Below are 72,089 nucleotides of genomic sequence, written 5' to 3'. Positions count from 1 at the left end.
TAAACAATGCCAACAACAGTAAGCCTAAAAGATCAGGGAGATGAGTACCATTATACACACAGATTGCAAGAGAAAGGGGTTGCCTTGCCATGTGTGGCCACATGGGAAAGCCCTGGGGTGGGTCAGGAGGCAGAGGGAAACAAGGACGCTTGGGCAAGAAGCTTTATTATTTTCAGCAGCCAGGAACAAGAAGGAGTTGCAGGGTAAGTGGTTTAGGATAGGCTAGTTGAGTAATTTCAGCAGACTCTGGGGCATAGGGCACCCCGAGTTGTTTGGTACTTGCCTTGGGGTGATTAAAACAGTGGAAAGTGACCCTGAGTGTAAGGCTTGATAAAGGAGGTGGTTGGGGGTACAGGCTCCAGATGGGTTTGCATTTAAAAACCATGCTCAACAGACAAGCTGTTTACTTTCTCTGGGAATTTGCTTGCCTTGGAGGAGCAGGAAAGGAGTTAGTCCTTCTAATGTCAGCAGGTGCCCAGATGCCAGAATATCAGAACATAGAAAATGAAACGTCTTTTATTTAAATATCCTCCATTTTAGCACCCTGTGCAAGCTTTCAGGGCTTCCCCGGTAGCTCAGCTGGTAAAGAATCCACCTGCAATGCAGGAGACCCTGGTTCGATCCCTGGATCGGGAAAATCCCCTGGAGAAGGAAACGGTTACCCACTCCAGTATTCTTGCCTGGAGAGTCCCATGGACAGAGGAGGCTGGTGGGCTAGAGTCCATGGGCTTACAAAAAGTAGCAGATATGACTTGCACAAGTGAAAACAGATCAAAGATTAACATGTATGTTAATCACGTTAAACAAATTCTAGTAATGATTTTGAAATTTCATATATAAGATTGTTATCAAAGCAGTTGAGTAATCTCCATATTTGAAAACTTCCCTGGTGGCTCAGATGGTAAAGCGTCTGTCTACAATGTGGGAGACCCGGGTTTGAGCCCTGGGTTAGGAAGATCCCCTGGAGAAGGAAATGGCAATCCACTCCAGTACTACTGCCTGGAAAATCCCATGGACAGAGGAGCCTGGTAGGCTACAGTCTGTGGGGTTGCAAAGAGTCAGACACGACTGAGCAACTACACTTTTATATTTGAAAATAGGACTGAATCTAAAGAGTGAATAAAACGGAACCCTGCTCCCAAAGCGAGGGGATGAAATGTGAGCTCACAAATTGCTGAAGATCAGTGAGTGTGCTGTTTGCTCTTCGATTCCTAATGGTCTTATCAATAAAATGGGAAAGAGGGTCATAGAGAAAGCAAATCTGTATAGACAATGAAGCAGATTTATTTTGGACAACTAGCAAAAATGGATATTTCTAGATACATGATGTTCAAAGCGTGGATGGTTGGAGATATTAAATCACTGACCAAATCCCTGGGAAGGACTTTAGCATATATGTGTGTGTGCATAGTCTTTCAGTTGTGTCTGACTCTTTGTGACCTCATGGTCTGTAGCCTGACAGTCTCCTCTGTCCATCAGGTTTTTCAGGCAAGAATACTGGAGTGAGTTGTCATTTCCTTCTCCAGAAGATTTTCTCCACCCAGGGATTGAACCTGCACTCCCTGCATTGGCAGGCAGGTTCTTTAACACTGCACCACCTGAGAAGCCCTTTAAGCAGCAAACGCTGAGCAATAGCCCACATTCCTGTGTGACCTGCTTAGAGACTGGTATGCCCCCAGTGTCTTCAGCCCTGAATTTACAGCTTCTCTGCTTTGGGATCGTTCTGCTCTTCAATACTTGGTGCTACTAGAAAGACATGCATTGGCAAAGAGCATTCTGCTTCTCCAGGCAGATGTATTTTTTCTCATTGAGCAAAGCTCTGGGTAAATGAAATATTACCAAACTTTTGGGATTGTATGGATGTGAGAGTTGGGCCATAAAGAAAGCTGAGCACCGAAGAATTGATGCTTTTGAACTGTGGTGTTGGAGAAGACTTTTGAGAGTCCCTTGGACTGCAAGGAGATCCAACCAGTCAATCCTAAAGGAAATCAGTCCTGAATATTCATTGGAAAGACTGATGCTGAAGCTGGAACTCCAATAGTTTGGCTCCCTGAAGCGAAGAACTGACTCATTTGAAAAGACCGTGATGCTGGGAAAGATTGAAGGCAGGAGGAGAAGGGGATGACAGAGGGTGAGATGGTTGGATGGCATCATCAACTCAATGGATATGAGTTTGAGTAAGTTCTTGGAGCTGGTGATGGACAGGGAAGCCTGGTGTGCTGCAGTCCATGGAGTCGTAGAGGCAGGCATGACTGAGTGACTGAACTGAACTGATTTTGAGGTTATATTAGTGAATCCACAGTCTGATATAATTTGCAAGCTGATCAATCATTCTTAAGTGCAATGCAGTATATAATACCATCTCATATGGGTGTCTTGATTTACTATTTCAATGAAGAACAGGGTGGAGATTCCTTTAAAAACTGGAAATAGAACTGCTACATGACCCAGCAATCCCACTGCTGCGCATACACACTGAGGAAACCAGAATTGAAAGAAATATGTGTACCCCAATGTTCATCGCAGCACTGTTTACAATAGCCAGGACATGGAAGCAACCTAGATGTCCATCAGCAGATGAATGGATAAGAAAGCTGTGGTACATAAACACAATGGAATATTACTCAGCCATTACAAAGAATACATTTGAATCAGTTCTAATTAGGTGGATGAAACTGGAGCCTATTATACAGAGTGAAGTAAGCCAGAAAGAAAAACACCAATACAGTATCAGTTCAGTTCAGTTCAGTCACTCAGTCGTGTCCAACTCTTTGTGTCCCCATGAGTTGCAGCACGCCAGGCTTCCCTGTCGATCACCAACTCCCAGAGTTCACTCAAACTCATGTCCATCGAGTCAGTGATGCCATCAGCCATCTCATCTTCTGTCATCCCCTTCTCCTCCTGCCTCCAATCCCTCCCAGCATCAGAGTCTTTTCCAATGAGTTAACTCTTCGCATGAGGTGGCCAAAGTATTGGAGTTTCAGCTTTAGCCTCAGTCCTTCCAAAGAACACCCAGGACTAATCTCCTTTAGGATGGACTGGTTGGATCTCCTTGCAGTCCAAGGGACGCTCAAGTGTCTTCTCCAACACCACAGTTCAAAAGCATCAGTTCTTCGGTGCTCAGCTTTCTTCACAGTCCAACTCTCACATCCATACATGACCACTGGAAAGCCCATAGCCTTGACTAGACGGACCTTTGTTGGCAAAGTAATGTCTCTGCTTTTTAATATGTTATCTAGGTTGGTTATAACTTTCCTTCCAAGAAGTGTCTTTTAATTTCATGGCTGCAATCACCATCTGCAGTGATTTTGGAGCCCCCAAAAATAAAGTCTGACACTGTATTCACTGTTTCCCCATCTATTTCCCATGAAGTCATGGGACCGGATGCCATGACCTTCATTTTCTGAATGTTGAGCTTTAAGCCAAATTTTTCACTTTCCTCTTTCACTTACTTCAAGGGGCTTTTTAGTTCCTCTTCACTTTCTACCATAAGGGTGGTGTCATCTGCATATCTGAGGTTATTGATATTTCTCCCGGCAATCTTAATTCCAGCTTGTGCTTCTTCCAGCCCAGTGTTTCTCATGATGTACTCTGCATAGAAGTTAAATAAGCAGGGTGACAATATACAGCCTTGACGTACTCCTTTTCCTATTTGGAACCAGTCTGTTGTTCCATGTCCAGTTCTAACTGTTGCTTCCTGACTTGCATATAGGTTTCTCAAGAGGCAGGTCAGGTGGTCTGGTAATCCCATCTTTTTCAGAGTTTTCCACAGTTTATTGTGATCCACACAGTCAAAGGCTTTGGCATAGTCAATAAATCAGAAATAGGTGTTTTTCTGGAAGTCTCTTGCTTTTTTGATGATCCAGCGGATGTTGGCAATTTGACCTCTGGTTCCTCTGCCTTTTCTAAAACCAGCTTGAACATCTGGAAGTTCACGGTCCACGTATTGCTGAAGCCTGGCTTGGACAATTTTGAGCATTACTTTACTAGCATGTGAGATGAGTGGATGCATATATATGGAATTTAGAAAAATGGTAATGATGACCCTATATGTGAGACAGCAAAAGAGACACAGATGTAAAGAACAGTCTTTCGGACTCTGTGGGAGAAGGCGAGGGTGGGATGATTTGAGAGAATAACATTGAAACATGTATGTTATCATATCTGAAACAGATCGCCAGTCCAGGTTTGATGCATGAGACAGGATGCTCAGGGCTGGTGCACTGGGCTGACACTGAGGGATGGGATGGGGAGGGAGGGGTTGGGGGGGATCAGGATGGGGAACACATGTACACCATGGCTGATTCATGTCAATGTATGGCAAAAATCACCACAATACTGTAAAGTAATTAGCCTCCAATTAAAATAAATAATTTTTTTTAAAAAGGGGGGAATGGCAGTGCTGTGCTCACACTATTTACACACTTTTCATTTGTCTTTCTTTCTCTCTCTCTCCCCTTCTTTGTTTAACAATGATCAGAGCTACCCAATCTGGAAAGTTGTGCTCACTATGAAATTTCTGATCAGAAAAGTGTATACAGATAGGTGAGCATTTAAGTGGAAAAATATTTGCTAATTATATATTTTATTTTTCTTTTTAAATCTTAATTTCAGATGAGTTTGTGATTCAACATAAACCTTCCCTTTAGGATCCAAATATATTTTGGTCTTTATCTGTTGCTAGCACCCACTGTCTCTGACTCCTAGATCACTACATCTACTTCTTAGCTATACAACTATGAGATGATTGTGTTTGTCTTATAATGATGCTTGACCTGACCTTACTAGCATCAGCAAATTGATATATCATTAAAAAAACTTTTATCAAGGTCATAAAACAGAAGTTTGTGAGAACTCACAAGTGGAAAGCAAACACAAGAGACTGTTCCCTTACTTGTATGTTCAGTGTTTCAAGAACAATGACTAAATATTTTAGTTCTGGAAGTTCTAGAGGGAGGGAATATATGTATATGCATAGCTGATTCTGTATCTATTCCACCTGAGGCAAAAAGCCGACTCATTGGAAAAGACCCTGATGCTGTGAAAGATTGAAGGCAAAAGGAAAAAGGGAGGTAGAGAATGAGATGGTTAGATAGCATCACCAACTCAGTGGCTATGAATTTAAACAAATTTCAGGAGATTGTGCAGGGCAGAGGAGCCTGGTGTGCTACAGTCTATGGGTCTGCAAAGAGTCAGACACAACTTGGCAACTGAGCAACAACAAACAGCTGATTCACTTCGCTGTACGGCAGAAACTAAAACAACATTTTAAAGCAATTATACTCCAATAAAAAAATAAATATTACTTAGTTCCTCTGAGAAATTTATAAGCAAGTAAGGACTATAACACAAATAAAAACATGAAGCAAATTAAAATAAGGGTTGGGCAAAGTCTTACATGCAATCTAGTGTAGTAATTAAAAACATGGATTCTGTCTGGGTCAAAGAGTCCTCAAGTGTTAGATCTGAGCTCCAAAATTTATGGACAAATATAACCTACACTTCACTTTATTTACTTATAATATTGGAATGGTAATAGCAGTTACTTCTCAAGGTTATCAAGATTAGATTATAAAATAAAATGACTAAAAGCACTTAGATAATGCTTTGGGCACAGAACCCAAGTTCACTCAGAAATAAGATTTGATATTGATGATTGGTTTCAATGATGGGCATGCGACACTGAAACCAAGGTCATGACTATCATTTCTATAGAGCCCGTGGTGAAAGTAAATTATATCTGGAAGAAATACCTGAAATTAAGAAATAAAATGAAGGTCAGTTATCAAGTAGATAGAGGGAAACATCATAGTCAGTCTGATAAAGCCAAGTGGAGTGAAGTGTTGAAATTAAGCTAATTGCTGGATGACAGAAAGGAAGGTGTGAAATGTTGACTGGACCTAGACTTGAGGTCATGGTTAAAAGCCAAGATCAGCAATTGACAGAAGTAAACAAGGAAGTAGGAAGTAGGAAGTTGAGGCATGAGGCAAATTGTGGGCCAGCCTCACTCTTGCTGTCAGACTACAGCTGGCTGGCCAGGGTCTTCATTTTCATTAGTATTTTTACATATAACCACCCCCCCATCATTATAAAAGCTTAAACAATGCAGAAAGATAAAAAGAAAAAAGGTGGCTTTACACATCTCCATGACAATTTCGTTTCAGAAAAAAATCACTGGCAAAATTTTGATTATAGTTTCAGATATTTTCTGAAATGGCTCTCTAGATAGATAGATTATATATAAAGAGCTAAGTAGTATATAACATGACATAAATATATTATATAATAAATTATATATAAAATGTATATATAAATATATAATATTTTATAGATATATATTATAAAATAGCTATATTTACAGATTTCTTTCATGTAGAAAATGTGATTATACTAACCTTTATTTTTCATTTAACAATATTGTTTGAATATCTTTTCACATGCATTTCATATACATACCATATATATGTGTATATATGTTTTAAATGACTGAATTATATTGGTTGTTCAAAATTATTTAACCAGTTAGATCAATATTTATATTGTTTCCAGTATTTTGCTGTTATAAACAGTGCTCCAATAATTTCTATTTATTTGCTTATTTACCTACTCATGCAGTAACACATATAGGTTAAATTCTGAGTGTAAGATTTCTGAATGAAACATTAGGTGCCCTTTGATAGGTCAAACAACTTAGCATCTAAAAATTGTATAGCTTTGAATTCCACAACGGTGTAAGAGAGTAGCCATTTCCTATATCCTTATTGACATAGTATACATAAACAAATGATAACATCTAGATTAATAACTTTAAATATTTTTTGTTACAGTATAACATGTCTAAGGAAAATATGCCAATTGCAAGCATGTATATTGACAAGCATTTGCAAAGAGAACACACGCTTGTAACTAAAATCGACTCAATAAATAGCACATATATAGAAGCAACGTAAGTTGAGAAAAAAAAATTAAACAAATACATGAAATTCCAATACATTATCTGAGTTTAAACCTGTTTCCACATAGTGAGATGAAGTTGCTGCTCAGGGGTAAGGTAATTCTAAAATGGTCATTTTAGGTTTCTTTGAAACACATGTTGGTTTTAATAAGGATGTATCAAAGTGTACTTTATGGTAAAATTCTTTGGCCCTCAAACTCTACACTTTGTGATAGTTTGATATTAGGTGAAGAATAACAGTAAACCTCTGAGGAAAGATGATTTTTTTTTTAAAAGTATGTATTGCAATTTAGTTTATGCCTAGTTTGTAAATACATTATGTCATAAATTATTCACTACAACAATTTGAAGTATATATTATCACTCACATTTTACATGTGAAGAGTAACTTTACAATTTACACACTTTGCAGCGTTTGTATAATTAGCAAGTGACGAAGCTGAATTGCAGACTCAACCCTGTCAGAGTGCAAAGCCAGTGATCTTTCTCCTTCACTCTGTGACCTCTCTTTTAGCTTTTACTTCTTCTGAAATGACTTGGAATTGTCTTAAGTATGTTGACTACTTTCGAGTTATTGTCTCCCTTCCATGTCAGTTCCTTTGCCTCATGTCTCTTCTTTTTCCCAAACAGATTTCCTTTCTGAGTTCTGTTCCTGATTCACACAGCTATCAAGTGCAGCACTGTAGTCTACTCAAGGGCCATGCTTTGTTGCTCTGAGTATTCCATGAAATGTTCTTTTATCAAAATGTGAATAACTTTCAAGTAATCATATAACTTAAAAGAGTATTAAATGTAGGAGGTATGCCCGATACCACCAAAACAATCTGCCACTGAGGCAAAGATGAGTTCACTCTTAATTTTTGTCTTAAAAACAAAGGGCAAAATAAGTTCTGAGATTTCCTAAGTTCTAATTACAAGTATACTAAGTACTTTTTAAGAGTAATTGGATGTATGAAACCATCACTAGCGCAAGAACTAAAGATAATTAAGAGACATCTTGTCTTCTTTTGTCCTACAGAGTGATAGTTTATCTTCAGACCTGTTTACGTTATTAGCAATTCCTTCTTCGTAGGATACATTTTACCTTCCAAAGCACCCTTAGAGATGCTTGTCTTAATTTTTTGTTCTCTAGAATTAGGAAGAGTGAATGGCTTGATGGACAGATTAAAGCTATCAACTCACCAACGATCACAGCTAATTCAGTCTCTGGCATAAAGTAGCTGGACGTGGCCACAAGATAGGCCAAGTAGTAGGCAATGAAAAGGAGGAGGAAGGAGATGACAGCCTTCATGGCGCTCACGTGAGCTTCCGTGCTGGGATCTCTGCTCCCTGGGGCACGGAGCTGCATTCGCCTGGTGTGTCTGCACAGGGAGAGGATCAGGAGGAGAAATGAGATCAGGGACACAGAAAAGGGAAGTAGTGTCAACAGATTGAGACGTATCTTGATGGATGCATGCTGAGCTTTATGTACTCTGCATCTTCGACTTAAATTTGTTTTCAACTTCATCATGACACAATGCCTGAAATCATCATCCAAATTGTTAATGACAGGAAGGCTAATGAACACCGAGAAGACCAAACACCCCAGCAGGATCCTAGGAATTGCACTGTCAATTCTCCACTTCATCCAGAGGAAAAAAGGATGGAAGAAATTTGCTATCCTGAGGAAATAGAAAATGCTGAGGCAGGTGGCAAACCAGACACTTAAATGGTTGGTTAGTGTCCAGAAGTAGTCAATGATTCTCATTTGTTTACCACCAGTATAGACATCTGGGTACAGGACCAATATGTAACAATCCAACAGTATTATACATAAGAGAGAAATTCTGGAGATGGCCAGGCTTGTGAGGATTAAATCAATGGAGGCAATCTTCTTGTGCTTGATCCAGTCCACACAGTTTACCAGTCCAATGAATGCATTCCCTAAGATCCCCAGTGAAAATTCCCCAGCTGCTATGAGCATTAAGATACTCTGCCCTTCACTTGACATCTTAAAATGCAGAAATATCTGGTTCACTTCTAGTTGAACAGATGTAGTATTTACATCTACTTCTTGGATTTTGCTGTAATTTTCTTTATCCCTTTAATTGTAGTCTGTCTTGAGATGAAGACTGAAATGACAAATGAAAACTGTAGCTGTCTTCCTTAAATCCTAGCTAGTCTTGAACAAGTAATGCAGTTGTCTGTCCCTGGACCCTATCTCTATCTGTGTCCATTTACTTTCTTTGCAGATTTTACTTTTCCACATGTGCTTAATTTAGGCTGAGCTATAGCTTGCTAAGATGCAAATTAGGCTGATTCACTTTCATGGTCTGGCACTTTCTCAGGTTATGTTTTGCAAATTTAGATTCATTAAATTGTAATGCACACTAGTAATTTTAATAGGGCTGCCAGATTTACCAAATAAACTTATAGTGAAAACAGTGAAAGTATTAGTCTCTCAGTCATGTCTGATTTTTTTGCAACACTACAGACTATAGTCCTCCAGGCTCCTCTGTCCATGGGATTCTCCAGGCAAGAATATGGAAGTGGGAAGCCATTCCCTTCTTGAGGGAATCTTCCTGACTCAGGAATCAAACCCAGGTCTCCCATATTGTGGGCAAATTCTTTACCATCAGAACCACCAGGAAAAACCAAACTTACAGTACATCCAGTTAAATTGAATTTCAGATAAAGAATGAAAGAGTTTTTAGTGTATGTCCCAAATTACATGTGATTAGTACTTCTGGGAAGTACTGGAATTCAAATTTAACTAGGTGTCTTATATTTTATCTAAACCTCAGCGATTTTTTTTTCAATTAGTAATGCACAAAAACTGAAATTTGAAGAAGAGTCTTCATTTTGTCAAAATATGGTTTTGATTACTACTAAACATCCAAAGTTTGAGTCAACACTGACAGCTACATATTTTCAGGAAATTTAAAAGGTTAACACTAAATTAAAAGTGTCTATTCAATTATAAAAACGTACCTCATTTATCTTGGTTGTTCAGGTGAACAATTATATAGCACAAGGTCTCTTAAAAGAAGGCACCACTAGACATGTGACATTTAAAGGTCATTTAATGTACATTTGTTATTCTGTATGTAAGAAGGTGAAGGAGCCATGGTGAAGAAAAGTATTGATTACTATTAGGGTTTTCTTTTTCATTTAAAGTGTTCTCAAGAGCAGTTATATATACAAGAGGGAAAAGAGTGAAATATTGTGTTTCATTCTACTCTTTACCCTCTGCTGTACCAAACTGCATCTGAATAATTAAGCCCTTGGGCTTCCCAGGTGACACTAGTGGTAAAGAATCCACCTGCCAATCAGGAGACTTAAGAGATATGGGTTCAGTCCCTGGGTTGGGAAGATCCCCTGGAGGAGGGCATAACCCACTCCAATATTCTTGCCTGGAGAATCTCATGTTCAGAGGAGCCTGGTGGGTTACAGTCCGTAGGGTCACAGAGAGTTGGACATGACTGAAGCGACTTAACATGAACGCACAGTTAGGTCCTTAACCCTTCTAGATTGTTAGACAGGGGACCTAAAATGAAATTAACCATATTTTTACAGCCTAACTCCTGTTTTGAAATAGCTTCTCTAACTCAGAGTTACAGAGAAACACTTTACTACATTGTGTTTCTATGGAATAATTCTGGGAATCTCAGTACCTTCCAGGGAAATGCATATCTTTTCTCATCCTTCCTCAAAGTCTAGACATTTATTCTTGCATGTGCCCCTTACTTTGGACAAACTGCTCTCTCAGTAGCAAAGTTCACAGGTGACTGCCCTCCTCTGATCTTGGAAATAATCCCTGACTCGGGCACATCATTTTCTTCTCTACAGTTCTGGTGAATAACCTATTCACAGTAAATAAAATGATACATTTACCCACATAAAGTTTAGACTAATGTAGATTTTATGTTTTACTAGTGTTGTTATAGCATGGAAGGTATGATGCAGCTAAAAGGGAAAAATAGTACAAAACTTCCTCAAAAAACTCAAAATACAACTGTTATTTGATACAGCAACCTCATTTTTGGGTGTATATACAAGAGAATGGGAAATCAGGATCTTAAAAAAATCAGAATCTTAAAGAGATACTTTGTACTCTTAGGCTTACTGCAGCATTATTCACAATAGCTAAAATGTAAAAACAACCTACCTGTTCACTGATAGATAAATGGATAGAGAAAACACAGCAGCAACCCCACAGACGGCAGCCCACCAGGCTCCCCCATCCCTGGGATTCTCCAGGCAAGAACACTGGAGTGGGTTGCCATTTCCTTCTCCAATGCATGAAAGTGAAAAGTGAAAGTGAAGTCGCTCAGTCGTGTCTGACTCTCAGCGACCCCATGGACTGCAGCCTACCAGGCTTCTCTGTCCATGTGATTTTCCAGGCAAGAGTACTGGAGTGGGGTGCCATTGGCTTATCCATGGTGGGATATTATTTGGTCTTAAAGAAGAAAGAAATCTTCCAGTATGCAAAAACAGGGCAGTATGCCAAATGAAATAAGTTAGTTACAGAAAGACAAATCCTGTATGATCCCACTTAGATGAGGTATTGAAAATAATCTAAGTCCTGTAGCTAAGGGTAAAACAGTGGTTGCCAGGGAAGGAAGAAATGAATAGCTCCTATTAAAGAAGTACAGGGTTTCAGGGAATTCTCAAGTAGTCCAAGGTTAAGAATCTACCTTCCACTGCCGGGGACATGGGTTTGATCCCTGGTCAGGGAACTAAGATCCCACGTGCTGCAACTAAGGCTGCATGCCACAACTAGACAGCCTGCATTCTGTGTGCCATGACTAAGATCTGATGAAGCCATAAGTGAATATTTTTTTTAAAGGAGTACAGAGTTCCATTATGGAAGATAAATAAGTGTACATAAATAGAGGAAATAATAAATACGGAAGATAGAAAAATAGAGATCTGGTGTAAAACATTGAGCATCTAATCAACAATACTGTCTCATACACAAAAATTTGTAAAACAATACATTTCATGTTATATACCCTTACTCAATTAAAAAAGAAAAAGAAATTCTGCAAGAGAGCATTTTGTCACAAGTCTGCCACTTTAAGTCCCAGTGACGGTCACTGGAGATATTTGAAACACTGGAGATACAGAAAATAAAACATGAAAGACAGGACTTCAGATGGATGAAAGGAAACCTTCCCAGAAGCACAAATGTTATAAAACATTTATTTCGTCAAAGCTTATAAAAGAATATATAGTTAATCCCAACATAGAATTTACAAATTCTTCGTAGACTATATTAGTATATTCCATCAAAAAAATCAATTCTTCTGTCTTTATCTTTTTACAAATAAGTGTAGCTTTTATATTTACTATTGTTGTACAGCATGTAAGTTACAATGCAGTTACTACAGAAAACGGTACAAAAGTTAATAAAACATTATAATAGCTGATATACTAGAGATACAGTTGATGAGATTTATTTACTTAAGACTAAATACTGGTACTTTGCAAAGTGAATTTTGCATAATCTTGTGCAGAAAAAATTGATAATCTTCAGGTAATTAACATATTAATTTTAATAAAAGGAAATGAGTAGATTGAAATAGACCTGAATTCAACAAAGAGAATGGTGGAGGCCAATTGTAGAGTCAGATCAGAAGAGACATGACTTTAGACATGCCAGATCAAATGTTCCAATAACACTCTAGAAAGGAAGGATTTGATATTCACAGTAGAACCACATTTTATTAATGAGTCTTATTTTTCTCTTTTTGCTTTTTTTTTTTTTTTTAACTTACTCTGTATGTTACAGACATAATGCTTTTTTAGTGACAGTATGTAGTTATACCACAGTGCATGATAGTTTCTTCCCAATTAATTTCTTTTCTAAAGTCCTGAATGGGAAAAAAAAAAAATACCTGCAGGTCTTACTTCTGCCCAAGATCATCCTTCTACCCAAGTTACAAAGAGTACTTAGGAACGCCCCTTAAAGGGAGATGATTTAATGGGTTCTATTCCTAGCCCAGTGCTGCCTGTTAAGCAAGTTGTTTGTGACAAAGTTTAATTTCAAGGAAATGAATAGAAGATGCCTGAGTAAGGTCACCAGGAAATATTAAGTGGGAGACCACCAGAAGTATCACTCACTTGGGAGGAGAAAACCGTGTAATTGGGAAACTAAACTAGTTAAGACAGAAAAGATCTGAGTTCCTAGTTCATATGTCAAACAGGAGGGACTCAGCAGAGACACGAAGGGAGAAGAGTTAAGGGCCAGCAATGAAACTGTATGATAGAGGGGAAAAAAAGAGAGAGAGAAACCACTGTGGTTTCAGATGCACTTTCCATGGGATTTTCCAGGCAAGAATACTGAAGTGGGTTGTCATTCCTTTCTCCAAGGGATCTTCCCAATCCAAGGATGGAACTCCAGTTTCTTGCATTGCAAACAGTTTCTTTACCATCTGAGCCACCAGGGAAGCCCAGATGCACTTTAGTAGGGGCCAAAATAAAATCTTAAGGGAATTTAAGTAGGCATTACAAGCCCAATACTGGCAGTGAAGAGACAAAATCAGAAGTGTGAGCTCTGAAATTCTTCTAGGAAAGGGAGTGTGAAGATGAGAACGTCTGTGGTGTAAAGACACAAAAGATATATCCATTAGTGTGCTAATGGGTCTCACTACTCCTCAAAGCTGTGTACCCAAAATAAACAGAAAACCTGGAAAACAATGAGAATGGACCTATAAGAAAAGTGAGTTTTTTATTAGAAAATAAGGTTTGCTATTAAAGTTCTTGTATAAAACCAAGATTTTACATCATGCAGGCTGTTTTCCCACATCTCAGCGTCCTGACAGATGCCAGCCTCAGCTTGTTATTTCCAACAATAAAAAACAGTGAGTGACCTAAGGGATTAAGAATTTCTATAATCTCTCCAGACATCATAGCTAACTTGCTTTCTTTCATAAAGTCGCTAAATGTTGCCAAAAGACAGGCCAGGTAGTATACAAAAAGGAAGAAAAGAAATGAGGTCACTGTTTTCCTGGCCTCCACGTGGGCCTCTGTGCTGGAGTCTCTGGAGCCTGTAACACTGGATTTCATTTGTTTACTGTATCTCCACAGGGATGTAATTAAAAAGAAAAATGAGATCAATGACACAGTAAATGGAATAATAGCAAACAGGTTAAACAATGTCAATGGGTCGAAGTATTGAATTTTACTCACATGGAACAATTCGGTGACGTTTCTTTTATGTTTTGCAATTTTAAGAAAATCATAATCAGAATTTGTTAACGTTGCTTGTATAAGGCTGATCAACATGGAAATGGCCAGGGACCCCAGTAGGCTCCAGTGAACCACCCTCTCAATTCTCCACTTCAGCCAGAGAAAAAGTCGGTGGGAGAAATTGGCTATCTCGAAGAGACAGAAGACATTGAGGCAGGTGGCAAACCACATACTTAAGTAGTTGGTGAATGTCCAGAAGATATTAAGAACTACCTTTATTTTCTCATTTTCATAAACACCTGGGTAGAGTGCCAGTATGGTGCCGTTGAGTGTCATTACACAAAGCAAATACATTCTGGAGAGAGCTAAACTGGTGAGGATGTAGTCAGCTATGGAGATCTTTTTCTTCTTAATCCAATCAACACATATTACTAGTCCAATGCATCCATTCACAAACATTCCTATGATGAATTATGCAGTCATTATGGTCAGAAAGATGTGGTCTTCTATACTGAACATGTTGGGAGAGAACACCCTAATCTCAAATATTACTGCAAGATGACCAGCAGAGCATGACAAATACATTCTTCAAATCGAAGAATGATTTTTTTCCTTTGCCATTATTTTGACTTTGATATCCTCCAGAAGTGCCCAGCTCTCCTCTGAAACAGAATTGCCTTTACATTTATGAAGAATAAGCCAACTGATTGTTGCAAACAGCATGACCAGAGTTGTAGCCTGGGTAAACTATAATTATCACCCCTGACTGAGTGATAACTGAAATGTTTTGTTGAAATTGATCTCATGCAAATTAAGAGATTATATTTCATGAATTTGCAATAGCCTTCTTGCTATTAAGTTCTGCATATTTGGATGGATCAAGCTGAATTTCAAATAGGGAGGCACAAAAAAGCAAACATAAACACCCATTTAATAAAAGTCAAAATGTGTAAATGAAACTGCATTTTCATCACCATAGATTATAAATTTCTCACAAGTCAAGTCTCCTTGTGAAAATGGATTTTAGTTTTGGAAACAGTGCAATCGGATACAAATTAGTCATAATACAAAACTAGTTTACATGATTGATTTTATAGGAAGGGCTGATGTGTTTTAAACTCTCTTCGTCACAGCCTGTGCACTTGAAATTCTTCTTATTGAGTTTATTATTGAGTTCAAGGCCTTTACCAGTAAGAGGCAGAAAGTAGAACATGTTTGCATTTAGGCAATGATATGAAGTGTGAATGCGAGGTTTAGATTCATTTTTCCTGTGAAGATAAAGAAACACATCTGGCTCCATTATAACATTAGATTCAAAATTATTCAAGACAGAAATGAGAAGAAGTATTTAGAATAATGGTAGATATGAATGATTTCCAATGGCAGATAATAAAAATGGAATGCAAACAACTGAGAGAAGGGAGAGACTCTTTTGTTGATTTCTTTCTGCTTCTTTCAGGATTCTCTGGGGAACAGAATATTTCCTTCTTTTGTGGAAACCCTTCACAATCCCCAGCACCTTCAGAAAAGCCTCCCTCAGCTTGCTGTTTCCCATTAGCAGGATGAACAAATGGCTCAATGGGAAAATGACAGCTGTTAGGCCACCAAACATCAACTCCAATTTTCCATGAGGATTCAGAAAGCGAGATGTTACAAAGAGAAAAACTACATAGTACATAATGAAAACAGCCAGAAAGATGACTATTGTCTTTATGGCCCTCATGTGGGCCTCTATGCTAGGGTCTCTAGACCCTGTGGCATGAAGTTTCATCTGCTTGGTGTGTCGAAGTAAGGAGAAAAATAAAAGGACAAATGAGACCAGGCAAAGAATAAAGGGAACCATAGCCTCCAGGTTCAGGATAATCTATTTGAAAGCAGTTGGGATTTTACTTACTTTGAATTCCTACGTAATGTTTGCTTCATTATTGATTCTGAAGTCATAAAATGAATCATTATTCAGTAAAGCACTAATAATTGAGGAGATGAGAAAGGACATCGGAAGAATCCCAAGGATACCCTGTTCATCTTCAGCTTCAGCCAGAGGAAAACTGGGTGGGATATACTGGCTATCTTGAATAAATAGAAGATGCTGAGGCAAAAAGTAAACCAGACAGTTGAATGATTGCAAGTTGTCCAGAAAATATCCAAAATGTTCATCATCTCACCATGCCTGTATGTATCTGGAAAGAGTACCATAATAAAACCATCCATATATATAACACACACAAAAAAACAGATTCTGGAGGTGGCCAGGCTGACCAGGATGACATCAGTCAAGGATACAGCTCTCTTTTTGAGCCAGCCACTGTAGTTTACCAGTACAATGAATCGATTTCCCCAAATTCCTATCATCCACGCGCCAGTAATCAAGAGCATATATATTGCCTCCATTGTACCTGGTATATTAGCAGAGCATTCTGATTTAGATTATCTACTGATGATGACCGACTTTCAGCTGTCCAGTAAGGAATGATATATATGTCTGCCACTTAGGGCATGCTGCAGTTATCTTTTATCTGCCTTCTATATCAGATGTGATCAGGTCGAGAAGATAGCCTGTTCTGCTCTGAGTTAGAACTGCCCAAAGACTTCACTGACCAAGACTAGTAATTCCTTTCATGTGTAGTGATGATTGAAAAGCTCTAAAATGCAAATAGGAATGGATCTGATTTCTGCTCTGTGCACCATCTTTCTCATTTCAAACTCTGTGTGTTTTAGATTCATCAATCTATGTTGTTGGCCAGGGACTACAAAAAGAATCAATTACTTGGAAAATATGGCTAAGCTTTAATTTAGAGATGTGGCATCATTACCATCTCTAATAACTTGAAGAGCTTCCCTAAAACTGTGGTCTATTTTCTACAAATGCAGGTTTCAGAGCTTAAAAATAATTGTGAATTTAAAGTGCAGACAACTAACAGCAATAATTTCAGACTAATTGATCGTGACATCTTCAGGAATGAGAGAGAGGTAGCCAATGAAAATCCTACTTGATCTTTACAGCAGGAGAAATTTTGCATCTGCTGGGCCAGAAAACTGACTATAGTTGCCACAGGGGAAAGACACAAATTTTATCTGTTTTCTAGTCCTAAACCATTTTACAGATCCAGAGCCCTTTCATGGCCCTGCAGCACTGCCACACGGTTACATTACAGATCTTCTCAAGACTTTCCTTGGTGCCATTTACTAGAATGATTCCGAAAAATACTCAGAACTTTGAGGTGTTAATGGATATTAAACCTGAATTGACACTAATTCTTGAGGACACCAAACATCAATAAAAAACAGAGGCTTACATTGGGCAAGTATTGAACTATAATAGGACAAGTAGTTCTCATGGGCTTATTCAGTGATTACTGCAGCCATGAAATTAAAAGACGCTTACTCCTTGGAAGGAAAGTTATCACCAACTTAGCATATTAAAAAGCAGATACATTACTTTGTCAACAAAGGTCCATCTAGTCAAGGCTATGGTTTTTCCAGTAGTCATGTATAGATGTGAGAGTTGGACTGTGAAGAAAGCTAAGCACTGAAGAATTGATGCTTTTGAACTGTGGTGTTGGAGAAGACTCTTGAGAGTCCCTTGGATGGCAAGGAGATCCAACCAGTCCATCCTAAAGGAGATCAATCCTGGGTGTTCACTGGAAGGACTGATGTTGAAACTGAAACTCCAATGCTTTGGCCACCTGATGTGAAGAGCTGACTCATTTGAAAAGACCCTGATGCTGGGAAAGATTGAGGGCAGAAGGAGAAGGAGATGACAGAAGATGAGATGGTTGGATGGCATCACTGACTCAATGGACATGGGTTTGGGTAGACTCCGCCAGTTGGTGATGGACAGGGAGGCCTGGTGTGCTGCAGTTCATGGGGTCACAAGGAGTCGGACATGACTGAGTGACTGAACTGAAATGTATAATTGGAATAAAATCCATGAAAACTATAAAAATCCCCACATTGTTCTTCATATGTGTGGTGAAAGCGAGTGTCAGCTGCTCAGTTGTGTCTGACTCTTTGGGACCCCTTGCACTGTAGGTCTCTAGGCTCCTCTGTCCATGGGATTCTCCAGGCAAGCCATTCTCTTCTCCAGGGCATTTTCCTGACCCAGGGATTGACCAGAATCTCCTGCCTTGCAGGCAGATTCTTTACCATCTGAGCCACCAGGGAAGCCACTCATATGTATGGACTTAGAGCTAAATGGTGAAAAGTCCAGATGCAATCCTCCAAATTTCTTGCTCTAACAGCATAATATATGGACAAAATAATTCATGCTCAGGAGAATTGCCAATGTTAGCTCCATCATCATTTGGGGATGATGAAACTTACCAAATCTCCATTAATAATATATTAATTACATATCATTGGATTCCTATTTTATTGGGTGTTGCAATTAAGAATGAGTGAAATATCTTTTCCAAGTTTATGGAAATGTTTTTTTTTCTTTAGATTAATAAATCTAGTCAATTATTTGGATGGATTTCCTAATATTGGCTTATTCTTACATTCCTGATATAAAATCTGCTAGTCTTGGTATACCATTATATTTGGGAAATGTTGGCTATTTCTGTATTCTATGATGATTTTTATATTGATATTCATAGCCCAAAGTGAAGAAGCAGGATTAAACTAGTTTTCTAGTGTTCAGACAGATTCTGGTAGCAACATAAAACTTGTTTCACAAAAATTTTTTTAAGTTCTTTTTTCCTTTTATATAATCTAGAATGGCTCAGATGAAGCTATCTCCTCTTCAAAAGTTTGGTAGAATTTGTTTTTCATCTGAGCCTACAGCTATTTTTTTATTGTAACTTTTTGACAATGTCCACTTATTCCTTTATTCAAGTTAGTATGTTTATGTTTTCCTTTCTTCTAAAGTTTGTTATTAGTTAAGACCTATGTTCCTGACCCAAAGGGATGGTACTGGGAGGGAGGGGGGAGGAGGGTACAGGATGGGGAACATGTGTATACCTGTGGTGGATTCATGTTGATATATGACAAAACCAATACAATATTGTAAAGTTAAAAAATTAAATTAAAAAAAAAAGTAACTTGAAAAGAAAAAGAAAAAAAAAAAAAAAAAGAGGAGGATGCTGCTCTACTAGTCACATTTCAAGAACTCATTTTTTGAACAGTTGCTGACTTTATCCTCCACCCAGTTCCAAACTCCTCACTATAGTCACTGAAATTCAGGCAAATTATCAGCAAAAATATTCTCATCAATTTTTCTAACAGCTCATTTTATCTATTTGCTTGAACTTGGAGTCTTTTTTAAAATATCTTTTTATTTTGTATTGGAGTATGGTCAATTAACAATGTTGTAATAGATTTAGGTGAACAGCAAAGGGGCTTAGCCATATGTATACATGTATCCACACCCCACCCTCACCCCGCCAGCTTTCCTCCCATCGAGGCTGCCATATAACATTGAGCAGAGTTCCATGTGTGATACAGTAGGTCCTTGTTGGTTACCCATTTTAAATATACCAGTGTGTACATGTCCATCTGGGCTTCCCTGGTGGTCCAGACAGTAAAAATCTGCCCACAATAAGGAGACTCAGGTTCACTCTCTTGCTCAGGAAGATTCCCTGGAGGAGGAAATGGCAACCAACTCCAGTACTCTTGGAGAATTCCATGGACAGAGGAGCCTGGAGAGCTAGAGTCCATGGAATCACAGAATGTCAGACACGACTGAGTGACTAACATGCACATGCATGTCCATCCCAAATTCCCTAACTATCCCATCCCTCCATCCTTTTGCTCAGCAGCCATAATTTAGTTCTCTAAGCCTGTGAGTCTCTTTCTGTTTTGTAAGTAATGAATTTGGAGTCAATTTTTGTTTTACTGGACAATTTTGGGAGTCTGGTGAAGGTTATGATTTCCTCAGAATAATGTTTTTAAACAAATAAAATAAAAACATATGAATTTCAAAGGAATCCAGACACAGTCAAATATATGCATTTATATTTTAATGTGACTTAGTAATTTACTGATCTAATAATGACATCACTGTCACAATAATGATTTGTGGTTTCTGAAGGTGAAAAACTATAAGTACTGCTAATGTTTCTGTGGCTGTACTTGCATTCAAACCAGAAGGAAAGCTAGAATTACGTTTAAAACTACTAAAAATATAAATATTTGGTGTCCACACACATTCATAGATACTTTATTTTTTATTTCTTTAAATTTTTAAAAGGTTTTTATTGAATTTGTTAAAATATTACTTCTGTTTTATGTTTTGTTTTTTTGACCGAGAGGCATACGGAATCTTATGCCAGGGACTGAACCCTCACCCCATGAATTGAAAGTGTGGAGCCTTAACACTAGATCATCAGGGAAGTCTCCATAGGCCATTTTATTTTAAAAAACTAAAATTATTTAACTGGAGGATAATTGCTTTACAATGTTGTGTTGGTTTCTGCCATACATCAACATGAGTCAGCCATAGGTATATATATGTCTCCTCCCTCTTAAACCTCCCTCCCATCTCCCACCCCATCCTACCCCCCTAGGTTGTCACAGAGCACTGAACTGAGCTCCCTACATCATATAGCAAATTCCCAGTACCTGTTTTTCATATGGTAATGTCAGTCAGTTCAGTCACTCATTTTTAACTGACTCTTTGTGACCCCACTGACTGCAGCACACCAGTCCCCACCCCGTCCATCACCAACTCCCAGAAATTGCTCAAACTCATGTCCATTGAGTCGGTGATACCATCGAACCATCTCACCCTCTGTCATACCCTTCTCCTCCTTCCTTTGATCTTTCCCAGCATCAGAGTCTTTTCCAAGGAGTCAATTCTTCATATCAGGTGGCCAAAGTACTGGAGCTTCAGCATTAGTCCTTCCAATGAATATTCAGGACTGATTTTCTTTAAAATTGACTTGTTTGATCTCTTTGAAGTCCAAGGGACTCTCAAGATTCTTCTCCAGTACTACAGTGCAAAAGCATCACTTCTTCAGTGCTCAGTTTTCTTTATGGTCCAACTGTCACATCCATGCAAAACCATAGCTTTGACTAGATGGACCTTTGTTGGCAAAGTAATGTCTTTGCTTTTTAATATGCTGTCTAGGTTGGTCATAGCTTTTCTTCAAAGGGGCAAGCATCTTTTAATTTCATGGCTGCAGTCACCAGCTGTGGTGATTTGGAGCCCCCAAAATAAAGGCTCTCACTATCCCATTGTTTCCCTATCTATTTGCTGTGAAGTGATGGGACTGGATGCCATGATCTTTGCTTTTTGAATGTTGAGATATAAGCCAGCTTTTTCACTCTCCTCTTTCACTTTCATCAAGGGGCTCTTTAGTTCTTTGCTTTCTGCCATAAGGAGGGTGTCATCTGTGTATCTAAGGTGATTGATATTTTTCCTGGCAATCATGATTCCAGCTTGTGCTTCATCCAGCCCGGTATTTCTCATGATGTACTCTTCAATTAAGTAAAATAATCAGGGTGACTATATAAAGCCCTGATGTACTCCTTTCCCAATTAGGAACCAGTCTGTTGTTACTTGTCCAGTTCTAACTGTTGCTTCTTGACCTGCATACATATTTCTCAGGAGGCAGGTCAGGTGGTCTGGTATTCCTGTCTTTTGAAGAATTTTCCATAGTTTGTTGTGATTCACACAGTCAAGGCTTTGGCATAGTCAATGAAGCAGTGTTGATCCAATGAATGTTGCCAATTTGATCTCTGGTTCTTCTGCCTTTTCTAAATCCAGCTTGAACATCTAGAATTTCTAAGTTCATGTACTGTTGAAGCTTGGCTTGGAGAATTTTGAGCATTATGTTGCTAGCGTGTGAGAGGAGTGCAATTGTGCAATAGTTTGAACATTCTCTGGCATTGCTTTTCTTTGGGATTGGAATGAAAACTGACCTTTTCCAGTCTTGTGGTCACTGCTGAGTTTTCCAAATTTGTTGGCATATTGACTGCAGTACTTTAACAGCATCATCTTTTAGGATTTGAAATAGCTCAGCTAGAATTTCTTCACCTCCGCTAGCTTTGTTCATAGTGATGCTTTTTAAGGCCCTTTCACTTTATACTCTTGGATGTCTGGCTCTAGGTGAGTGATCACCATTGTTGGTATCTGGATCATCTTTGCATGAAATGTTCCCTTGGCATCTCTAATTTCCTTGGAGAGATCTCTAGTCTTTCCCATTCTATTGTTTTCCTCTATTTATTTGCATTAATCATTGGAGAAATGCTGATAAAATGAGAATTATCTCTTCACACCCATTAGGATGCTTATAGTGAAAAATCTAGAAAATAACAAATGTTGCAGAAAATAGGAGAACTTTGAAACCTCATACATTCATGTAAGAATGTAAAATGATACAGCCACTAGGCAAAACAGTTTGGGGGTTCCTGAAAAGGTTTAATATGTTGCTAATGGGGAGAGGGGTGAGGGAGAGATGGACTGAGAGTTTAGGGTCAGTAGATGCAAACTATTACACATGGAATGGATGGACAGCAGTGTCCTACTGTATAGCACACGGAATCATATTCAATGTCCTGGGATAAACCATAATGGAAAATAATATAAAAAAGAACGTATATAGTTGGTGACACAGTGGTAAAGAATCTGCCTGCCAATATAGGAGATGCAGGAGACACAGGTTTGATCCATGGGTCAGGAAGATCCCCTGGAGGAGAAAATGGCAACTCACTCCAGTATTCTTGCCTGGAGAATTCCGTGGACTGTGGAGCTTGGTGGGCTACACAGACCATGGAGTTGCAGCATTGGAAAAGACAGAACAACTGAGCACAGCACATAAGTGAGTCACTTTGCTGCTGAACAGAAGTTAATACAATGTTGTAAACCAACTATATATATTTTATATATATATATATATTGAAAGCTTCATATAGGAATTACCATATGACCCAGTAATTCCACTTTCAGACATATTCTGAAAATAGGGACACAGATAGTTGTACGCTAATATTTGTTGCAGAATATTCACAATACCAAAGGTATTTTGGAATACCTTTGGAATTTTACCCAGCCACAAAAAGGAATGAAGATCCAAAACATGCTACAACATGAAAACATTATGCTGAGTGAGAGAAGCCAGTCATAAAAGAACAAATTTTATATGATTTTACGTGTATGAAGTATCTAGAATAAATCAATTAATAAAGCCAGAAAGTAGATTAGAGGTTCCAGGAAGTTGGGAGAGGGAGAATAGAGAGTTACAGCTGAGGGGGTACAGAGTTTTTGTTTGGGGTGACAGAGGTTTTGGAAATAGTGGTGATGGTTGTACAATACTGTAAATGTAACAATACCACAGAATTGTACACTTAAAATGTTAAAGTGGAAAATGTTACATCATATATATTTTACTACAACAAAAAGATATTTTAAATAAATACATAAATTTGAACTGCACACCATAAGAGCATGCAGCATGGGAAGGACTAGAAGTAGACATAGCAAGCCAAATTTATTATTTTATTTGAAATAAAGAGAATGATATTTTAAAATCAGTATATGAAAATTTGTTATCAATAGTGAAGCACAAGCTGGAATCAAGATTGCCGGGAGAAATATCAATAACCTCAGATATGCAGATGACACCACCCTTATGGCAGAAGGGAAGAAGAACTAAAGCACCTATTGATGAAAGTGAAAGAGGAGAGTGAAAAAGGTGGCTTAAAACTCAACATTCAAAAAACGAAGATCATGACATCTAGTCCCATCACTTCGTGGCAAATGGATGGGGAAACAATGGAAACGGTGAAAGACTTTATTTTCTTGGGCTCCAAAATCACTGCAGATGGTGACTGCTGCTGCTGCTGACTGCAGCCATGAAATTAAAAGACACTTGCTCCTTAGAAGAAAAGCTATAACCAACCTGGACAGCATATTAAAAAGCAGACAAAGGTCCATCTAACAAAAGGTATGGTTTTACCAGGAGCCATGTATTAATATGAGAGTTGGACCATAAAGAAAGTTGAGTAGCAAAGAACTGATGCTTTTGAACTGTGGTGCTGGGGTCGCAAAGAGTTGGACATGACTGAGCAAATTGAACTGAACTGTGATGTTGGAGAAAACTCTTGAGTGTCCCTTGGGCTACAGGGAGATCAAACAAGTCAAACCTAAAGGAAATCAGTCCTGAATATTCACTGGAATGACTGATGCTGAAGCTGGAACTCCAATACTTGGGCCACCTGATACAAAGAGCTGACTCTTTGGAAAAGACCCTGATGATGGGCAAGATTGAAGGCAGGAGGAGAAGTGGATGACGAATGATGAGATGGTTGGATGGCATCACCTACTCGATGGACATGAATTTGAGCAAGCTCCAGGTGTTGGTGATAGACAAGGAAGCCTGGAATGCTGCAGTCCTTGGGGTCACGAAGAGTCGGACATGACTGAGTTACTGAACTGAACTGAGTAGCAAAGGAGGGGAAAATTTATAAGAAAGCATGAGAAATAGAAAAAGAGAAATGAGAAGATAGAAAATTAATTAATTTAATTACAATAAGTGTAAAGATGTGTACTCGATCATAATTTTCAGATTCTAATATTAAAGCATTGAATATCAGAGGTTTGTTTTCTACAGGACACAATAAAAGAAAAAATAGATACTGAAAACGAACAGATGGAAAATACATAATAAATATGAAGTGAAGTGAATATATATATAAATTTAAAGTGAAGAATTAGAGATTTTTAACATGCAAAAACATGTTAAAAACATGGAAAAATTAAAATTCAAGGTAAAAACCTGCATGAGTTACCAAAGAGTTTAATAACAGCAATAATAATAATTTAAAGAACATGGAAGAAAATATAACTATCAACATTGTTTCAAGTTAAATGCAGCTATAAATGAAAGAATTTAATCATTGCAAATGTACATTTATAATCTATTTCAGATTGATTCATAATGAACATGAATATAGAGATACAATATCGTTAACGTGATTCGTCTAATGAAAGTTAGATGAATCTAATCTAGTAGATCAATTCATCTAATTCACCCAATGATATTCTAATGAATATTGTAAACATGGCTCCATCTAATGCATATAAATTTGCAGCATCAAACTTCTTCCAAGTAAACATGACTATTCACAAAAATAGATCTTGTATTAGGCCAAATAAATCTTATCCTAGGCTAACTATCATGTAAATATGTTGCTTACCCAAATTCAATAAAATAAAATATCAATATGAAAAATTGCCTTTAACATAGCTCATATAGCTGAAAAATATTCTGTTAAATAATCTTTGAATTAAGAGGAAATTACAAAGAATATCTCAGGACTCTGTGCTGAACGACAATATAAGAACCATTTGTCAATGCTGTGGAATGTACCTAAACCAACAGGCAGAAAATAAATAGCTTTGAATTCATTTACAAAAAAAGAAAAATTGAAATAAAACTAGGAAAGGACAACTAACCTTTATTTTTAAGAATATAGCAAATGTATTATCTCAATTAAATTGAAACAGAAAAGAGAACTTGGCAAACCAGACATCTAGAGAAATCCCATCAGTCCAGAATACATAAAAATATGGAAAAACTAGTCTTCAGAATTATTTGAAGTTCATGACCCACCTGTCAGTGAAAGAAAAACCTTCAGATGCCAAAAATGGTGTGAAAGTACACATTCTGAGAGGGAAAAAAAAAAGTACTGAAAATAGAGCTTTGGGGGCATTTGGAATCTGTTTGAAATTAGAGCTAAAGTTTTAAAGTATTGTGTGTATGTAGGATAAGGTAACTAGTTTTGGTCTCTGCAAGGCTAGAATCGAGATTGGAGCCTATCCACAAGCCAGGGCCCTTGAAAAGAAATCTGTTAAAGGGCAAACATGAAAATAATATATGCTCAGCAAAAGGTTAAAATTAGGGGACCTTATCTCTCAACCATGACACTGAATGAAAGGAGAATGTGGAGGTTTTTTGGTTCTGAGAATTTCTAACAATAGACTTGTATATGTGTATATTTGGGATTATGTAGTACTACGCATAGGGCTTCCCAGGTGGCGCCAGTGGTAAAGAATCTTCTTGCCAGTGCAGGAGACACAGTAGATGCCGGTTCGATCCCAGGGTTGGGAAGATCCCTTGGAGTAGGAAATGGCAACTCACTCCAGTATTCTCGCCTGGAAAATTCCATGGACAGAGGAACCTTGTGGGTTACAGTTAACAGCGTCACAAAGAGTCAGACACAACTAAGCACATGCACACACACCCCTATGGAGTACTACCCATAGAGCCTAAAACATTTCACACTGAAAATTTAATTTAAATAAGTTCAAGACTAACTTCATGTAAAATCACTGGATTTGAAAAATAGAAAGATTCATTTCATCAGTGTTCTGAACCTCTTTCCGCCATGATTACTGTTACTACATCAAAAATGCATTAGTTAAAAAAAAATAGGGATCAGATAGTAAAAACAAAAGCAATCTTTTAAAGAATTAAAAACGCATACTTGGAAAAAACAAAAATGCATACTCAAGAGCAGCACTTTTGTATCTGCTTGTCATTCCCATGTTGTAAGTGTCAAGATTGATCACAGCTTTCTCTTAGCTTTTTTTCCTAAAATTTTGTGGTAAAAGATTGTCAATGCTCAGGAAAGTCAGGTAAGATGTAATGAGAAATATTGTTTTAGAGACTTATTCCCACCATCAACATCTTTACAGTGAGCAGTTTCCAGGTAGTTTTTTTTTTTCCTCTGGGGTTTGGGGCTGTAGAAAGAAGGAACTGCAAGAGAGGGAGTCAGACTGAGCCACTCAATTTGTACATGGGATGAAAATCTCCTTGAAGAGTGGAATTCCTTGAAACGTAGTCAAAACCTTTATGGAAAATTTTGGTGACGTTCAATAACACAGTTAAAACCAATGCAAGAAAGTAGGGTAAGTTGAAAGAGATCTTCAGGAATTTCTTCACTAGATTGTTTTCTAGGAACATCCATTTCTCCCTAAGCCTGTCAAGGAGTTCTGAGGAGCTTCTCTTTCTTCCAGCATTTTAATTGCTTCAGTACTCTCAAAAAAACTTGCTTTAGCTTGTTGTTTCCTAGAATTAGGATAAATGAGTGTCCCCAGGGATAGAGGGCAGTGATGGTCAGACCAAAAATAAACAACAGCTTGCTTTCTGACATAGTAGTGCATGATATTTCTATGGTAATGCCTATAAAATACAAAATAAAAAGGATGATAAAAGATATCAAAACTTTCATTGCTTTGATATGTGCTTCTGTGCTGGGGTCTCTGAATCCTGTGGCATTCAGTAGCATCCTCTGGTTGTGCCTCCGAAGGGAAATGAGCAATAAGATACATGTAATCAGGCATAGTATGAAGATGGTAAGGGTTCCAAGATTGAGCAAAATCTGGTTTCTAAAGAATTCACCTTTATGCACTTCAACTGAAAAGACTACACTTCTATTCTTTGCTCTAGAATCACTAATTATCTTCATAGTTAGTGGAAAAGTAACTAACCATGAAATAAGCAAGTATCCTATCAGAAGGAGAAGAACCCTTTTGACGTCACTCCTCAACCAGAGAAAAATGTGGTGGGAAAAATTGGCTATCTTCAGGAAATAGAAGATGCTGAGGCTGGTGGCAAAAAAGACACTTGTTGGATTCAGAATTACCCATGAGTAAGTAATACAGTCAATTAGGTAACCAGAGGAATACATTTCTGGAGAAAAAATCTTCACAAATCCATCGGTAGTTATTAACCCTATCAGGCAAATTCTGGAAGTAGCCAATCCCATGAGAATAAAGCTGATAGTAGAAAACTTCTTGTTCTTCACACATTCAATGAAGTATGCAAGTCCAATAAATCCATCCCCTAAAACCCCCAATATTGACTCACTAAGTGCTACAAAAATGAGGAGGCCTTCCAGTACACTCAGCATATCTGCCAGTCCCTAATATTATTTCTGTTCCATCAATCTTAAATTACCTGCTGCAGAATGAGGGAGGCATGTATTGCTGCTTGATGGAAGAATGATTTTCTTCTCTTTCATTAATAAAGAATTGCAAGTGCCCACATTACTGCCTTGTGATAGAATCCAAAATAGCTTCAGGGAGACCCCTCCAGTTATGTCTATAAAATTTAGCTAGTCTAGAGAATGTGTGTCCAGACTGAACACCTTCCTTAATTTGTTAAGATGCAAATAAAAGTTTCTGTTTCATGGATTCTACTTGTCCTCCTGAGACTATTTTGCATTTGTTACCCCGGATTGTACAGTAGGAGTGGCAAGCAGATGCCTACAGAAAACAGAGCAGAATAGAAAGAAAAATTGAACTTCACCTTTTTCAGTGTCAGCATTAACACCGTCATTTATTTTGTGTTAATAATAACAGTTTAGATATATAAAGCAAAAATAGTGTAAAAAAGGAGGAAGAGATGTATGAAATTAGCATGAAATTAGTAGTCATTTATCTCTATGAGTAGATGAAAGCTGCTTCTTTGAGAAGATCAATAAAAATGATTAGCCTTTCGCCATCCTGAGAAAAAAAGGGGCCGGAAGTGAAACAGGGTATAATAACTGACCCCCATGGACATTTAAAGGAATATTACAAGCATTGCTGTGTCCACAAATTTGTTAAATTAGATGAACTCTGTCAATTCTTTGAAAAATAACAACTGAAAAAACTCACACAAGAAGAAATAGGTAATGCAAATAGGCCTAAATCTATTTTAACCAAAAAGCTAATCATAAGCTTCCAAAACAGAAAGCACCGGGCACAGGTGGAGTTACTGGTAAATTCTAACAAACATTTATGAAATATTGTACTAATTGTCTTTAGTCTCTTTCAAAAAACAGAAGCAGAGGGAATATTTTACAACTCAGTCTAAGGTCAGCCTTACCATAATACCAAAACCAGACAAAGACTGAAGCTAGAAGCTAAAACTACAGACCAGTATCACTCATGACAATAGATGTGAAAATTTTCATATTAGCAGATAAAATCCAACAATGTATACAAAATAATTGTATAGCACAAACAAGTGGGATTAAGCCTGAGTACACAAACTGGTTCAATATTTGAAAATCATTTAATGTAACTCATCATCTCAACAAACAAACAAACAAAATCACACAATATATCAAAAGCTGCTTAAATTCATTTGATAAAATCCAACTTTCATTCATGATAAAAAAAAAAAATCTACCTGATGAAGACTATCTATAACAAGCCTAGAGCTGGAACTGCACTTAATGCTGAAATATTCAAAGTTTCTCTAACAATATAAGGTACAAGGCAAAGTTAACCTCTCTCACCACTCCTTTTCAGCATGTACTGGAAATTCTAGCTAATGCAATAGAAAAAAACAGAAATAAGAGGTATACAGGTTGGGATGGAAGAAATGAAACTACCTTTTACTATAGTTGACATGAACATCTATGTAGAAAATACAAAAGCGGTGATCAAAAAACTCCTGAAATTAATAAGTAATTATTTTAGCAACATAGTAAGATATAAAGTTAAGAGACAAAAATCAATTGCTTTCTTATACACCAGCAGTGAACACGAGGAATTTAAAATTAAAAACACAATACCATTTCCATAGCATCCAAAAATTGAAGTGCATAGGTATAAATATAACAAAATAAGTACAAAACTTCTTTGAGGAAAACTATAAAACTCTGATAAATGAAAATAAAGAACTAAATAACTGTAACAATGATCCATGTTCATTGATAGGAAGACTCAGTATTTTCAAAATGCCAGTTCTTTTACACTTGATCTATAGATTCAGTACAATCCCAATCAAAATCATAGCATGTTATCTTGTTGATACTGACAAATTGATTTTAAAGTTCATTCAATTCAATTCAATTTGGTCGCTCAGTCATGTCCAACTCTTTGCGACCCCATGAATCACAGCATGCCAGGCCTCCCTGTCCATCATCAACTCGCGGAGTTCACTCAAACTCATGTCCATCCAAGTCAGTGATGCCCTCCAGCCATCTCATCTTCTGTTGTCCCCTTTTCCTCCTGCCCCCAATCCCTCCTAGCATCAGAGTCTTTTCCAATGAGTCAACTCTTCACATGAGGTGGCCAAAGTACTGGAGTTTCAGCTTTAGCATCACTCCTTCCAAAGAACAATCAGAACTGGTCTCCTTCAGAATGGACTGGTTGGATCTCCTTGCAGTCCAAGGGACTCTCAAGAGTCTTCTCCAACACCACAGCTCAAAAGCATCAATTCTTCGGCGCTCAGCTTTCTTCACAGTCCAACTCCCACATCCATACATGACTACTGGAAAAACCATAGCCTTGACTAGATGGACATTTGTTGGCAAAGTAATATCTCTGCTTTTGAATATGCTATCTATGTTGGTCATAACTTTCCTTCCAAGGAGTAAGCATCTTTTAATTTCATGGCTGCAGTCACCATCTGCAGTGATTTTGGAGCCCAAAAAAATAAAGTCTGACACTGTTTTCACTGTTTCCCCATCTATTTCCCATGAAATGATGGGATCAGATGCCATGATCTTTGTTTTCTGAATGTTGAGTTTAAGCCAACTTTTTCACTCTCCTCTTTCACTTTCTTCAAGGGGCTTTTTAGTTCCACTTCACTTTCTGCCATAAGGGTGATGTCATCTGCATATCTGAGGTTATTGATATTTCTCCCAGCAATCTTAATTCCAGCTTGTGCTTCTTCCAGCCCAGCGTTTCTCATGATGTACTCTGCATAGAAGTTAAATAAACAGGGTGACAATATACAGCCTTGACATACTCCTTTTCCTATTTGGAACCAGTCTGTTGTTCCATGTCCAGTTTTAACTGTTGCTTCCTGACCTGCATATAGGTTTCTCAAGAGGCAGGTCAGGTAGTCTACTATTCCCATCTCTTGAAGAATTTTCCACAGTTTATTCTGATCCACACAGTCAAAGGCTTTGGCATAGTCAATAAAGCAGAAATAGATGTTTTTCTGGAACTCTCTTGCTTTTTCCATGATCCATCGGATGTTTGCAATTTGATCTCTGGTTCCTCTGCCTTTTCTAAAACCAGCTTGAACATCTGGAAGTTCACGGTTCACGTATTGCTGAAGCCTGGCTTGGAGAATTTTGAGCACTACTTTACCAGCGTGTGAGTTGAGTACAATTGTGCGGTAGTTTGAGCATTCTTTGGCATTGCCTTTCTTTGGGATTGGAATGAAAACTGACCTTTTCCAGTCCTGTGGCCACTGCTGAGTTTTCCAAATTTGCTGGCATATTGAGTGCAGCACTTTCATAGCATCATCATTCAGGATTTGAAATACCTCAACTGGAATGCCATCACCGCCACTAGCTTTGTTTGTAGTGATGATTTAAAGTTCATATGAAATATCAAAAGACCCAGAATAGCCAACACAATATCAGGGGAGAAGAATAAAGTCAGAGAATTGACACTTGCTGAGGTCAAGACTTAAACAAGACAATGTGATATTAGCTAAAAAAAGACATCTAAATGGAACAGAATAGAAAGCCCATAAATAGACCCACATAAGTATATATATATCAATTGTCCTTTAACAAAAGAGCAAAAGCAATACAATGGAACAGTCTTTACAACAAGGAGTGCTAGAACAATCAGACATCCACATGCAAAAAGTAAAATTAGGCACATACCTTATGTTATTTACAAATATTAATTTAAAGCACATCATAGACCAAAATATAACCCAAAAGCTATAGAATTCATAGTAGATAACATAGTAGAAAATCTAGATGATCTTGGGAATGGCAATCACTTTTTAGATAAAAACACCACAGGCAAAATCTATGAAAGAGTTAATTGACAAGCTAGACTTCACTAAAATAAAAAATTTCTGCTTTGCAAAAGACACTGTCAAGAGAAGGAAAAAACAAGCCAAAGATAGGGATAAAATATTTGCAGAAAACATATCTAATAAAAGAAAATCTTCCAGAATATATAAAGAAATCATAATGCTAAACAAAAAGTAGATACGCTACGCTACGCTAAGTCACTTCAGTCGTGTCCGACTCTGTGTGACCCCATAGATGGCAGCCCACCAGGCTCCCCCGTCCCTGGGATTCTCCAGGCAAGAACACTGGAGTGGGTTGCCATTTCCTTCTCCAATGCATGAAAGTGAAAAGTGAAAGTGAAGGTGCTCAGTTGTGTCTGACTCTTAGCGACACCATGGATTGCAGCCTACCAGGCTCCTCCGTCCATGGGATTTTCCAGGCAAGAGTACTGGAGTGGGGTGCCATTGCCTTCTCCAAAAAAGTAGATAAGAAACCTGCTTAAGAACTGGGCAAAAATTTAAACATACACTCCATAGAAGCAGAAAGACAGGGGTCAAATTATATTCTTCTGGCATCAGGTCCCCGATCCAAGTGCAGAATAAGGCCCTGAATGATTTCGATACCCTGGAATGAAGTAGCTATTATTCTTGGTTTAAATAAGATTTCTGTCTCCAGCAGAGTGTGAATAATAAAACAGATTCAGTTGCCATTGGCATATATTGTAACCTCCAGGAAAGGAGCTCTAGGGAAGACCTTCAAGGTCAACACAATACAGAAGTAAATAACCTGAGTCCTTGGTGATGGACTGGAACACTCTCTCCTTCAGATGCCTAGGCAGATGAGATAATTTCCTTATAGTTAACACTAGTTTGAGATAAGACTTTTTACAGTCAAAACTTCCTAATTAATATATGTCCCCCAAATATTGCTAATATGTACATATTTCCAGGTACCAGTTCATGCTGAATGTAATAAAGCATGATGTTTCCTATGCCTTAGGAATATTAACAATTAATGAGTAATTCTTTTTATCTGTGGAAACTTCATTCAGTATATAAAAGTAATATAAATGAGAACATATTATATTTTGCAATCATCTAGAATTATTGATTAAACTAACTTCATCCAACAGGGAGCATAAGTAGGAAAATAGTTCTATACATTGTTTAAAAAGTCCTCAGATTTTCTCTATCCTCTTTTCAAAGAAAACTCATTTTCAGTGTTACCATACAAACTAAGATGCAAATGTCACATGTTTAGCATAAATAGGATTTCCATTTTACCAGGAACAGAAATTTCATGCAAAGTAGACAGCATTTTCATGGTAACCAAATCTCAGCCATTAGAAATATACTTTGGAAAGGAAAATTTCCAAGTTGACTAGGATCTTATATCCAAAGCATATGAGAGGAAGACAGTCTTGTCTCTCTAGGGACATTTTCTTCTTCTATGGCCTATCCTGGCCTCACTGATGTTCCAAGTTGACAACATTCTCAGGTCACATCTGAGTAGATTAGAATTTTGGAAGCTGGAAGCAAATTTCAAGTAGGAAACTACTGGCCCATTCACTCCTTCCTTATAAACCTCCAACTTTTATTAGGGTGACAGAGTAGGTTGAATTGTGTCTCATGCCAAAAGGTATACCCAAGAGCTAACCCCTGGTATCCGTAAATGTGTTCTTATTTGGAAAAGGGGTCTATGCAAATGTAGGATTCGGGTGGAATCTAAATATTATGACTGGTTGTCCTTAGGAGAGAGAGGAAGAATCAACATACAGAAAGAAGAAGACCATGAGAACCAGGAGGCAGGGATAGGGGTTACTACTTCTACCATTAAAGGACTATCAGGGAGTACCAGAAGGTGGAAGAGGCAAGAAAGAATTCTGTAGAGCCTTCAGAGAGAGTGTATTCCTACTGATCCCTTCATTTCAGACTTCTAGACTCCAGAACTGTGAGGAATAAATTTCTGTTTCTTGAAGGCAGTAAATCTTTGATAATTTCTTACAGCAGTCCTGGAAAACTAATACAGATGTTTCTATTATTGAAAAAATAATTAACAAACACTTTTTAGTTAAAACAATGAAATTTTACGTGAAAAGCTTCATGAATTTTTACTAACTGCATACATTCCTATAACACACCCTAGACCAAGAAGCAGACACAATCTACTCCCCAGAAGACAACCTCAAGCTACTCCTAGTTACAACCTCACAGTCTCCCACTTTTTTGTACTTTTATGTACAAACTCATAAAGAACATAAATTTAGTTTCTTTCTTTCACATCCAGTTTTCAAGATTCATCTATATGTTTACATATAATTGTAGCTCATTTATCCTCACTGCTATACTATACAGCCATGGAAGCCTGTCTTTTGGCAGTAGGGTGAATGAGCTGTGCATTATCCAGTTGTTTTATTTCTCTTGCATAATCTTAAATGTCCCCTTCTTCCTTTTTCTTTAGCCACTCAGCTTCTCTAGGGCATTCTTCCATTCTTTGTTTCTCTCCTCTTTCAAAAGCAATCCTCAGGAGACAGACATCTCAAACTGTGTATTTTCAACTTTCTTCCTTCCTTGCTATGACCTGCTAGGATTCTTGTTCAATATTTTCACATTTAGAATGACTATTTTTTCTTCATAAAGTAATTTTAGTCAAGTCTTAAGTCCTCATTCCATAATTAAGTCTTCCATAAAATTTTTCCAGGAAGCTCTCATGATATTGTCAGGACCACCACGAATCTCCATAAGGGGACAGAGCAGAGTTGATTCTCTTCATTGCTTACTGATTCACTTCCTTTAATATTCTTTGTAATAAACCAGTAATCTACTGACTACACACATCTTCTGAGTTTTGTGAGCCAATCTAGCAAATTAATCTAATTCAAGCAGGGGTTTGTTGGAATCTCCAATTTATAGCCAATAAGTCAAAAGCACATGTAACAACCTGAGCTTACAACTGGCATCTGAAGTGGGGGTAGTCTTGTGGGACTGAGCCCTTAACCTATGAAATCTGATGCCATCTTCAGGATGGTAAGGGCAGAGTTGAGACAATTGCTTGGTGAGGTTGGGAAGACTCCCATACATCAGAATTTGGTGTCAGAATCAATAAATACACATCTACAAGATTACTCATAGTACTATTGTTTGTAGTTGCAAGATATCAGAAACAAATGAACATATACACAGAACCTGTTGGATTAACTCTGGTACATTCAGGCAATGGAGTACTAAAAAGGTGTGAAAAAGAATGAGAAACAATTTCACAGTTGGATGCAGTGATTTCTTACATATGATAAAAGCATTGTGCAAACTATATTTTATATAAGGAATATGGAAAATTTAATATTCACGTGCTTATTTTTTCAAAAATAAAATTAGGAGGAAAAATGCAGAAATGAATGAGATTGATAATTTATAGGGAGAAATTCAAAATGAGATAGAAGTTATGGAAGTGAAAAATATATTCTCAGTATGCTTTTTGGGTAATTTTGACACTTGAAATGATGTTAATATTTTACATTAAACATATAAAATAAAGGCTGGGGAAAAAACCTAAAACAGACTCATTAAGAAACAAATCTCACTTTTTCAAATGAATATAAACATGCTAAAGGAAAAGAAAGAGAACTTACCAAAGTAACTTTGGAACACAGTAGTATTTAGACTTTGTGCCCTGATACAGTCATGTATTAAAAAGCATATTAAAAAGCAGAGACATAACTTTGCCAATAAAGGTCCATCTAGTCAAAGCTATAGTTTTTCCAGCAGTCATGTATGCCTGTGAGAGTTGGACTATAAAGAAAGCTGAGTGCCAAAGAATTGATGCTTTTGAACTGTGGTCTTGGAGAAGACTCTTTTTTTTTTTTTTTTTCTTTTTGGAGAAGACTCTTGAGAGTCCCTTGGACTGCAAGATCCAACCAGTCAATCCTAAAGGAAATCGATCTTGAATATTCATTGGAAGGACTGATGCTGAAGCTGAAACTCCAATCCTTTGTCCACCTGATGCGAAGAAATGACTCATTGGAAAAGACACTGATTGAGGGATCTTTTGATTTGAGGGCGGGAGAAGGGGATGACAGAGGATGAGATGGTTGGATGGCATCATTGACTCAATGGACATGAGTTTCACCAAGCTCTGGAAGTTGGTGACGGACTGGGAAGCCTGGAGTCCTGCAGTCCATGGGGTCGCAAAGAGTTGGACACGACTGAGCTACTGAACTGAACTGAAAGAAAATAAAGAAAAGTGAAGTTGCTCAGTCGTGTTCAACTCTTTGCGACTCCATGGACTGTAGCCTACCAGGTTCCTCTGTCTATGGGATTTTCCAGGCAAGAGTACTTGAGGGGTTGCCTTTCCCTTCTCTAGGGGATCTTCCCCACCCAGGGATTGAACCTGGGTCTCCTGCATTGCAGGCAAGACACCTTACTGTCTGAGCCGCCAGGGAAGCTGAACTGAACTGATAGTCATATATGAGCTGCAACAAAGTACTTAACTGTAGTTAATAGTGTCTTCTTCCTCCCTTCCTTACTTCCTTTCCTCCCCTCCTTCTCTCTCCTTCTTCTTTCCTTTCTCCCTTCATTCCTTCTTTCTTTTTTCATTCTTTCTTTCCCTCTCTCTCTTCCTTTCTTCCCCCTTTCTCTTCCTTCTAGAAGTGGTATGAGTTAACAAATCTGAAACTAACTTCAGTGTATATTAGAAAGAAGAAAGTGAAAGTAGCTCAGTTGTGTCCAACTCTTTGCAACCTCATGGACTATAGCCTGCCAGGCTCCTCCATCCATGGGATTTTCCAGGCAAGAATACTAGGGTGGGTTGCCATTCCTTCTACAGGGGATTTTCCTGACCCAGGAATTAAACCCAGGTTTCCTGTATTGCAGGCAGACTCTACTGCCTGAGACACCACGGAAATACTCAGTGAATGTTCAGTTCAGCTCAGTCCAGTCGCTCAGTCATGTCTGGCTCTTTGCGACCCCATGGACTGCAGCATGACAGCCTTCCCTGTCCATCACCAACTCTTGGAGCCTACTCAAACTTATGTCCATCAAGTCGGTGATGCCATCCAACCATCTCATTCTCTGTTGTCCCCTTCTCCTTCCACCTTTAATCTTTCTAAGCATCAAGGTCTTTCCCAATGAGTCAGTTCTTCGCATCAGGTGGCCAAAGTATTGGAGTTTCAGCTTCAGCATCAGTCCTTCCAATGAATATTGAGGACTGATTTCCTTTGGGATTGACTAGTTGGATCTCCTTGCAGTCCAAGGGACTCTTGAGATTCTTCTCCAACTCCACAGTTCAAAAGCATCAATTTTTTGGCGCTCAGCTTTCTTTTTGGTCCAACTCTCACATCCATACATGACTACTGGAAAAACCATAGCTTTGACTAGATGGACCTTTGTTGGTAAAGTAATGTCTCTGTTTTTTAATATGCTGTTTAGGTTGGTCATAGCTTCTCTTCCAAGGAGCAAGTGTCTTTTAATTTCATGGCTGCAGTCACCATCTGCAGTGATTTTGGAGCCCACCAAAATAAAGTCTGTCAATACTGGATTGGGTAGTCTTTCCCTTCTCCAGGGGAGCTTCCCAACCCAGGTATCAAACTCAGGTCTCCCTCACTACAGGTGGATTCTTTACTAGCTGAGCCAAAAGGGAAGCCCTAGAATACTGGAGTGGGTAGCCCTTCCCTTCTCCGGGGGATCTTCCCAACTCAGGGACTGAAACCAAGTCTCCCACACTGCAGGTGGATTCTTTACCAAATGAGCTACCAGGGAAGCCCTCAGTGTATATTAGGACTGAATAAATGACTATATAAACTGAATAAAGCAAGATCCACATTTTTCATGGTTAAAGAGAGGATTTGCAACATGGCAAAAAGGAAGACTGTAGTTTTGAATTGCAGTAGAGACACAAACATAGACACATCATACATTACAAATAGAGAGATACATAGACGCAGAGAGGGAGAAAGAAGTAAGTAGCTGTGCGTAATGTTTATATCCAACCAAATCTTGGTTTTCAAATACCCTTTTTCCCTCAAATAAATGAAGATTTCTTGGATAAATAGTGAACCCAAGGCTGGATGAGGAAAACACAAAGCAAGCCTGAAATGTTTTGGTTTGTGAGAACATAAGGAGACATGAAGGAAGAACGGGGCCATGTCAAAAGGACACAGGAGACAATTTGAAGTTCTCACTTGACAAATCTAGAGAAATGTAGGCATTAAAATAAATAAGAGAAATACTATAATAATATTTCTTTGAGTGTGTGTGTGTGTGTGTGTGTGTGTGTGTGTGTGTGTGTGTGAAGAACTATCAATGCTTCAGGGAATTCAAGTAAAATACAAAGAGAAATTTTGTTTAGAGGCTTATCCACCAATGATATCTTTATAATCAATAGTCTCCAAACTGTTTTTGGCCTAGGGTTGGGTGGGAGAAACCACTGCAAGGGAAGGAAAGTGCCTGAGCCACTCAATTTGTGTATGGGATTAAAATCTCATTGAAAATTGACATTACCTGAGACATAGTCAAAATCTTTTTGTAAGATTTTAGTTATGTTCAATAACACAGTTAAAAACACTGCAAGAAAGCAGTGTAAGAGAAACAGATCTTGAGGAATTTCATTACTAGGCTACCTTTTTGTGATATCCATTTCTCCCCAAGCCTGTCATGGAGTTCTAAGAAGTTTTACTTTCTCCTAGCACTTTAATAGCTTCAGTACCCTCAAAGAGGCTTGGTTAAGCTTGCTGTTTCCAAGAATTAGGATAAATGAGTGTCCACAGGGATAGAGGATGGTGGTTGTCATACCAAAAATAAATAGCAGTTTGTTTTCAGGCACTGTCACACTTAATATTTGTATGGCAGTGCCTACAAAATACAGGATAAAGAGGATGATAAAAGACACCAAAATCTTCATTGCTTTGATGTGTGCTTCTGTACTGGGGTCTCTGAATCCTGTGGCATTCAATTGCATCCTCCTGTTGTGCCTCCAAAGGGAAGTGATTATTAAGAAACATGTAATCAGGCATAGTACAAAGACAAGAAATGTTCCAAGATTGAACAAAATCTGATTTATAAAGTATTCACTTTTCTGCATGGTGACCAACCCGGTTGTGCTTCTGTTCTTCATAATATTATTAATAAAAGGCATTGTAATGTTTGGAAAAGTAAATAACCATGAAATGGGCAAACATCCCATTAGAAGAAGAAGAATCTCAGTAATGTGACCCTTCAGCCAGAGAAAAATGCAGTGGGAAAAGTTGGCTATTTTCAGGAAGTAGAAGATGCTGAGGCTAGTGGTAAACCAGACACTTGATTGATTCATAATTATCCATAAGTAAGCTATATATTGACTTAGATTACCAGACAAATACATATCTGGAGAAAACACCCTCACATATGCATCTGTAGTTATTATCCATATCAGACAAAATCTGGAAGAGGCTAAGCCAGTGAGAATAAGGCTGAGTGTAGAGATCTTCTTATTTTTCACACAGTTAATGCAGTTTACTAGTCCAATAAACCCATTCCCTAAAACCCCCAATACTGACTCATTAACTGCTACAAAAAGGAGGAGGCCTTCTACTATACTCAGCATGTCTGCCAATCCTTAATCGTATTCCTGTTTCATTAATTTTCTTTTTTTTTTGTTTGTTTGTTTCATTAATTTTCAATTACCTGCTGCAGAAAAAGGCAGATATTGCTGCTTTGTGGTAGAATGATTTTCTTCTCTTTCATTTCATAAAGACTTAAAAGCACACCAATTGCTGCCTTGACATGGAATCCAAAACAGCTTGACAGAGACCCCTCCAGTTATGTCTATAAAATTTAGTTAATCAGTGTGTGTCCTGACCTAATGCCTACCCACAATTTGTTAAGATGCAAATAAATGTTTCTGTTTCCTGAAATCTACTTGTCCTCCTGAGACTATTTTGCATAGTTACCCTGGATTGTGCAGTAGGAGTGCCAAACACATTCCTACAGAAATCAGAGCAGAATAAATAATTGAAATTTTCAGTGTCACCTTTGATGTCATTTATATTGTGTTAATAATGACAAAAAAGATATATAGAGCAAAAACAGTGTGTAGATGAGATGGATGAATTTAGCCATTGTAGACACAAGTTGCTTCTTTGAAAACATCAAGAAAGTTGATTAGCGTGACCAAAGCCTCATGCTAACTAACAGGCTTCCCAGGTGGCTTAGTGATAAAAAATGTGCCTGGCAATGTAGGAGACTCAGAATACATGGGCTTGATCCCTGGGTTGTGAAGATCCCCTGAAGAAGGAAATGGGTGCCCACTCCAGTATTCTTGCCTGGAGAAATCCATGGACAGCTGAGCCTGGAGGGTTACAGTCCATGGGGACACAAAGAGTCAGACTTAACAACTGAGCACACACTTAAGTGTGCTAAGAATAAAAAAAAAAAAAATGCCAGAAGTGAAATGTGGTATCATAACTGGTCCCATGGACTTTTAAAGGACAATTACGAGCAATTTATGTCCCCATTTTGAAAAACTAGATGAAATGTATCAATTCTTTGAAAAACACCAGTTGTCAAAACTCACACAAGAAGAAATAGAAATGTGAATAGGCCTACATTTGCTATTAAAATAAGGGTTGATTAATAAACTTCAAATTCAGAAAACAACAGGCCCAGGTGGAGTCACTAGTAAATCATCATAAACCTTAAAGAAATATTATAGTAATTCTCTCCAGTCTCTTTCAAAGGATAGAAGCAGAGGGAATGATTTCCAACTCATTCTAAGTTCAGTATTGTCCTAATACCAAAATCAGACATAGACATTACTGGAAGATAAAACTACAGACCAATATCTCTCATGACCACAGATGTGAAAATTCTCACTGCAATACAACATTAATCCAAAAATGTATAAAAAATATATCGCACAAACCACTGGTATTTAGGCTGAATATACAAACCGGTTCAACATTTGAAAATAAAACTGGCCCAGTTTTTAACTAGGTTGAGTATCATGAATTCTTTTTATACTCTGGATAATAGTTGTTTATGTCTTTTGCAAATATTTTACCCAGTCTGTGGCTTGTCTTTTCTTTTTCTTGACTGTGTCTCTTGCAAAGCAGAGAGAAAAAAAAAAAAATCCAGTTACCATTGGCAATTATCTTGTAACCCCCAAAGAGAGGAGGTCTAGGATGAAGGCCAATAAAATAGAGGCAAATAACCTGAGCCCTTGGTCGTGGACTGGAACCTTCTCCCCTTTAGATACCTAGGTAAGTGAAAAAATTAATTTCCTTATAGATTACACTAGTTTGAGACAAGATATTTTTTAACTTATTTTTTTATTGCAGGATAATTGCTTTACAGAATTTTGCTGTTTTCTGCCAAACCTCAGCATGAATCAGCCATAGGTATACATATATCCCCTCCCTTTTGAACCTCCCTCCCATCTCCCTCCCCATCCCACCCCTCTAGGTTGATACAGAGCCTCTGTTTGAGTTTCCTGAGCTGTACAGCAAATTCCCATTGGCTATCTATTTTGAAAATGGTAATATAAGTTTCCACGTTATTCTTTCCATACACCTCACCCTCTCCTCTCCTCTTCTCATGTCCTGAAGTCTATTCTCTGTCTGTTTCTCCTTTGCTGCCCTGCAAATCAGTTCTTCAGTACCATTTTTCTAGATTCCATATATGTGTATTAGAATATGACATTTATCTTTCTCTTTTCTGACTCACTTCACTCTGTATAATAGGTTCTAGGTTCATCCACCTCATTAGATCTGACTCAAATGCATTCATTTTTATGGTTGAGTAATATTCCACTGGAGAAGGGAATGGCAAACCACTTCAGTATTCTTGCCTTGAGAACCCCATGAACAGTATGAAAAGGCAAAATGATAGGATACTGAAAGAGGAACTCCCCAGGTCAGTAGGTGCCCAATATGCTACTGGAGATCAGTGGAGAAATAACTCCAGAAAGAATGAAGGGATGGAGCCAAAGCAAAAAGAGTACCCAGCTGTGGATGAGACTGGTGATAAAAGCAAGGTCCGATGCTGTAAAGAGCAATATTGCATAGGAACCTGGGATGTCACGTCCATGAATCAAGGCAAATTGGAAGTGGTCAAACAGGAGATGGCAAGAGTGAAAGTTGACATTCTAGGAATCAGCAAACTGAAATGGACTGGAATGGGTGAATTTAACTCAGATGACCATTATATCTACTACTTCGGGCAGGAATTCCTCAGAAGAAATGGAGTAGCCATCATGGTCAACAAAATAGTCCAAAATGCAATACTTGGATGCAATCTCAAAAATGACAGAATGACCTCTGTTCATTTCCAAGGCAAACCATTCACTATCACAGTAATCCAAGTCTATGCCCCAACCAGTAATGCTGAAGAAGCTGAAGTTGAACGGTTCTATGAAGACCTACAAGACCTATTAGAACTAACACCCAAAAAAGATGTCCTTTTCATTATAGAGGACTGGAATGCAAAAGTAGGAAGTCAAGAAACACCTGGAGTAACAGGCAAATTTGGCCTTGGAATACGGAATGAAGCAGGGCAAAGACTAATAGAGTTTTGCCAAGAAAATGCACTGGTCATAACAAACACCCTCTTCCAAGAACACAAGAGAAGACTCTATACATGGACATCACCAGATGGTCAACACCGAAATCAGATTGATTATATTCTTTGCAGCCAAAGATGGAGAAGCTCTATACAATCAGCAAAAACAAGACCAGGAGCTGACTGTGGCTCAGATCATGAACTCCTTATTGCCAAATTCAGACTGAAATTGAAGAAAGTAGGGAAAACCACTAGACCATTCAGGTATGACCTAAATCAAATCCCTTATGATTATACAGTGGAAGTGAGAAATAGATTTAAGGGCCTAGATCTGATAGATAGAGTGCCTGATGAACTATGGAATGAGGTTCGTGACATTGTACAGGATACAGGGATCAAGACCATCCCCATAGAAAAGAAATGCAAAAAAGCAAAATGGCTGTCTGGGGAGGCCTTACAAATAGCTGTGAAAAGAAGTGAAGTGAAAAGCAAACGAGAAAAGGAAAGATATAAGCATCTGAATGCAGAGTTCCAAAGAATAGCAAGAAGACATAAGAAAGCCTTCCTTAGCGATCAATGCAAAGAAATAGAGGAAAACAACAGAATGGGAAAGACTAGAGATCTCTTCAAGAAAATTAGAGATACAAAGGGAACATTTCATGCAAAGATGGGCTACGGTAAAGGACAGAAATGGTATGGACCTAACAGAAGCAGAAGATATTAAGAAGAGGTGGCAAGAATACACAGAAGAACTGTACAAAAAAGATCTTCATGACCCAGATAATCACGATGGTGTGATCACTGACCTAGAGCCAGACATTCTGGAATGTGAAGTCAAGTTGGGCTTAGAAAGCATCACTACGAACAAAGCTAGTGGAGGTGATGGAATTCCAGTTGAGCTATTTCAAATCCTGAAAGAGGATGCTGTAAAAGTGCTGCACTCAATATGCCAACAAATTTAGAAAACTCAGCAGTGACCACAGGACTGGAAAAGGTCAGTTTCATTCCAATCCCAAAGAAAGGCAATGCCAAAGAATGCTCAAACTACCGCACAATTGCACTCATCTCACACGCTAGTAAAGTAATGTTCAACATTCTCCAAGCCAGGCTTCAGCAATATGTGAACCATGAACTTCTAGACGTTCGAGGTGGTTTTAGAAAAGGCAGAGGAATCAAAGATCAAATTGCAAACATCCGCTGGATCATGGACAAAGCAAGAGAGTTCCAGAAAAACATCTATTTCTGCTTTATTGACTATGCCATAGCCTTTGACTGTGTGGATCACAGTAAACTGTGGAAAATTCTGAAAGAGATGGGAATACTAGAGCATTTGATCTGCCTCTTGAGAAATTTGTATGCAGGTCAGGAAGCAACAGTTAGAACTGGACATGGAACAATAGACTGGTTTCAAATAGGAAAAGGAGTATGTCAAGGGTGTATATTGTCACCCTGCTTATTTAACTTATATGCAGAGTACATCATGAGAAACGCTGGACTGGAAGAAGCACAAGCTGGAATCAAGATTGCCAAGAGAAATATCAATCACCTCAGATATGCAGATGACACCACCCTTATGGCAGAAAGTGAAGAGGAGCTAAAAAGCCTCTTGATGAAAGTGAAAGAGGAGAGTGAAAAAGTTGGCTTAAAGCTCAACATTCAGAAAACGAAGATCATGGCATCTGGTCCCATCACTTCATGGGAAATAAATGGGGAAACAGTGTCAGACTTTATTTTTTTGGGCTCCAAAATCACTGCAGATGGTGACTGTAGCCATGAAATTAAAAGACGCTTACTCCTTGGAAGGAAAGTTATGACTAACCTAGATAGCATATTCAAAAGCAGAGACATTACTTTGCCAACAAAGGTTCGTCTAGTCAAGTCTATGGTTTTTCCTGTGGTCATGTATGGATGTGAGAATTGGACTGTGAAGAAGGCTGAGCGCTAAAGAATTGATGCTTTTGAACTGTTGTGTTGGAGAAGACTCTTGAGAGTCCCTTGGACTGCAAGGAGATCCAACCAGTCCATTCTAAAGGAGATCAGCCCTGGGATTTCTTTGGAAGGAATGATGCTAAAGCTGAAACTCCAGTACTTTGGCCACCTCATGCGAAGAGTTGACTCATTGGAAAAGACTCTGATGTTGGGAGGGATTGGGGGCAGGAGGAGAAGGGGACGACAGAGGATGAGATGGCTGGATGGCATCACTGACTTGATGGATGTGAGTCTGGGTAAACTCCGGGAGTTGGTAATGGACAGGGAGGCCTGGCGTGCTGCGATTCATGGGGTCGCAAAGAGTCGGACACGACTAAGCGATTGAACTGAACTGAATATTCCATTGTGTATGTGTACCACAACTTCTTTATCCATTCATCTGTCAATGGATATCTAAGTTGCTTCCATGTTCTAGCTATTGTAAATAGTGCTGCAGTGAACAATAGGATACATGTGTTTTTCAATTTTGGTTTCCTCAGGTTATATGTCAAGGAATGGGATTGCTGGGTCATGTGGTGGTTTTATTCTTAGTTTTTTAAGGAATTTCCATATCGTCTTCCATAGTGACTGTATCAATTTCATTCCCACCCACAGTGCAAAAGCATTCCCTTTTGTCCAACAAAAAGGAATTCCTTTTCCAGCATTTATTGTTCGTAAACTTTTTGATGATGGCTATTCTGACCAATGTGAGGTAAATCTCATTATAGTTTTGATTTCAGTTCAGTTTAGTCACTTAGTCATGTCCTACTCTTTGTGACCCCATGAACCACAGCACACCAGGCCTCCCTGTCCATCACCAACTGCCAGAGTCTACCCAACCACATGTCCATTGATTCGGTGATGCCATCCAACCATCTCATTCTCTTTCACCCTCTTCTCCTCCTGCCCTCAATCTTTCCCAGCATCAGGGTCTTTTCAAATGAGTCAGCTCTTTGCATCAGGTGGCCAAAGTAATATTTCTGGGTATTTGGGGACATTAAGGGTGAGGATTAGGTTTTTTTTATAAGCTGATAACTGACCAATATTTTGGTATACCTTTGGATTAGAAAAAGAATGTGGATAAATTTGATGGTGTTAATTAAACTGCAGCTCCATGCCTAAAAATTCTCTTTTATTTTAAAAAAAAATTATTTATTTTTAATTGAAGGATCATCATTGCTTTACAATATTGATTTGGTTTCTGCCATACATCAACATGAATTATTCATAGGTATATGTATGTATGGGCTTCCCTCGTAACTCAGCTGTTAAAGAATCAACCTGCAATGCATAAGACCCTGGTTCAATTCCTGGGTCAGGAAGATCCCCTGGAGAAGGGATAGGCTACTTACTCCAGTATTCTCGCCTGAATAATTCAGAGGAGCCTGGCAGGCTACAGTCTATAGCATTGGAAAGAGCCAGACATGACTGGGTGACTAAGCACAGCACAGCACATACATTTGTCCCCTCCCACCTCCAACCCTTTCCCACCTCTCTAGGTTGTCAAAGAGCCCCAATTTGAGTTCCCTGAGTCATACAGCAGATTTCCATTGGCTATCTGTTTTACAGATGGCAGTGTATATGCTTCCATCCTACTCTCTCCATTCATCTTATCCTCTCCTTCCTCCCTACTGCCCATGTCCATAAGTCTGTTCTCTATGTCCCTATCTCCACTGCTGCCTTGCAATTAGGTTCGTCAGTACCATCTTTCTAGATTCCATATATATGTGTTAATATATGATATTTGTTTTCTCTTTCTGACTTAATTCATTCTGTATAATAGGCTCTAGATTCATCCAGCTCATTAGAACTGACTCAAATGCATTCCTTTTGATGGCTGAGTGGTATTCCATTGTATATATATATACCACAGTTTTTTTATTCATTAATCTGTTGATGGACATCTGGGTTGCTTCTATGTCCTAGCTATTGTAAATTGTGCAGCAAGCAACATGAGGGTACATGTGTCTTTTCAATTATGGTTTCCTCAGGGTATTGCCCAGTAGTGGGATTGTTGGGTCACTTGGTAGTTTTATTCTTAGTTTTTTTAAGGTACTGTCTTCCATAGTGGCTGGATCAATTTACATTCCCACCAATAGTGCAAGAGGGTTCCCTTTACTCCACATGCTCTCCAGCACTTGTTTGTATACTTTTTGATGATTGCCAACAACACAAGAGAAGACTCTACACAGGGACATCACCAGATGGTCAACACCAAAATCAGATTTATTATATTCTTTGCAGCCAAAGATGGCTGCCATGGTGTGGCAAAGAGTTGGACATGACTGAGTGACTGAACTGAACTGAACTTCTGTGCAAAATCTTTTAATTTTAATTAGGTCCCATTTGTTTACTTGTGTTTTTATTTCCATTATTTTAGGAGGTGGGTCATGGAGGATCTTGCTATGATATATATCATGCAGTCTTCCGCCTATATTTTCCTCTGTGAGTTTTATAGTTTCTATTCTTACCATTTAGGACTTTAATCCATTCCAAGTTTATCTTTGTGTATGGTGTTAGGAAGAGTTCTAATTTCATTCTTTTACGTGTAGTTTTCCAGTTCTCCCAGTATCACTTAAAAATGCCTTTTTTTAAAAAAAATTAATTGTAGATTAAAGTTCTAAATGACTTTATATTTGAACGTTGGCTGTAATATTGATAATTGTATATCATAATGTATTGTTTTTCAGTATCTCTTGCCATGTGTTCATTTGCATGAATATGGTCTTATTTCCTACAACTTATTTGTTTTTCTTTGGAGGGGGTTACTCCTTTGCAATTTTACTTTCTATATTTTTTTTTTTATCTTCTATTTTCTCTCTTCTTTCATATAACTGTTTTCTTGAATTTGATGGAAAATAGTACAATTACCCAAGAATTCTTGTGTTCTGCCGTGACTCTTTTTCAACATTGTCTTTCATTCCCCTGAGTGCTATATATTGTTTTGTTCTTTAAAGTTTTGTTGGTTTTCTTTTACTTTGCTTACCAGTCTCAAAGAATAAGCCTTCAAATTAGGCCAGCAAATTTCCCCTGAAACCAGAGTGGATTTTATGTTTTATTTTTACAATAATTTAGGTTATCCCTCTATTATCAAATTAGACAGATAATTAAATTGCTACTCAGCAATCCAGGAGAGCCAGGGAGAGTTGGTTTTCTTGGAAATTGCAATAGAGGAACTTCTCTTCCATCTTATCTCTCTGTTTTTAAGAATTTTCTCAGATATGTATGACAGGTGCTAGATTAAATGCAACCCAGTTTTTCTTCAAACAGAGAAATAGTTTGGTGGTATCTTACTCCTACGGGATCTACTTCCTCCCATCAACATGGAGCATTAATTTAGAACAACACAGCCTTGGGAAAGCACCTCATCCCATCAGGAGGTTCTGTGATGTTCACCATGGAGCTCTCACACAACTGACTCATTCAACACTCTCAGCTACCTTAATAACTATTTTTTTCAAAACAATCTCTGCTGCTTTGCTATTCACTGACACCTCCTGAACTCTAGAAACAGACAAAGATGCCACTGATGATGTAGAGTCCTTCATTTGCACCTATAGAACCAGCCCCCAGCTTCACCCATCAATCTCCCAAGGCCAGGGTCTGGTCCAAGGAAGTGAAAGTATTGCCAGTAGACACTTAGATGTCTTTCCACTGTCATTTTCAATGGGAATTCAGGCTTTTGCTTACTCCTAAGGATGAGTTCCTATATTCCTAAAGATAATATTCTAAAATATCTCCTAGGAGGATTACAGTAGAGGATTTTCCAGGCAGTGATTATATTTATGGTAACCTTGTATGAGGAGCTGTGGGGGATAAAGGGTAGGTCTACATGGACAGAAGCATAAAGGCCTCACTTGCTGAAGTGGGTCACAGTTCATTGTACAGACACAGATGTTCCCAGTGTTTCAAGCTACCAGTTTAGGGTTTAAACTCCACAAAAGTGAGGTCAAAGTGAATTCGCTCAGTTGTGTTCAACTCTTTATGACCCCATGAACTGTAGCCTGTCAGGCTCTTTCATCCATGGAATTTTCCAGACAAGGATACTGAAGTGGGTTGCCATTTCCTTCTCCAGGGGATCTTCGAGGCCCAGGGATTGAACCTGGGTCTCTCGCACTGCAGGCAGACTTCTTTATCATCTGAGCCACCAGGGAAGCTTAAACTGCACAGGGAAGCTCTTAAACGCTACAGTTTTCCCTTAATTTATAACACAATATATTTTGAGTATTTTATTTTTATTTTTTTATCTTCTATGTTTTTACTTTCCCTATAGCAGATTTTGTTTCAGAGTGATTAAATGTGCTTCATTCCTGGCACCAATACCTTATTGTCACTTTCAGAAACTTTGCAATTTTTATTAAACAAAAAGATCAAGAAAATATATCCTCTTCTATTTCTGTGATAATTAAAAATCATAAATTTACTTACAATTTTAGAATTTTCTTTGTATTGAATATAAATTACAACATGACCCATTGATTAAGTAGATTTATTTAAAATTTACCCTTCATATATTTTTTTTCTTCCTTAAAAAGAAATGTTATATTAATAAAATGTGTCATAAAGCAGTGTAGCAGACTAATAATAACAGAATCAAGAGCTAATAAAAGAGGTTTAATTCATTATTTTTCATCCACTCATCTATTTTTTGAGCCAAAAGATTTGAGTTTGAATCCCCATGTTAACACCTTAGAGAAAGGTCACTTACATATGATGACCATCAGAATTTTCATCCAAGAAAATGGTATAATAAGTATCTTGTAGGACTTTCTGAGGCTTAAATTAAATAACTGTCAAATTGCCAAGGATAGTCCATGGAATTCAAGGAAGCATTTTCTCTTATGTCAACAGTCTGGTCAATGAAGTTTTTTTTTTTTTTTTTTAATTCTATCCAGTACAATATGAAAGCAATGGGAGAATGTAGGAGATCCTCAATTACTTGTTTTCTTCCAAACATCAATGGTTCCTCACCAGTTCTTCCATGCTGTGAAGAATTACAATCGCTTGACACAGGATTCAATTTGCCTTAGCAGATTCACAGAAATCTGTCTCAGTTTCCTGCTCCCCAGAATCAGAATAAAAGGGTGAATTGCAGGATAGAGAAATGCTACAGTTTGAGCAGCAATAAAAGTCACGTCATTTTCTAGTGTGAAATAGAACCAAGTTAACATGAATGTAGCCAAATAGTGCACAACTAAGAGAATGATGAAAGAAGTCAAAGTATTTCTTGTTCTCACAAGAACTCCTGTGTTGAGGTCTTTGGATCCTTTGGCATGATGTGTCATCTGCCTGGTATGTCTCCATAAGGAAAATATTAACAGGAAAAATAAAATGAGTGACACAGCCAAGGGGATGAGAGATCCCAGGTGGAGGAGAATTTGACTGCTGTAGTACTGTGTTTTAGGCATGCATTTTTCCCAAGTCAAGTTGTTTTCTATTTCTAAATGGTCACTGACCCTGAGAGTATTGAACTTTATGTTCAGAAGATTAAAAAACAAAGAGAGACAGAATCCCAACATAATGGTGAAAACAACTCTATTTCTTCTCCATTTTAGCCAGAGAAAGAAGGGGTGGGAAAAATTAGATAGCTTGAGGAAGTAGAAGATGCTGAGGCAGGCAGCACACCAGGTAGCTAAGGAATTGCTCAGATTCCAGAAGAAATCAAAAGTTACTTCTATTACCTGATGACTATCTAATATTTCTGGATGGAACACTATTCTAATGCCATCCAGGAGAAGTATGAATACCATACCAATTCTGGAGATGGCCAAGCATGTGAAGATGAAGTCAAGCAAGGAGATAGTCTTGCTTTTGAGAGAGTCAGCACAAAGTACTAGTGCAATGAATCCATTTCTGCAAATTCCTGTTATGAATTCTGAGATTTCAATGATCAAAAAAACATATTTGATGACATTTGACATGCCTGCAGAAGTGAAATCCCAGTTACTTCAGTCACTGATGACAGAAGGTCTTCCAAATGATGTTTTGAAAATGATATAACAGTTGAGAATGCTCTTGTTCAGGCTTGTAGTTTGGAGTCTGTTTTAGTCTGGAATAAAAATCCCACTTTGACCAGAGAAAATGAGTATCTTCCTAAAAAACACTTTCAAATGTGAAAACCCTTTAGACTGCAATCTTCCTGTATGAGCTCAATGCTAAGAGACTCCTTTCACCATTGTCACAAGCTGAATTCTTCATCTATGAGTTTGACTGAAGGTGAAGTCATATTTGCTAACTTGCAAATAAGGAGAGATTTTATGACAGTTTTGTGCTTTCTCCCTCCTCAAGCAGGAAATTTTATATGGAGTCACATCAGAATTTAAAGTAACAAATTACCTCCCCACATTTACGAATTTTCTTATAAATTCTGATTTCTGAGATTGAGTATGGTTATGATCCTGAATTCTTAACTGGCTATTGTTTTAATTCAGGATTCTAAGGCTTAGCCTTTATAAATATCAGGCTCAGCATTTGTAAATTTTTTATTCTTAGCTTTGCTCTGTAGTATTTCCTATTTAGGGAAAGGTCACAACAAACCTGAGCTCCACACCACCGCACTCCTGGCCCACAGAATTCTGAGTTGGCTAGGATCTTATGTATAAAGCACATAAAAGGAAAAACAGGAAGATGCTCTTGTATCTCCAGGGCCTTTTTCTTTCTGCTATGTTCTATCCGAATTTCACTGAACTTCCAAGCTGACAAGATTATCAGGCCTTACTTGAGTAGATTAGAATTTTGGGAAGATGGAAGCAAACCTCAAGGAGGAAACTACTGGCCCCTAATAAGCTCCAACCCTTATTAGAATGACTTAATAGGTGGAATTGTGTCTTCCTCCAAAAGGTATATCCAAGCACTAAATTGTATCTTCCTCCAAAAAGTATATCCAAGCACTGTGAATGTGTTCTTATTTGGAAAAGGGCCCTATGCAAGTGTAAGATTTGAGTGAAATCTAAATATAATGGCTGGCAGGTAGAGGAAGATTCCAATACAGAAAGAAGAAGGTCATGTGCAACTGGAGGCAGGGATAGGCGTTACTATTGCTACTATTATATAAGGGATATCAGGGTGCAACAGACGGTAAAGAGGCAAGAAAGGATTCTTCTCTAGAGCCTTCAGTGAGAGTGTATTCCTACTGATACCTTCATTTCAGACTTCTAAACTCCAGAACTCTGAAGAGCAAATTTCTGTTTTCTGATGGCACCAAATAATTTCTTGTGGGCAGTCTTGGAAAAATTATTCAGTTGTTTCTATTATTTTGATATTTAATAAAATCTTAAGTGAGGAGCTTAATGAAATTTTACTAACTTCATACACTCCTATAACCATGGCCCAGAACAAGAAACAGACACAATCAACTCCCCAGAAGAAAACATCTTGCCCCTTTTAGCTACAATCTCACAATCTCCCACTTTTTAAATATTTATGTGTAAGAACTCACAGACAACATAAATTTGCTTTTCTTCACTTAACACTCTGTAAGATTCATCTTTCCATATGATTGTAGCTCATTTATTCTCACTGCTATCCTGTACAGCCAAGGAAGCCTGTCTTTTTGGCAATGAGGGAAGGAGCTATGCATTGTTCAACTGTCTAACTTCTCTGGCATAATCTTAGATTTTTCCTTCTTTTTTTTCCCACTCAGCTTCTGTAGGGTATTTCTTTGCTCTTTGTTACCCTCTCCTTTCCAAAAGCAATCTTCATGAGACTGTCTTTCAAATTTTGCACACTTTTTTTTAAATACAAATTTATTTATTTTAATTGTAGTCCTTGCTGTGAATTGCCAGGATCCTTTTTCAGTGTTTTCACAATTATCATTAATATTTTTTTTCCTAGAGTGATTTTAATCATATAATCCTCACTCTGTACTGACATCTTTCACACAGTTTTTTCCAGAAATGTCTCATGCCACCAACACTACCACGAAAATCCGTAAGGGGATACAGCAGAAGCTGGTCCATCTTCATCTTGTTGTCGACTCACAGCCTTTTCCATTCTTTGTGATAAATCAGTAACCTACTGAGTACACCAGATTTCTGAGTTGCATGAGCCACTGCAGCAAATTAAACAAACCCAAGTAGAGAGTTATTGGAGCCTCAGACTTATAGCCAGTAAGTCAAAAGCACAGATAACAACCTGGGCTTGCAATTGGTAGCTCAAGTGGGGATATTCTTGTGGGACTGAGCCCTTCACCTATGGAATTTGATGCTCTCTTCAGGTAGGTAGTGCCAGGGTTGAATTAATTTCTTGGTGACTCCAGTTAGAACTGGGTGTCAGAATCAATATATGTATGTTCAAGATTATGCATAGCAACATTGTACGTAACTGCAAAATACCAGAAACAAACCAACATATACACAGACCCTGTTCAATCAAACCTGGTATATTCAGATGATGGAATACTAAAAAGGTGTGAAAGAGAACGAGAAACAATTTCAGAAATGCATGGAATGATTTCTAACGTATTGTAAAGGAAAAGAGTAAGCTGCAAAGTGTCTTTTATGTAAGAAATATGGAAAACGTTAGTATGTGCAAACTTGTTTATTTTTTCAAGAATAAAAATAGGAGAAAGAAAGCAAAATTAATGGAAGTTATTATCTATAGTGGAGAAGGAAATGTCAACTCATTCCAATATTCTTGCCTGGGAAATTCCATGGACAGAGGAGCCTGGAAGGCTATAGTCCACAGGGTCGCAAAGAGTTGGCAACTGCTAAGGGACTGAACACATTTTATCTGTAGGGAGTAATTTACTATGAGATTGATGTTATAAGGGGTGAATGATAATATTCTCAGGATGATTTTTGATTGTGTTTGACTCTTGAAATAATATTGATATTTTAAATTAAAAAATAAAATAAGGACTGGGGAAAAATCCTACAACTGAATAAAATTAAAAAAAAAAAACAACAACCCTCACTTTAAAAAAAAAATGAATACTATAACCATGCTAAAGGTAAAGAAAGAAAACTAACCAAAACAACTTTGAAACATAGTATTTTGACTGTTATGCCACGATTCAGGCAAACATGAGCTGTAACAAAGTACTGAGCTGTGGTTAATAGTGCCTCCTTCATCCCACCCTTTCTCTCTCCCTCGCTTCCTCCCTCCTTTCTTTCTTCCTCTCTCCCTCTTTCTTTCTTTCTCTTCTTTACTATATGTGAGTTAACAGGTCTGAAACTACTTTCAGTGTGTCCTGTGTGTGCATGCTCAGTTGTTCCAGTTGTGTCTGACTCTGTGCAATCCTACGGACTGTAGCCTGCCAGACTCTTCTGTCCATGGAATTTTTCAGGCAAGAACACTGGAGTGGGTTGCCATTTCCTCCTCCAGGAGATCTTCCTGACCCAGGAATTGAACCCACATCTCTTGTGTCTCCTGCATTGCAGGTGGGTTCTTTACCACTAGAGCCACCTGGGAAGCCCTCAGTGTTTCTTAGGACTGAACAAATGAGTAAATACACTAATAAAAGTGAGAACCATTTTTTCACTACTAAAGACAGGATTTACATCGTGGAAAGATGGAAGCCTGTGATTTTGAAGTGGAATTAGAGATATTAGCATAAATACGCAATGTATTATACATATTGAGAGGAGAGACTGAGAAACAGAACTAAATAAGTTTGTGGAAAGTTTGTGTCCAACCAAATCTTGCTTTTCAAATACCTGGCTACACTAAAAGAAATGAGGAAACCTTGGGGAAAGAGTGAATCCAGGCTGAACGATACAGACTACACAATGAACCTGAAATATTTTTCTGTGTAACAATGTAAAGAAAGATGAGTAGAAGCATGGGGACATGTCAAAATGACACAGGAGCCAACCTGAGTGATTCTTACTGGACAAATCTGGAGGAATGTAGGCATTAATATAAATAAAAAATGGTAATATAATAACAATAATGATAATATTTCTTTGAATATCTTGCTGAAGATACTGCCAAGATATCTCTATCACTACTTCAGAGAAGTCAGGTAAAATGAAGTGAGAAATCTTATTTTAGAGAATTGCTCCATCCATCAACATATTTATAGTAAATACTCTCTAATTCTCTGGAGCTGATGGATTCAGAAAGAAGCAACTGCAAGAGAGGGAAGCTGACTGAGCCATTAGATTTGTGTGTGGGGTTAAAATCTCCTTGAAGAGTGAAATTCAGGATCACTGTGGAAGGTTGTGGTGATGTTCAGTAATACAGTTGAAACCAATGCAAGAAAGTTGTGTAAGTGAAACAGATCTTCAGGGACTTTCTTCACTTGATTCCTTTATTGAAATGTCAGTTTCTCTTAACAGGCCTGTCAAGGAGTTCTGAGAAGTTTCTCTTTTTCCCAGCACTTTAATGACTTCAGTACTCTCAAAGAGGCTTGCTTGAGCTTCCTATTTCCTAGAATTAGGATAAGCGAGTGACCCCAGAGATAGAGGACTGTGGTTGTCATACCAAAAATAAAAAGCAGTTTGTTTTCAGGCACTGTCACACTTGATATTTGTATGGCAGTACCTACAAAATTCAAGATAAAGAGGATGATAAAAGACACCAAGACTTTCATCGCTTTGATATGTGCTTCTGTACTGGGGTCACTGAATCCTGTGGCATTCGATTGCATCCTCCTGTTTTGTCTCCAAAGAGAAGTGAGCAACAAGACACATATAATCAGGTATTGTATAAAAAGGAGAATGACACCAAGATGCAGCCAAATTTGTTTTCCAAAGAGTTCACCTTTATGCATATCCATTGACCAGACTGTGTTTTTATTTTCCTTTTATCATCATTAACAATCTTCACAAAATGTGGAAAAGTAACTAACCAGGAAATAAGCAAGCATCCCAAAAGAAGGAAAACAACCATGTTGAGTCTACCCTTCAACCAGAGAAAGATGCAGTGGGAAAAACTAGATATCTTCAGGAAATAGAAGATGCTGAGGCAGGTAGCAAACCAGATACTTGATTGATTCATCACTATCCACAAGTAACCATTATATTCAATTAGGTCCCCAGAGGAATGTACATCTGGAGAGCATAACTTTAAAAATCCATCAGTAACTATTGTCCATATCAGGCAAACTCTGGCAATTGCTAAGCCAGCGAGAATAAAGCTGATAGTAGAGATCTTCTTGTTTTTCATACCATCAATGCAGCTTATAAATCCAATAAATCCATTCCCTTAAAGTCCCAATATTGACTCACTAACTGCAAGGAGATCCAACCAGTCCATTCTAAAGGAGATCAGCCCTGGGATTTCTTTGGAAGGAATGATGCTAAAGCTGAAACTCCAGTACTTTGGCCACCTCATGTGAAGGGTTGACTCACTGGAAAAGACTCTGATGCTGGGAGGGATTGTGGGCAGGAGGAGAAGGGGAGGACAGAGGATGAGATGGCTGGATGGCATCACTGATTCAATGGACGTGAGTCTCAGTGAACTCTGGGAGTTGGTGATGGACAGGGAAGCCTGGCGTGCTGCGATTCATGGGGTCGCAAAGAGTTGGACATGACTGAGCAACTGATCTGATCTGATCTGAACTGCTACAAAAATGAGGAGACTTTCCCTTATACTTAACATGTTTGCCAATCCCTAATATTGTTTCTGTTCCATCAATTTTAAATTACGTGCTACAGAATGAGGTATATATTGCTGCTTGATGGTAGAATGAATTTCTTCTCCTTCATTTCATAAAGACTTAAAATGCCCCTGAATTACTGCCTTGGGATGGAATCCAAAACACCTTCACACAGACCCCTCCAGTTATGTGTATAAAATTTAGCTAGTCTACTGAATGTGTGACAGACTAAATGCCTAACCACTATTTGTTAAGATGCAAATGAAAGTTTCTATTTCAGGGATTCTACTTGTCCTCCAGAGTCTATTTTGCATCTGTTACCCTGGATTGTGTAGTAGGAATGCCAAATATATGCCTACAGAACACTGAACACAGTACAAACAAAAATTGGACTTGACCTTTTTCAGTGTCAACAGTAACATTGTCATTTATTTTGTGTTAATAATGGAAGTTTAGATATATAAAGCAAAAGCAATGCATAGAAGAGATGAATGTATTTAGCCATTGTAGACACAAGTCGCTGCTTTTAAAAATATCAGTAAAACTGATTAGCTTTTAGTCATGCTAACTAAGGAAAAAAGAGGCCAGAGTGAAAAGTGTTATCACAACTGATCCCATGGACGTTTAAGGGAGTATTACAAACAATTCTATGTTTACAAACCTGATAAATTAGATGAAATGTACCAATTATTTGAAAATTACCAATTGCCAAAACTCACACAAGAAGAAATAATAGGTCTAAATCTATTATTAAAACAAAGAACTAATTAATAACCTTCCAAAAGAGAAAGTACCAGGCCCAGGTAGAGTCACTGGTAAATTCTAACAAACATTTAAGAAATATTGTACTAATTATCTTCAATCTCTTTTAGAAAACAGCAGAGGGAATACTTTACAATTTTTTCTAAGGTCAGCCTTACCATAATAAGAAAACCAGACAAAGATATTAGTAGAAAACTATAGACCAATATCTTTCACGACCATAGATGTGAAAATTCTCAACATATATAAGCCAATTAAATCCAAAAATGTATATAAAAAATATATAGCACAAACAATCAGGATTTAGCCTGAACATACAAATTTGGTCCAGCATTTGAAATTTATTTAATGTAACCCATCACATCAACAAATGACAAAGAATCACACAATGTATCAATATATGTAAAAAAAAAAGCTTCTGACAAAACCCAACATGATAAAAGCTCCCAGTAAACCAGGAATAGAGGGAAATATCTTCCACTTGATAAGTACTATATGCAACAAACCTAGAGCTAACACTGTGCTTACTGGTGAAATACTCAGTGCTTCTACCAGTATCAGGTACAAGGCAAATACATCCTCTGTCAGCACTCCTTTTCAGTATGTACTGGCAATTCTAACTAATATAATGAAACAAGAAAGATAAATAAAAGGTATACAGATTGGATGGAAGAAATAAAGCTATCTTTTTTTGCTGTTGACATGATCATCTATGTAGAAAATCCAAAAGAAGTAACCAAAGAATTTCTAAAACTGATAAGCAGCTATCACAACATAGCAAGATACAAAGTTAAGATACAAAAGTCAATTGCTTTCTTGTATCAGCAAAGAACACATGGAATTGGAAATAAGAAATAATAGCATCTCCACTGCATCCAAAAATTACTTAGGTATAAATATAACAAATGCAAAACCTATATGAGGAAAACTGTAAAACTCTGATAAATGAAAATTAAAAAGAGCTAAATAAATTTAACAACAGTCCATGTTTATAGATAAGACTCAATATTGTCAAAAAGTCAGTAACTCTACACTTGATTTATTGATTCAGTGCAATCCCAAACCTCAGCATGTGATTTTGTTGATACTGACAAACTGATTCTAAGTTTAAATGAAGAGTCAAAACCCAGAATGGCCTACTCGCTATTGAAGGAGAAGAATCAAGTCAGAGAACTCACACTACTTAGGTCAAGACTAAACAAGAGAGTGTGATATTAGCAAAAATAATAAGCAGTTAAATGGAATATGCTTCCTTGGTGGCTCAGAAGGTAAAACATCTGCCTGCAATGTGGGAGACCTAGGTCAATTCCTGGGTCAGGAAGATCCCCTGGAGAAGGAAATGGCAACCCACTCCAGTATTCTTGCCTGGAGAATCCTATGGACAGAGCAGGCTGGTAGGCTACAATCCATGGGGTGGCAAAGAGTCGGACATGACTGAATGACTTCACTTAAATGGGACATAATAGAGAGCCTATAAATATAATCAATTGATATTAAATATAATCAATATATATAATCAATTGATATTCAACAAAAGAGCAAAAGCAATACAATGGAGCACAGGTAGTCTTTTCAATAAATAGTGCTGGAGCAACTGGAGATCCATATGCAAAAAAATGAATTTAGTCACATACCTTACATAATTCACAAACATTAATTTGAAGCACATCATAGACCAAAATGAAACAAACAAAATTATAAAACTCTTAAAAGAAAACATAGAAGAAAACCTAGATGATCTTGGCAATGGCAATGACTTTTAAGATAAAATACCAAAGGCAAAATCCGTGAAAGATGTAATTGATAAGCTTGACTTCATTAAAAAAAAAATATTCTGCTCTGCAAAAGATAAAGTCAAGAGAAGGAAAAGACAAGTAACAGACCAGGAGGAAATATTTGCAAAAGACATATCTAATAAATGACTGCTATTCAGAATATAACAAGAATTCATACTACTCAACAAAATGTAGATAAGAAGCTGAACTAATATTTAGGCCAAAGATTTAAATATACTTCACCAAAGAAGATATACAGGTGTCAAATTATGATATTCTGCTTAAAGTGGCTCCCTGATCCATGAATAAAATCCTGACTGATTTCAAAAAACTGAAAAAAGGAGTTGCAATCGTTGGTTTAAAAAAAAGTTGTCTGTCTCCAGCAGGGCAAGAATAAGAAAGTAGAAAATGACACTTGTCATTGGCAATTATCTTGTAACCCCCAAAGAGAGGAACTCTAGGATGAAGACCCTAAGGTCAACAGAATAGAGAAGTAAACAACCTGAGTCTTTGGTCATGGACTGGAACTGACTCTACCTTAGATGCCTAGGTAAATGAAATAATTAATTCTCTTATAGTTTACACTAGTTTGAGACTAGATTTATTTTCTTAATACCCAAAAGCTTCCTGACTAATATACTCCCCCAAATATTGCTAATATGTACACATTTCCAAGGGTTGATTCATGTTGCATATAATAAGGCACAATGTTTCATATTACCTTAGGAATATTAACAATTAGTGACTAATTCTTTTTATCTGTGGAAACATCACTCAGTATAAAAGGTTAATATAATTAAGAATATATTAACATTTTCCAATCATTTAACAATATTTATTAAACCATCAGTTCAGTTCAGTTCAGTCGCTCAGTCGTGTCCAACTCTTTATGACCCCATGAATCAAAGCACGCCAGGCCTCCCTGTCCATCACCAACTCCCAGAGTTCACTCAGACTCACATGCATCAAGTCGGTGATGCCATCCAGCCATCTCATCCTCTGTTGTCCCCTTTTCCTCCTGCCCCCAATCCCTCCCAGCATCAGAGTCTTTTCCAATGAGTCGACTCTTCACATGAGGTGGCCAAAGTACTGGAGTTTCAGCTTTAGCATCATTCCTTCCAAAGAAATCCCAGGGCTGATCTCCTTCAGAATGGACTGGTTGGATCTCCTTGCAGTCCAAGGGACTCTCAAGAGTCTTCTCTTTACAGATTTTACAAATTCTCACATGAATTTGTAAAGCATTTGGATTAGTTTTTATATCTCTGAAAGTATACTTAATTTATACAGCACTTGTTTATCTTTATGTCAATTAAATGAGATCTTTATAAATTAATTTAGTAGTACCATCTGGAGGTAGAATATATATATATATATGTGTGTGTGTGTGTATATACATATGCATATAAACATACATCCATGGATATATATAAACATATAGACAGTATAAACAGGCACAGAGACTCTATAGTTTCTTCTTTTCCTAAAAAAAAAAAAAAAAAGAGTCTTCTCCAACACCACAGTTCAAAAGCATCAATTCTTTGGTGCTCAGCCTTCTTCACAGTCCAACTCTCACATCCATCCATGACTACTGGAAAAACCATAGCCTTGACTAGACGGACCTTTGTTGACAAAGTAATGTCTCTGCTTTTCAATATGCTATCTAGGTTGGTCATAACTTTCCTTTCAAGGAGTAAGTGTCTTTTAATTTCTTGGGTGCAGTCACCATCTGCAGTGATTTTGGAGCCCAAAAAAATAAAGTCTGACACTGTATCCACTGTTTCCCCATTCAAAATTGAAAATAGGCAGAAAAATATCTAATTTCTTTAAGCTATGCACCTTTATATCTATTTCCATAATGTATGTTAATTTGTTTCAATAGTTTCGCGCTTTCAGGGTAAAAGAAATTTTATTTTAGTGTCTTTAAAAGTCCTTAGGTTTTCTCTATTGTCTTTTCAAGGAAAACTACATAAACTAAGTTGTAAATGTCACATACTAGCATAAAGAGAATTTCCATTTCACCAGGAACCAAAATTTCATGCAAAGTAGACAACATTTTCATGGTAAATAAATCTTAGGTATCAGATTACTTCAGAAGCGAAAAATTTTAAGTAACTATTAAAAATATTGAGGAGAGTCCTGTTCCATGCAGAAACCTAGAAATTACCTAGAAAGCCTTTACAAAAGAGCTTTAATATTTCATTAAATAGCTGAATCTATTCAAATATTTCAATAAGGTAAAGAATCTCCCTGCAAAGCATTAGACATAGGTTTGATCCCTGGGTTGGGAAGATCCCCTAGAGAAGGAAATGGCAACCCACTCCAGTATTCTGGCCTGGAGAATTCCATGGACAGAGGAGCCTGGCAGGCAACAGTCCATGCAGTTATGTTAGACTTGGGCATGACTTAGCAACTCAACAGCAAATATATACTAAATTATTTATGGGTTTTGTATATTTCTGTACATTGTCTTGAAAGAATTCGAGAAAGATTATGGTATTCATTCAACAGAATTTCAACCAATAAATATTTTTAATCAAGTATTTATTGAAATGTTAAATGTTCTTATATTAAGAATATAGAAAAAGGTACACATATATTGTGTATTCACTTGATTTCTAGATTGTTATGTCAAATACTGTATACTTAATATTTCTATGTTTTGGAGGGGAGCAAAGTGTAACATCACTATGAACAAAGCTAGTGGAGGTGATGGAATTCCAGTTGAGCTATTTCAAATTCTGAAAGATGATGCTGTGAAAGTGCTGCACTCAATATGCCAGTAAATTTGGAAAACTCAGCAGTGGCCACAGGACTGGAAAAGGGCAGTTTTCATTCCAATCCCAAAGAAAGGCAATGCAAAAGAATGCTCAAATTACCTCACAATTGCACTCATCTCACACGCTAGTAAAGTAATGCTCTAAATTCTCAAAGCCAGACTTTAGCAATACGTGAACCATGAACTTCCAGATGTTCAAACTGGATTTAGAAAAGGCAGAGGAATCAGAGATCAAATTGCCAACATCTGCTGGATCATGGAAAAAGCAAGAGAGTTCCAGAAAAACATCTATTTCTGCTTTATTGACTATGCCAAAGCCTTTGACTGTGTGGATCACAAAAAACTGTGGAAAATTCTGAAAGAGATGGGAATACCAGACCACCTGACCTGCCTCTTGAGAAATCTGTATGCAGGTCGGGGAGCAACAGTTAGAACTGGACATGGTACAACAGACTGGTTCCAAATAGGAAAAGGAGTACGTCAAGGCTGTATATTGTCACCCTGCTTATTTAACTTATATGCAGAGTACATCATGAGAAATGCTGGGCTGAAGGAAGTGCAAGCTGGAATCAAGATTGCGAAGAGAAATATCAATCACCTCAGATACGCAGATGACATCACTCTTATGGCAGAAAGTGAAGAAGAACTAAAGAGTCTCTTGATGAAAGTGAAAGAGGAGAGTGAAAAAGTTGGCTTAAAGCTCAACATTCAGAAAACTAAGATCATGGTATCCGGTCCCATCACTTCATGGCAAATAGATGGGGAAACAGTGGACGCAGTGGCTGACTTTATTTTTCTGGGGTCCAAAATCACTGCAGATGGTGATTGCACCCATGAAATTAAAAGACGCTTATTCCTTGGAAGGAAAGTTATGACCAACCTAGACAGCATATTAAAAAGCAGAGACATTACTTTGCCAACAAAGGTCTGTCTTGTCAAGGCTATGGTTTTTCCAGTGGTCAGGTATGGATGTGAGAGTTGGACTATAAAGAAAGCTGAGCACTGAAGAATTGATGCTTTTGAACTGTGGTGTTGGAGAAGACTCTTGAGAGTCCCTTGGACTGCAAGGAGATCCAACCAGTCCATCCTAAAGGAGATCAGTCCTGGGTGTTCATTGGAAGAACTGATGTTGAAGCTGAAACCAATACTTTGGCAACTGATGCGAAGAGCTGACTCATTGGAAAAGAGCCTGATGCTGGGAAAGATTGAGGGCAGGAGGAGAAGGGGATGACAGAGGATGAGATGGTTGGATGGCATCACCAACTCGATAGACATGGGATTTGGGTGGACTCCGGGAGTTGGTGATGGACAGGGAGGCCTGGTGTGCTGCGGTTCATGGGGTTGCAAAGAGTTGGGCACAACTGAGCGACTGAGCTGAAGTGATCTGAACTGAAGTTAACAGTTAATTTTTTTTATAAGCTGGTAACTGATTAATATTTTTTAATATCTTTGGATGAAAAAAAAAACACTCCAAAGTCAATAGTGTTTAACTGCAACTCCATGCCTAAAAGTGCTTCTTTAGTAATCTTAAGATTCTAAATGATTTAATTTATTTTTTGAACCTTAATTTGTAAATTTGATAATTATTATCATAATGTATTGTTTTAAATTTCTTTTACCATGCGTTTAGTTCCAAGAATGCCCTCTTATTTCTTTCAGCTTCTTTGTTTTTCTCATTTGTTCCTTTGCAATTTTAGTTTCTATGTTTTGATTTTTGTTATCTTATATTTTCCCTCTTCTTTCATAGAATTGTTTTCTTGAATTTGATGGGGAATATTCAGCACATATTACTCAAAAATTTCTGCTCTCTGCAGTTATCTTTTTTAAAGGTGTGTTTTACATTTACCTCTGTGCTGTATATTTGTTTGTTTAAGGATTTTTTTTTCTTTTCTTTTCATTTGCTTACTCAGTCTTAAACAGTAAGACTTCAAATTAAACCTGCAATTTCCACATGATTCTACTGAGTGGATTTTGGATTAGCTTACTTTTCAGTTTTGCATTGATTTAGATTATCCTTGAGTTATCGACCTAGACAAACTTTCTACCCAGCAATCCAGGAAAGCTGGGCAGAGTCAGTTCCTCTGGCAGTTCCAGTAGGTGAACTTCTTATCAGTGTTACCTCTCTGTTTTCAGGAGCTTCTAAGATTCAGGTGGCAGGTGCCAGACTAAATGTAACCCAGTCTCCTCCAGAGAAATAGTTTGGTGGTGTTTTACTCCTATGGGATCAACTTCCTCCATGTCATATAGAGCATTAATTTAGAATAACAGAGACTTGGAATAACACTTCATCCCATCAAGTTTCTGTAATGTTCTCTAAGGGGCCCTCTCACAGTTCACTCAGTTCAACGCTCTTGGCTACCTCGATAACTATTTCTTCAAGACCATCTCTGCTAGATTGCTATTATATGACACCTCTTGAACTCTAGACACACACAAAGACCCCACCGTAGATGTAGGATTGCTTCATTTGCAGCTATGGAAAAGGCTGGTGAGAAACTGCCCCAAGCTGCAGTCATTGTTCTTTCAAGGCCAGGGCTCCCGGGATGCAGTGGCTTCCGGACAGCAGACACTTGGATGTCTTTCCACTGTCACTGTTAATAGAAATTCAGGTTTTTGCTTATTCCTAAAGATGAGTTCCTATAGTCCTATAGATAATATGATATTGTAAAATATCTCCTAGGAGGATTATGCAGCGGATTTTCCTGGCAGTGATTAAGTTTATGGCTACAATGTATGAGGAGATGTAGGGGATAAAGAGTAGATACAGTCCGTGGGGTCACGAAGAGTCGGACGTGACTGAGCAACTAACACACACACACTTGGGTCAAAGCATAAAGGCTTCACTTGCCGAAGTGGGACACAGGTCAGTGTACAGACATAGATGCTGCCAGGGTCTCAAGTTTAGGTTTGAAACTCTACAGTTTTCCCCTTAACTTATAGCATGACATATTTTGAATATTTTCTGAATTTTTTAAGTTATCTTATATTTTTTTACTTTCCTAATAGCAGATTTTCTTTCAGACTGATTAAACATTTTTCATTATTGGCACCAATGCCTCATTGTCACTCTCAGAAACTGCTATTTCTATTAAACAAGAAGGTTAAGAAAACATACATTTTATTTCGTTTATGCTACAATTAAAAATCATATATTTCTTTACAATTCTTAGAATTTTCTTTGTATTCAGTAGTAAATTACATGACCCACTGACTAAGTAGATTTATTTAAAATTTACCCTTCATACAATACATTTTTTTCTCTTCCTTAAAAACCAACACTTAATTAGTAAAATGTGTCATAAAGCAGTAAAGCAGACTACTTAAAATAACAGAATCAAGAACTAATAAAAGAGGTTTCAGTTCAGTTCAGTCACTCAGTCATTTCCGACTCTTTGTGATCCCATGAATCGCAGCACGCCAGGTCTCCCTGTCCATCACCAACTCCTGGAGTTCACTCAAACTCATGGCCATCGAGTCGGTGATGCCATCCAGCCATCTCATCCTCTGTTGTCCCCTTCTCCTCTTGTCCCCAATCCCTCCCAGCATCAGAGTCTTTTCCAATGAGTCAACTCTTCGCATGAGGTGGCCAAAGTATTGGAGTTTCAGCTTTAGCATCAGTCCTTCCAATGAACACCCAGGACTGATCTCCTTTAGGATGAACTGGTTGGGTCTCCTTGCAGTCCAAGGGACTCTCAAGAGTCTTCTCCGAAAGAGGTTTAGTTCATTCTTTTTCACACACTCTTCTATTTTTGAGCCAGAAGATCAGAATTTGAATGCTAACACTAATATCACTTACATATGATTACTATCAGTATTTTCATCAGAGAAAATGGTAAAATAAATATTTGTATAACTTTCTGAGGTTTAAATTAAATAACTATGTCAAATTGCCAAGGATAGTTCATGGAATCCAAGTAATGTCATCCAAGAAAATGTCCAAGTATTGACATTTTCTCCAATGTCAATAGCCTGGTCAATGAAAAATTTTTTTAAAAACTACTATCCAACACAATATGAAACCAGTGGAGGAACATTCGAGACTCTCACTGAGTTGTTTTCTTCAGAACATAAATGGTTCCCCTTTAGTTCCTCCATCCAGTGAAGGATTACATTCTCTTGATGCAAGATCCAGTTTTCCTTAGCACACTCACACAAGTCTGTTTTGTTTTCCATTCCCCAGAGTCAAAACAAAAGGATGAATTAAAGGATAGAGGAATGCTACAGTGTTAACAACAAAACAAGCAATTTCATCTTCTAGATTGAAATAACACCAATCTAAAATAAAGGCATAATATAACAGTGGAAACGGTGACAGACTTCATTTTCTTGGGCTCCAAAATCACTGCTGATGGTGACTGCAGCCATGAAATTAAAAGAAGCTTGATCCTTGGAAGAAAAGCTATGACAAACCCAGACAGAGTATTAAAAGGCAGAGACATTATTTTACCAACAAAGGTCTGTATAGTCAAAGCTATGGTTTTTCCAGTAGTCATGTATGGATGTGAGAGTTGGACCATAAAGAAGGCTGAGTGCCAAAGAAATGATGCTTTGAACTGTGGTGTTGGAAAACACTTTTGAATGTCCCTTGGACTGCAAAGAGATCAGACCAGTCAATCCTAAAGGAAATCAGTCCTGAATGTTCATTGGAATGACTGATGCTGAAGCTGACACTCCAATCCTTTGGCCACCTCATGCAAAGAGTCGACTCACTAGAAAAGCCCCTGATGCTGGGAAAGATTGAAGGCGGGAGGAGAAGGGGATGACAGAGGACGAGATGGTTGGATGGCATCACCAACTCAATGGACATGAGTTTGAGCAAGCTCTGGGAGATGGTGAAGGACAGGAAAGCTTCCCTGACTGTGCTGCAGTCCATGGGGTCGCAGAGTCAGACACAACTGAGTGAACAACAACAAGATAAGAGCAACCAAATAGTTTACAACTAAGAAAATGATGAAAGAAGTTGAAGTATTTTTAGCTCTCAAAGAACCCCTGTGTTGAAGTGCTGGGGTCCAGCCCCAGCAGGATCCAGGGGTACCCTCAGGATGATGGCTTAGGCAATAAGGATAGCAAATCGGAGAGATCAGAGGCTGATCTTCCTTGATAAAAACAGAAAGCCAATAAAGCTCCTGTGTTCCAAGGAGTCATCCTGAAAGAAGAACATAGAGAGAAAAGGAGGGAAAAGGAAAAAAAAAGAACAACACGGGGAGACCAAGCTTCGATGAGTGAGGCCCATAACTTTATTTTCAAAAGGAACTTTTATACCTTGAGTTGTACATAGAGGGAAATGAAAGATGCAAAGTCATACAGAGTCAGCCCAAACATTATATCTGTTTTGTCTTTATCAAAACCAGGATTTTTCTGCATATCTTTCCCATAAACAATATTGTGTACAATATCTTCTGGCCTTGGAAAGGCTGATCACCAGAAAACGTATTTTCCCTTGAAGTGTTTTTTCTTTATATTTCTAATCTATGTCAGCCTCAGAAAGTGCTAAACAGAGTTACATTCTCACAGAGCAAAGGTGCAGTAAGTTACAACAAAGAAAGAACCAATTAGCTCAAAAGGTCTGATGTGGTTAATTCCAAGGCTGCTACTTGTTTTTCTTACATTCTAACTATGTTAACCAATGCATTCCCAGGTGCACAGTAGATAAGGGATATGGGAACTTGGCAGCAAGCACTGGCCCAATTTGAAGCCCTTTACCAGTACTATCTATTGTAATAATTTTTCATCCCTTAAAGGACTCTATGCTCATCAGGACTTTTAGAATGTTTTGCTTCCTGTGCCTTTCAAGGTTGGGGAGTTGTGAACAATCATGTGTGTTAATTGCAAGAGTATGGATAAACCTGTCAGGCAAGCTAGAATGCCAACAGAGGGGTTAAAATAGAAATATTCCTTTCATGCCCATTAACTAAAGCCCTAAGTTGATTTTTTCCGGAGAAAGGTGGTTGGGGATCAGATCAGGTAAGTTGCTCAGTCGTGTCTAACTCTTTGCGACCCCATGAATCACAGCACACCAGGTCTCCTTGTCCATCACCAACTCCCAGAGTTCACTCAGACTCACATGCATCGAGTCGGTGATGCCATCCAGCCATCTCATCCTCTGTCATCCCCTTCTCCTCCTGCCCACAATCCCTCCCAGCATCAGAGTCTTTTCCAATGAGTCAACTCTTCACATGAGGTGGCCAAAGTACTGGAGTTTCAGCTTTAGCATCATTCCTTCCAAAGAAATCCCAGGGCTGATCTCCTTCAGAATGGACTGCTTGGATCTCCTTGCAGTCCAAGGGACTCTCAAGAGTCTTCTCCAACACCACAGTTCAAAAGCATCAATTCTTTGGCACTCAGCCTTCTTCACAGTCCAACTCTCACATCCATACATGACCACAGGAAAAACCATAGCCTTGACTAGACGAACCTTTGTTGGCAAAGTAATGTCTCTGCTTTTGAATATGCTATCTAGGTTGGTCATAACTTTCCTTCCAAGGAGTAAGAGTCTTTTAATTTCATGGCTGTAGTCACCATCTGTAGTGATTTTGGAGCCCAGAAAAATAAAGTCTGACACTGTTTCCACTGTTTCCCCATCTATTTCCCGTGAAGTGATGGGACCGGATGCCATGATCTTCGTTTTCTGAATGTTGAGCTTTAAGCCAACTTTTTCACTCTCCTCTTTCACTTTCATCAAGAGGCTTTTGAGTTCCTCTTCACTTTCTGCCATAAGGGTGGTGTCATCTGCATATCTGAGGTTATTGATATTTCTCCCGGTTGGGGATAGCCCCCTGTTAATGACAGAAGAGTTGGTGAAAGGCATAATATAATAAACAGTAGACAGATTTTGGTTTTGCGGTAGATGCTCAAGAAGATTCAGGGGGTCCCTTGAGGCCTGATCCTCCTTTGCCTGTCAGGTCTCTTCCGCATGACCTTTGTCATGGGTGGGATCTCCCGTGGTGGCTCCCAGCATTGAAGTCCCTGGGATCTGTGTTATGGCATGTCATCTGCTTGGTATGTCCCCATAGGAAAAGATTAACAGGAAAAATATAATGAGTGATACAGACAAGGGGATGAGAGATCCAAGGCTGAAGAGAACTTGACTGTTATAATACTGATTTTTATGCATATCTTTTTTCCAAGTTAAGTCTTTCCTTTTCTAAATGCTTGCTGAACACAAAAGTATAAATTTTATGCTCAGAAGGTTAAAAATCAAAAAGAGACAGAATCCCAACATAATGGTGAAAACAACTCTATCTCTTCTGCACTTCAGCCAGAGAAAGAAGGGGTGAGAAAAACTAGATAGCTTGAGGAAGTAGAAGACACTGAGGCAGGCAGCACATCCAGTACTTAATGAGTTTCTCAGACTCCAGGAGAACTCAAAAACTCCTCTTATTACCTGGTGACCATCTAATATTTCTAGATGGAACACTAGTTTAATGCAATCTAGGAGAAGTATGAACATCACGCTAATCCATGTGAAGATGAAGTCAAACAAGGCACTATTCTTGCTTTTGACAAAGTCAGCACAGTTATTCCTGTTATGAATTATAACATTTCAATGATCATAAAAATCTTTTGATTACACTGGACATGACTGCAGAAGTGAAATCCTGGTTACTTTGGTCACTGCTGATAGAAGACCTCTCAAGTGATCTTTTGAAAATGATACAACAATTGAGAACACTCTTGTTCAGGGTTGTATTTTGGAGTCTGATTCAGTGCAAAAAAATATCCAATCATGAGATGAGAAAAATAGGTATCTTCCTAAAAAGCACTTACAAATGTGAAAATTCTTCAAAGGCAATCTTCAAACAAGCATGAGCTCATTGACTAATTCACTCTTTTGCCATTGTCACAGGCTGAATTCTTCATTTATGAGTTTGACTGAAGGTCAAGTCGTATTTGCCAAGATGCAATTAAGGAGATTAATGACACTGTTTTGCACTTTCTTCTACCTCAAGCAGGATATGGATTCATGGTGGAATTTAAAATAACAAATTCCATTCCAGATTTCTATAAATTCTGATTTCTGAGATAATATGGCTCAGGATCCTGAATTCTCAACTGGCTATAATTTTAATTCAGTATCCTTAAAGGATATAAACACCATGCCCAGCTTTTATAAACTTTTTATTAATATATCTGACCTCAAGGCTTTCCTATTTCTGGCAAATCTTGGTAGACCTGAGCTCTACACCTCCTCACTCCTAGGCCACAAAATTCCAAATTGACTAGGATCTTATGTCCAAAGCATATAAGAAGAAAAATAGGAAGATACTCTTTATTCCCAGAGCCTTTTGCTTTCTTCTGTGTTCTCTCCTGATCTCACTGACCTTCCAACCTGACAACATTCTCAGGTCTCATCTGAGTAGATTAGAATTTTGGAAGCTGGAAGCAAATTTCAAGGAGGAAACTACTGACCCCATTCACTCGTCCATGTAAAGTTCCAGACCTTAATAAGATGCTGTAGTAGGTTGAATTGTGTATCCCCAGCAAAACGTATGACCAAGAGCTAACCCCTTGTATCTGTGAATGGGTTCTTATTTGGCAAAGAAGGCTTTGTAGATGTAGTTTGGAACTGGAATCTAAACATAATGATTGGTGTCCTTAGAAGTGAAGGGAGAGGAAGTTTCAATATACAGAAAGAAGACCATGTGAAGATGAAGGCCGGATTGGAGTTACTATTGCTACCATCAAAAGAATGCCTAAGTGTATCAGAAGATGGAAGAGGCAAGAAATAATTCTTCTGTAGAGCCTTCAGAGACTTGTACTGATCCCTTCATTTCAGACCTCTAGACTCCACAACTGTGAACAGTTAATTTCTGTTTTTTGAAGGTGGCAAATTTGTGATAATTTCTTACAGCAGTCCTGGGAAACTAAACCAATGTTTCTATTATTGAAAAAATGATTAAAAAACACTTAACATTTAATAACAGGATTTCCTTGGTGGCTCAGACAGTAAAAAATCTGCCTGCAATCCAGGAGACTTGGGTTCAGAAGATCCCCTGGAGAAGGGCATGGCAACCCACTCCAGTGTTCTTGCCTGGAGAATCCCAGGGACAGAGGAGCTTGGTGGACTATAGTTCATGGGGTTGCAAAGAGTCAGACACAACCGAGTGACTAACACTACTGCTAACATTTAACAAAATTTTAAATGAGGAGTTTCATGACTTTTTACTAACTGCATACATTCCTATAACCACGCCCCAGACCAAGAAACAGACACAATCAACTCCCCAGAAGACAACCTCAAGCCCCTTCTAGATACAACCATACAATCTTCTGCTTTTTTATATTTATATATACAAACTCATAGAGAACATAAATTTAGTTTCTTTCATTCACATCCAGTTTGTAAGATTCATCTATATGCTTACATATAATTGTATTTCATTTATTCTTACTGCTATACTGTACAGCCATGGAAGCCCATCTTTTGGCAGTAGGGTGAATAAGCTGTGCATTGTTCAGTTTTTCTTCTCTTGCATAATTTTAAATGTCTCCTTTTTTTCTTTTGTCACTCAGCTTCTCTATGGCATTTCTCCATTCTTTGTTTCTCTCTCCTCTTTCAAAAGCAATCCTCATGAGACTGACATCCTAGACTCTGCATATTTCAACTCTCTTCCTTCCTTGCTGTGATCTGCCAGGATTCTTGTTCAATATTTTCACGTTTAACATGACTATTTTTCTTCATAAAGTGATTTTAGTCAAGTCTTAAATCGTCACTCCATAATTAGGCCTTCTGTAAAATTTTTCCAGAAAGCTCTCATGCTAGTGCCAGGACCACCACAAATCTCCATAAGGAGATAGAGTTAAGCTGTGATCTTTTCATTGCTTGCTGATTCCCTTCCTTTAATATTCTCTGTAATAAACCAGTAATCTAGTGAGTACACACGTCTTCTGAATTCCATGAGCCACTCTAGGAAATTAATCAAATCCAAGTAAGGGGTTGTTGGAATCTCCAATTTATAGCCAATAAGTCAAAAACACAGGTAATAACCTGAGCTTACAACTGGCATCTGAAGTGAGGCTAGTCTTGTGGGACTGAGCTCTTAACCAATGGAATCTGATGCCATCTTTAGGTAGGTAAGTTCAGAGTTGAGATCATTGCTTGGTGAAGTTGGAAAGATTCCCATACATCAGAATTGGGTGTCAGAATCAATAAATACATATGTACAAGACTACTCATAGCACTACTGTTTGTAATTGCAAAATATCAGAAACAAACGAACATAAACACAGAACCTGTTGGATCAACTCTGGTACATTCAGACAATGGAGTACTAAAAAGGTGTGAAAAAGAAAGAATTTCACAACTGGATGCAGTGATTTCTTACATATTGTAAAGTGAAAAAACCATTGTGCAAACTATTCTTTATATAAGGAATATGGAAAAATTTAATACACACTTGCTTATTTTTTCAAAACTAAAATTGGGAGGAAGAAAACAGAAATGAATGAGATTGATAATTAATACTGAAATGAAATGAAATTTATGAGTGTGAATGATCACATTCTCAGTATACCTTTTGTGTAATTTTGACTCTTAAAGATGATGTTATTATTTTACACTAAAAATATGAAATAAAGGCAGGGGAAAAAACAAACTACAATAACAAACAAATTTCACTTTTTCAAATGAATAATATAACCATGCTAAAAGGAAAGAAAGAGAACTTACCAAAGTTACTTTGGAACACAGCATTTTGAATTTATGCCCTGATATAGTTATATATGAGCTGCAACAAAATACTGAACTGTAGTTAATAGTGTTTTCTTCCTCCCCTTTTCCCTTTCCTCCCCTCCCTCTTCTTTCCTTTCTCCTTTCATTCCTTCTTTCTTTTATGCTTCCTTTCTCTCACTCTTCCTTTCTTCTTTCCTTCCTTCCTCCTTTCTCTTCCTTCTAGAAGAGAAATGAGTT

At 37.9% G+C, this 72,089-nt stretch overlaps 5 protein-coding genes and 1 pseudogene across 5 annotated transcripts; all 6 read right to left on the bottom strand.

The window, feature by feature from the left end:
* Positions 1–8,006: 8,006 nt before the first annotated feature.
* TAS2R7 (taste 2 receptor member 7) lies at positions 8,007–8,945 on the bottom strand. Its single transcript, XM_070788778.1, has one exon. It carries the CDS (start codon positions 8,943–8,945, stop codon positions 8,007–8,009), a length of 939 nt encoding a protein of 312 aa, XP_070644879.1.
* A 4,772-nt stretch (positions 8,946–13,717) lies between these two features.
* On the bottom strand, positions 13,718–14,647 carry TAS2R8 (taste 2 receptor member 8). The gene is given in 1 exon segment (XM_019960136.2): positions 13,718–14,647. A coding segment is annotated over 1 exon segment (930 nt).
* Positions 14,648–15,476: 829 nt separating this feature from the next.
* TAS2R9 (taste 2 receptor member 9) lies at positions 15,477–26,460 on the bottom strand. Its single transcript, XM_070788777.1, is given in 3 exon segments — positions 15,477–16,144; positions 16,147–16,545; positions 26,448–26,460. Coding segments are annotated over 3 exon segments (1,080 nt in total).
* A 595-nt stretch (positions 26,461–27,055) lies between these two features.
* Positions 27,056–27,985, bottom strand: LOC109558818 (taste receptor type 2 member 10-like). Its single transcript, XM_019960135.2, has one exon. It carries the CDS (start codon positions 27,983–27,985, stop codon positions 27,056–27,058), a length of 930 nt encoding a protein of 309 aa, XP_019815694.2.
* Positions 27,986–38,506: 10,521 nt separating this feature from the next.
* LOC109558817 (taste receptor type 2 member 10-like) lies at positions 38,507–39,472 on the bottom strand. The gene has a single exon (XM_019960134.2). The coding sequence runs from the start codon at positions 39,404–39,406 to the stop codon at positions 38,507–38,509; it is 900 nt and encodes a 299-aa protein (XP_019815693.1). The 5' UTR covers positions 39,407–39,472.
* A 15,138-nt stretch (positions 39,473–54,610) lies between these two features.
* LOC109558574 (taste receptor type 2 member 10-like) lies at positions 54,611–55,434 on the bottom strand (annotated as a pseudogene).
* Positions 55,435–72,089: the final 16,655 nt, after the last annotated feature.

The sequence above is a fragment of the Bos indicus genome, chromosome 5, assembly GCF_029378745.1.
Source record: "Bos indicus isolate NIAB-ARS_2022 breed Sahiwal x Tharparkar chromosome 5, NIAB-ARS_B.indTharparkar_mat_pri_1.0, whole genome shotgun sequence".
Lineage (NCBI taxonomy): Eukaryota > Metazoa > Chordata > Mammalia > Artiodactyla > Bovidae > Bos > Bos indicus.
The sequence above is the reverse complement of the archived record's forward strand: the minus strand, read 5'-3'. Positions and strand labels throughout refer to the sequence as shown.

Coding starts and splice junctions, on each gene's coding strand:
- LOC109558818 (XM_019960135.2), bottom strand. CDS start 27,985: ATGCTGAGTGTACTGGAAGGCCTCCTCATTTTTGTAGCACTTAGTGAG.
- LOC109558817 (XM_019960134.2), bottom strand. CDS start 39,406: ATGCTGAGTATAGTAGAAGGCCTCCTCCTTTTTGTAGCAGTTAATGAG.
- TAS2R7 (XM_070788778.1), bottom strand. CDS start 8,945: ATGTCAAGTGAAGGGCAGAGTATCTTAATGCTCATAGCAGCTGGGGAA.